This window comes from Manis javanica, chromosome 2 (assembly GCF_040802235.1).
Source record: "Manis javanica isolate MJ-LG chromosome 2, MJ_LKY, whole genome shotgun sequence".
Taxonomy (NCBI): domain Eukaryota; kingdom Metazoa; phylum Chordata; class Mammalia; order Pholidota; family Manidae; genus Manis; species Manis javanica.
Window position 1 is genome coordinate 179,921,211 of NC_133157.1, and position 72,089 is coordinate 179,993,299.

General features: G+C 38.6%; 1 protein-coding gene and 1 pseudogene across 5 annotated transcripts; both read left to right on the top strand.

The window, feature by feature from the left end:
• The first annotated feature begins 24,914 nt into the window (after nucleotides 1-24,914).
• NDUFAF6 (NADH:ubiquinone oxidoreductase complex assembly factor 6) lies at nucleotides 24,915-51,176 on the top strand. 5 transcript variants are annotated; one of them, XM_036995607.2, is made up of 10 exons: nucleotides 24,916-25,141; nucleotides 30,187-30,286; nucleotides 34,834-34,956; nucleotides 38,948-39,004; nucleotides 42,515-42,617; nucleotides 43,631-43,764; nucleotides 44,431-44,532; nucleotides 48,010-48,066; nucleotides 48,195-48,257; nucleotides 51,027-51,176. In XM_036995607.2, the coding sequence occupies exons 1-10, from the start codon at nucleotides 24,945-24,947 to the stop codon at nucleotides 51,153-51,155; spliced, it is 1,065 nt and encodes a 354-aa protein (XP_036851502.2). In that variant the 5' UTR covers nucleotides 24,916-24,944; the 3' UTR covers nucleotides 51,156-51,176. The 5 variants fall into 5 exon arrangements, with proteins under 5 accessions (XP_036851503.2, XP_036851502.2, XP_036851504.1 ...); XM_036995610.2 differs by having other exon boundaries at nucleotides 25,002-25,141; nucleotides 30,187-30,290; XM_036995608.2 differs by lacking the exon at nucleotides 38,948-39,004 and having other exon boundaries at nucleotides 24,915-25,141.
• LOC118967872 (large ribosomal subunit protein eL42-like) lies at nucleotides 25,149-30,180 on the top strand (annotated as a pseudogene).
• Nucleotides 51,177-72,089: the final 20,913 nt, after the last annotated feature.

Below are 72,089 nucleotides of genomic sequence, written 5' to 3' on the forward strand. Positions count from 1 at the left end.
CACAGACTGAGCCAGAACCCTTCAGTCCCCCTCAGACTTGGTCCCGAGAGCCTGCCAAAATTATCGCCCCCCTCCTGGAGGTAGCAGGATCCAAAGGCATTTAGGAGATTTAGCCCAACTAGAGAAATGCCTAGGTTCCTTTTCCACTGATCCCACGACATACATCAGGGAGTTTCAATGGACCCTCCAGTCTTACAGCCTCACGCATCATGACATTTTCATGCTCCTGGCCAATACTCTCCTCCCTGAAGAGCATAGAAGAGTTTGGGACTTTGCCCAAACGCACGCTACCGAAACCCACAGGACTGACCCCACCTATCTCCCTGGCCCCACTGCTGTCCCCGAACAAGACCCACACTGAGATTATAACACCGCCATGCGTCTCTGCTCTCGAAATATTTTTGCCTCCTGCTTAATAGCAGGTCTGAATAAGGCAGCTCGTAAAGTAGTCAATTTTCAAAAGCTCCAAGACATAATTCTAAAGAGAGACGAAATCCCCTCCGAGTTCTTAGACAGACTCACTCAAGCCCTATTACAGTATACCAGCCTAGACCCAGAAACACCTTAAGGAAGACATGTCCTTATGACATACTTCCTAGCTCAAGGCTACCCCGACATTAAAGCTAAACTCAAAAAGTTAGAACAGGGCCCTGCTACCCCACAGATTGAGATCCTAACAGTGGCCTTTAAAGTCTTCCATAACCGGGAGGAGGAGAAAGAACGCTGTAAACAAAAGGCTGATCAGGCCAATTTCCAGATGTTGGCCCAGCTGATAAAACCACAACCTGGGCGCCCCTCTACAAACAAGCCCCCCCCCCCCAGGAGCTTGTTTCAAGTGCGGAAAAGAGGGACATTGGTCATGGGCGTGCCCCTCCCCCAGATCTCCTACCACCCCATGCCCCAGATGCCACAAAAAGGGCCACTGGGGGTCTGATTGCCCAACCACCCGAAGGGGAGGCTGGACGAACAACCCCCATCCTAAGCCCGCCGTAGTGGGGATGGCAGAAGAAGATTGATGGGGCCCGGGGGCTTCTCGCCCGACCATTTCCATCACCAAACAGGAGCCCAGGGTTACTCTAACAGTAGACGGTCGCCCCATCTCCTTCCTCCTAGATACAGGAGCCACCTTCTCAGTCTTGCGAGAATACTGGGGCCCTACCACGCCAGCCATTACTCCTATAGTCGGGGTAGGAGGTAAACAGATTTTCCCATTCAAGCCCCCCCCCTTTTTATGCACAATCCTAGACAATCACATACCTTTCTCCCACTCCTTCCTGGTTATGCCCCAGTGTCCCATCCCTTTACTAGGACGAGACATCCTTTCCCTCCTCCACGTTTCCATAACTATATCCACTCCCACAGCCCCCAGTACTCCCTTTCTGATGGCCCTCATAGCTGACAACCCCCCTCTACCCAATGAAAGCTCCGGTTCTGCCCTCATACACCCTGTAAATCCCAAAGTTTAGGACATTACAAGCCCCTCCGTGGCCCTATGTCCCCCTGCCTCTATCAAATTACGTGACCCCTCTCAGTATATCTGTCAGGCCCAATACCCCCTAACCACTTCAGCCCTCATAGGCCTCCAACCCATCATTCAAGATCTCTTTAACAAAAATTACCTCAGACCCACTCACTCCCCATTTAATACCCCCATATTAGCCGTTAAAAAAACCAACTGATCTTTCCGCCTTGTCCAAGACCTTCACCTCATCAACATAGCCGTTGTCCCTATCCATCCCTTAGTTCCAAATCCATACAGCCTTTTATCGCAGATCCCTGCCTCGGCTTCCCACTTCTCAGTCCTAGATCTCAAGGACCCATTTTTCTATCCCTCTAGACCCCTGCTCCCAAGATTTTTTCATCTTCACCTGGACGGACCCATACACAAGACATTCTGAACAACTCACTTAGACAGTTTTGCCACAAAGCTTCCGAGATAGTCCCCATATTTTTAGACAGGTCCTAGCTCAGGACCTCAAATAGTTTCATCATGATCACTCCAAGTCCACCTTATAATACATAGACAATCTTCTACTCTGCAGTCTCTCATGGGAACAGTCTCAACTTGACACTGCCTCCCTACTTAACCTTCTAGCTTCCAGAAGTTATCGAGTATCCCCCGTCAAAGCTCAAATCTCTTCCCCTTCTGTCACTTACCTCAGATTCCTTCTATCTCAACAAAGAAAGTCCATTACCTTAGACAGAAAATAGCTCCTCTCTGACCTGCCCATTCCCAAAACCAAGACAGAAATCCTTTCCTTTCTAAGCCTGGCTAGATATTTTAGAGCATAGATCCCTAACTTCTCCCTGCTCCCTGTTGGCAAGACCCTCATACCACCTCAGCAAGAGCCCCCCTAAAAAACCATTATCCTCCTCACCCCGACACTCCTTCATTAAGCTCCGTCAAGCCCTTGTAGAAGCCCCAGCTCTCCATCTTCCTGATTTGTCGAAGCCCTTCTCATTATACATTCATGAGAGGTCCAGTCAAGCTCTAGGAGTCCTAAGCCAATATTATGGCCCATCCTTTGCCCCAGTAGCTTATCTCTCCAAGCAATTAGATCCCACAGTTCAGGGATGGGCCCCCTGCCTATGAGCATTAGCCGCTAGACAGCTCTTGCAGAAAGAAGCTCATAAACTGACATTCAGGGCGCCCCTTACCATTCTGTCCCCAAATCACCTAAAAGATCTCTTAACCTACAAAAGTTTACAGACTCTCCCTCCCTCCAGACTCCTCACCTACTGTCCTCTTTCCTCTAAAATCCCATTCACCCCCTTTGCCATCCATACCCGAATCATGACTTTTTCCTCCTTTACTGCTCTCTCGCTTTTTTTTCCCTCATTCCTATTGTCTTCCCCACCACCCCAGCCTCCTTTGTATGGCGATTCAAAGTCAGACAGACTTACACACAGCATCAAACAAAAGTTACTGCCCTCATTGCCACACCAGACTGTCCTCTGAAAAGCTGCTCTGAGCCTTTATACCTCCACTTTCCTCCCTCCACCGAAGTGTTCACTAGCAGCTACCCTTATTCTCCCTACCTCTGCTTCCTCTATGACCAAAGACAAGCCTATTGCAGGTGATAGCCAGACACCTACAGGAGATGTCCCTACTGGTCTTGTGCCATTCACTACATGAGTAACTTCCAGTACCCACAGTATTACTTCTTCAACCGTTTCATGAATTATCCCAACGGCTCATTCTCCTTATCAATCCCAGATCCCTGGGACTCTCGATGGGCTGCCAGGGTCACAGCCTCAGTTTACTACGGGGGGTCCTCGACCCCCCACGGTACCCTTCATATCTCTCGGAAGTATGTTCCCTCTCATTCCCAGATCTCTCAAGTTGCATCAGATAGCAGACATTCTGAAAAAGTCATTATCCAAACTCTTGACGGCGCCTCTTCATCTTCTTATCCCCATCCCTCTTCCCATTTCTCCTACTCTTCATTACAGCTCATTCAGGACACCACCATCTTTCTCAACCACACCCAATTGTTTCTTGTGTGCATCACTACAGAGCCCACTGCTGGCCGCCATGCCCCTTAATATTTCCAACTACTCCTTCCATGCAGAAAGACAACCCCTCTGCCCCCTGGCAGACATACCCCTATGGGAACCAGAATATGCAGATAATCTCACCATCCACCACTGTGTAGGCCCAACTCCACCCCCCTCCAGCGCACTTCACTGCCTCTCTATCTACACCCCTACCTCCGGCTCTAAGACTTTTACGCAACCGGGACACTTCTTTTGATGTAATGGCAGTCTTTTCAACTCACTGTCTCTCAACTCCGATACACCCTGCATTCTCGTCACCCTAATCCCACAGTTTACACTTTACAGCATGGCAGAATTTCTTGAGCTCCAACCTCCCTTGCCCTTGCACACAAAAAGGGCTGCTTTCCTTCCCATCATGGTCGGTATCTCTTTAACCACCTCAGCCATTGGGGCAGGGTTTTCGGGAGGAGCCTTGGGTCACTCTCTATAGGCAGTTAGAGATCTCAACGCCGAACTTGAGGGAGCCCTGACATCCACTGCCGATTTCCTAGCCTCTCTCCAAAGACAGGTCACTTCACTAGCTAAAGTCACCCTTCAAAACCGGCGGGCCCTAGATCTGCTTACAGCCGAGAAGGGCGGCACCTGCGTCTTCCTCTGGGAAGAGTGCTGCTATTACATCAACGAATCTGGCATTGTAGAAACTGACATTAACAAACTCACCGACCTTGCCTCCAGTCTCCACTCTGCTTCCAATTCCAACCCATTCTCTTCAATACTAACAAACCCCCTCCTCATCTGGCTCTGGTCCATTGCAGGCCCCATAATAATCATTCTTCTCGCCTGTCTCTTCTTACCCTGTATAATAAAGTTCATCAAATCCCAAGTCGGAAAAATCCCTAATCAAGCTTTCAACCAGCTTTTACTCAGGAACTACCAGCTTCTGGGCACAGAAGATCCCTCACCCTCACGTGACCTCCTCACCACATGCTGAGATGGACCCCTCTCTCCACTGGAAAGTGTTCCTGGAAACAATGGCTGCAGATGCCTGGCTCCTGACACCCATATCCTCTTGGCACCATTGGAATCAACAGGTCCTCAACCTATGGTTACAGGGAACCTTCATTGATTTCCAAACCTGAAGAAGTCCACATCTACCCGTCCTTACTGTGGGGAGTCCTATCAACCCTTTCCTCCCAATCCTCAAGCCCTCACTCCCTTCTCCGCCCCTGTTCAGCAAGAAGCAGCCAGAGAGAAAGCAACGTCCACAACCCCATAGAGGAGAAAGGGGCGAATGAAGGGTCCCCACCAGTAAGATGGCAAACTTCTGGCTTCTCTTCGGGGTCCTCAGTTCCCGCCGGCACCACCTGAAGCCCAATCACCTCTCGCCCCCCTCCCAATCCCAGCACCTAGCCAACAGCCACCAGCCCCGTAGAAGTGACACCTCAATCAATTCATGCCCCTTCCTATATAACCCAGCACCTTTCCCTAATAAAGCGGAACTCTCCGGTGAATTGCTGCTATGTGTCGCTCCTTTCCTTTTAGTCCCCATCACAACAGAGATTTGAGGCAGAGACACAATAGCGAAGCAGAGGGAAGGTGTTACTTGAATACACTCTAAGGGAGGAGAGGGCCAGAGTCCAGGTAGACAAAGGCCTCAATCCCTTATGCAGGAGGCTTATATATCATTGCATTCTGGTTGGGAGGTACCTCTTTGATTGACAAGGCGGTATTACTGACAGGGCCACTACACAGCCATCCTTCTCAGGGAGCATGTCCTCTCCCCTTACCGAGCTGTGATTTGCACAGTTCTTAGTCCCTGTGTGCCCCCAGTGGGATTTGGTTGGGAAGGAAGTTACCTCCCTGCAAAGCCTCTGGTGTCCTCACATGGGACCCCCTACTGGGGATAGTTCAGACAGCTTTTTTCCTTGGAACTTTATCTTCCCGTTCCCCACGTCTATCTTTCTACCTAACATTCCTAACAAAGCTACTCCCTTAACCTGAGAAGGGATTGTGGCGGGTTCTGAAGAGTAGTACTCTCCCTTATATAGAAACAACTAGGGATGATGAGAGCAGAGAGGGATGTTTGAGAGCAAAAGATGAGAATTTTACCGCCCAGGTGCACAGGCTTTTGACTTCTCACCTTATAAACTCACCTTTGGGGATTAACAGTTTACATTCTTCAGAGACTGGCTTAGGGTAGGAGTAGAAACTGAGGAGTCATATTCTTAAATATTCATGACTTAACTCCAAAAACAGAATTTTAGGGAATCAGACAATGCTTCTTGCCTCTAGGTGCCCTTTGACAAATGTTGACTATGCTATTTAATTAGTAGTTAATTCTGTAGAGGGCAGGAGTTTTACTCCAAAAACTCAGAGGTACAGGAAATATCATATTTCTGATTTGTTTAAAAACAAATGGATGCCCCTATGTCTTTCCTATATTGAAATTCTGGAGCCCAATTGATAGGTATCATTTTGAGGGCTGCCTTTTTTTGTAGGACAGATTCCTGAATGTGTGATCTTTAGGTCAAAAGGTCAATGTATTTTGAATTTGAACATATAGTTCCATATACTCTCCCACACCCAGAAGTATGAGAGTATCTAACTATTCACACCTCACCAGCCTGGTAGTTATCACTCTTTTCAACTTTTGCCAAGCAGATGGGAAAAAATTCAATTTTGTTATTATTTTAATTTGTGTACCCCTAGCTACTGGCAAGATTGAGCAAGTTTTTATGTTTATATAGCATTTGTACTTCCTTTGACCCACTGGGTCATTTGTCTTCTTGCTGACTTATAAAAGCCCTCTGTAAATAAGGCTTTTAATTCTTTTTTGGTATGTGTATACTGCAAATATTTTCTTTTAATTTAGCACTTGTCTTTTGACTGCCTGTGAGCTAGCAAAGACACAGCCCCCTGCCTCCATATTTCAATGGAGGCACCAGATAATGATAATACAACTTGATAAGTTTATACACAGAAAATACATCTCAGTAAAGGCCACAAGGGGGCACTTCTAATACCTGCAGCAGGCAAAATTTGTTTTCACATCAAAAATACTCTTTAATGGGTAATGAAAACAATGTAACTCCCCAATGGTGTACTTTTATCATGAGGTCAGAGAAAAAGATCACTACTTTTAGATTGTGCCAGAGCTTGACCATTTTTAAGCTCATTCAATTCCCACCACTTCTCACATGTCCCCTTTCAACCTGCCACTCCCAAATTCCATTTTTCCTCCGAGTGTTTCTTTCCATCCACACCTCTATTTTCAAAGGAATGGGAGTTGTTAGTTTATGACAGATTTTGGATAGATCTCCAGTGAGTCTTAGACTCTGAGTATGTACATTAAAGACATCTGAGAAGCCTTAGTTTCTTCAAATAGTTAACTATGCAGGAATTTCAGACTTTAATATTTTAAAATAGAAGAACTTATTTTCCTGTTTAGTACTTACTCACTTAACAAATACAAATATTTGACTGCACACTTCCTATATACTAGGCACTGTTTTAAATACTATGGCTATAACATTATATCCACAAGTTCATAGACCTTATATTCTGTTGGGGAAAAGAGACATTAAATTGGTAAAAACATAAGTTTATAGTATGCCAGATAGTGATATATACTACAAAGAAAAACTAGGCAGTGTAAGAGGAATGTTATGGGTTGAACTGTGTCACTCACAAAAGATACTGAAGTCCTAGTACCTGTGAATGTGACCTTATTTGGAAATAGGATCTCTGCAGATGATCAAGTCAAGATGAGGTCATTAGAATGGTCCCTAATCTAATCTGACTGGTATTCTTATAAAAAGGGGCAATTTGGACTAAGCCAGATACACGTACAGGGAGAACACCATGTGAAGAGGAAAGCAGAGATCTGGATGATGCTTCTGCAAGTCAAGGAAGGCCAGATCACCAGCAAATCACCAGAAGCTGGAAGTGAGGCATGCTCAGATTCTCCCTCATAGCCTTCAGAACAAACCAGCTCTGTTGACACCTTAATCTCTGACTTCCAGCCTCCAGAAATAAAAGACAAAAAATTTCTGTTGCATAAGCCTTGCAGTTAGGTACTTTGTTATGGCAGTCCTAAGACAATAACACACAGAGAGAAAGTTTTAGATGGGGTGATGAGGAAGGTTCACATATGAAAAGAGAATGGAATATAATAGCCAAGTTGCATTAGCAGGCCACGGGAACAGCAAGTGCAAAGAGCATGCTTGGCAAGTATAAAGATCATCAAGTTCAGGGTTCCTGATAAACAGTGAGCCAAGAGGGGGAAAGTAGGAGGAAGTAAAGTCAGACCATGTAGTGATGTACTGGCCATCTGTGGACAGCTAGCTTTTTCTCTGGGTAAGATGAGACTTTGGAGGCCTGTAGGCAGAGAAATGACATATTGTCAAAGCAGTGTATTCAATTTTCTGTTAAGCACAAAACAAGTTCCAAGTTCCTGACTTCTGCTTTTGTTTATGCATCTGAATTAGCCAGGACTCTTAGGGCTGCAAGTGACAGAGGTCCAACTCAAACTCTCCTAAGGGAGGGAATTTATTAGCTCTCATAACAAAAAAAGCCCATGAGTAGTTTAAGCAGAGCTGGGGATCAACCCATATCATCAAAAATCTGTATCCTTTTCTCCTTCCTTCAGTTCTGCTTTCCTCTGTGTTGACTTCATTTGCAAGTAGGCTTTTACTATTATGTGGCAAAAGAACCCCTAGACTTACATGCTTCTTAGTATTGTAAATCTCAGCAGAGATTCTTTCCTACTATGCACTTAATGTCCCAGAGAGCTGGTTGGCTTCCTTGGCATGTGGGAAGTCCTACAATGATCAGTGGTGATTTACAGAGACAGTTCTCTGACTGACTGGCCTGGATCCCATGTCCACTTCTGTGACAAGAGAGTAAACCCACAGGTTGGACCATCTAGGTGACTGAGGAGCATTTACTAAAGTAAAGAGTTATATCAGACCACCATGTGGCACAGCTCCAGAACTCTAATTCATGGTATAGTCTAGTGAATGGGAACCCCTGTAGTTGTATAGAATACAACCTCTGAGAGGCCCTACATGGTGGTTCTTGGTTCTGTAACTAGCAAAGGGGAAAGGAAGCCATGCAGGCAAAAACGGCAGACATCCCCTAGCACATCTAATTACAAAGCTAGTCATTTCTAACTTTAAGAAAGGACTTATATTTTTAAGACTATTTATGCAAGATCTTGGCTGGGCTTTTGGCTTCCTGGAACAAAATATGACTCATAATATGCAAATCTACAGCAGATACATAAAAACATTTACCTTAATTTATCTAGAGAACAAAATCCAATAGCCCTAATTGAGACATACTCTTAAACTTAAGGAAAGCAAATTCTCTACTTTCAATAATGGTAGTAAAGGGGGTCATAATTCATAAATGCAATGGTTCTTCCTTCCTAAGAATTTTTTGCATCCATTAATTTCATGACTATTGATTGGGCCCCTAACATTAATAGGTACATTTTGGGTATTACGAATATAGTGGGGGAACAAAACATACCTGGTTCCCATTCTCATTGGTGAGGTAGACACTGCACAATGAGCACACAAATAAATATACACTTTATACTGTGATAGTATGAGGAAGGGAAAGAACTGGGTTCTATCAGAGAAAATTAAGAGGTGGAGGGGTTAGTTTATATTGGGATTAAGGATTTATCTGAGGTTGTGACATTAAAGCAGAATGCTGAGAGATAAATAGGAATTAGCCAGATGAAGAATGGGAGAGGGAGGGAGGGTTATTCCAGGCAGAGGGAATTTTATGTGCAAAGGCCTTAAAGAGTTTTGAATTATCACTGGACATTCCTGGCTAGGTCGAGGGACATTATCCCAGACACTTACCATTTCCATTGTTTGTTGCTTTCCATAATATTTCAAATTAACTAAATCACACACATTCCCTCTTCAACATTACATGGTAGATTGAATATTTAGATTTTCCCCTCTGATTATGATTTACATATATTAATATGTTAATATGTAGAGATCAAAAAGTGATCAAAAGGTGGAATTTACTAATGGATGATAATTATTTCATGACGACAATATGTTTTCATGTGTTTTGCAGTCATTTAACATTTCTGTCTCTGTAACTTCATGGTAGAAAATAAGATGAAAGGACTTAGAGCTGAGGAGCACCAGGTATAGATAGGAGTTCAGTATTTAAAGGTAATTCTCTGAAGTTCTTTTCTGGCTTCTGCTAAGTGAAGAAAAGACAGCTGGGTGCTAACTGCAGATGAGGAGATAAAACTTGGATGTAATCATCTAGGCCCTTGATCAATCAGAATCCCAAGAGAAACCAGATGGCACACTAAGAAGAGGGTAATGTGAGGTGTTTTATATACAGAGAGACTCTTTTCAAAGGTGTGTGTGTGTGCAGGCATCTGATGCTTCTTAATGAGCTCTTAACACTCAGGCTCAAAAACACAAGGAAAAGAGATGGCTCCTGGACCCAACAGAGATAGATAGAGACAGAAACAGAGAGACAGAGACAGACAGAGAGAGTGAGTCACATAGAGACATGTAGAGCTGTCACTCTCTATGAGAGAGGAGCAATGACCTTCAGTCAAGAGATATAACCAGCTGGAGACAATGTTACAGGAAGGGAACAAAGGGATTAAGCAACCTGACCTCCCTCTCCTTCTTCCCTCCCTTTGACTTCTAGCTGAACCCAACTAGAAGGCAGATGTCAACAGCATCCATGGATGTGGTCCATACAGGCCAGCCTTCCAGGAAGAGTGTAGGATGGAGAAGAGGAAGGGTAAATTCGACCAGGGGAACAAACAGAGCTATTTTGCCACAATTCTCTACAGGCTTTCTACCAACCCCCAGGTATTCAGCTAGCCAACACCATGCTGCCTAGATCCATCCAGTTCTACTTGACCATATTTCATAGCTCATAGAAGCTGGATATGTATTAAAAATGCCAAAAGTGCTTATCTGATGATATCCAGAAAGCTGGACAAGTAGTGTCAACACCTGTTTTTTCTAGTTTCAGAGTTCTATGTTACTTTTTAAAAACTTCTAGTTGGCCAACTCCTACAAATGTACAGTCCAATAGACTTTTGCAGTCATGTGCACTTGGAACAATTCCCTAATTGATGAGATCCTTGAAAGCAGGCATTTTGTCATACTGCAATCACCTCCATCCCTCATCTTGGTTTTAAAATATTACAGAAATTTTCAGGCATGAAAAACAATATTGAGAATAAGTTAACATGTGTTCATATATTCACCACCCTGATTTGGAAAATGTTAGCATTTTGACATGTTTATTTCAGAATTTTTAAGTAAATAAATATCACAGAGAGCGGAAGCCTTCTTGTTACTTCTCATTACCCCCATTCATTCATGAACTTTTATTAAAAAAAAGATGTATTAAGCAACTACTTACTACTATAAAGCCAGGAGACAAAAACAAGTAACATTGAGACTTACTTCCTTTCCTCAAGGTGCTCCCAATCTAGTAGTGTGTGGGCAGGTAAGAAAACACCTGAAAGGAAAGCCTATGGGAGTGGGAAAGAGGGAGTGTACATCCCAGACACTGGGATAAAAACATGTATGGAGAGTCTCTTAAATACAAATTGTATTGAACTGATCTTGGAGCAGTTGTGGATGGCAACTCAATGCAGGTGCCCAATGAGGAAAGAAGAGAAGGAAGAAGAGGAGATGAAGAAAGAAGACAAGAGAGTGACATGATGTCATAAGCCCTTGGGCTCCTAACCATTTCCCCCTACAACACAAATAGTGGGTGAAGGGGTGATGCTCACAGATACGCCATTTCCCCCTGGACACTTGATTTAGGGACCGTGGCTTAGATAAGGCATTGGAATGACATTGTCATAGGGATAACTTGGAATCATCTCTGATGTACATAAAAGGCAAATTACTTTCAAACTTTGGTTCTTTAATTCTGATTCAAAACAATCCATGGTTCTGGAGAGAACTCACCAAGACCACATGACAACTAGGATGGGTCTTGCCTATGTCTTGTGTAGGAGCCACCACCAATCTTCCTCCTTTACACATATGATTTTGTGCACTGAGTCCATGGAACATTCAGCAGTGATATGCCCAGGATGGCTGATGGTCTATTGTCAGTCAGTGGGTGGGAACATAAAAAGAAAAAAAAAAACAACTAAAGAGATCACAGCTTCTGCTTTGAAAAACTGACATTGTGAGACCGCAGCAGAAACCAAAGAGCAAAATAGACAGAACTACAATTGCCATGACATAGTGACCACTTAGCCTCTTCTTATTTCTGATAGAATGTACGGTAGATGCCCTTTAAGCAAATGAAATATCGGCCACTAAATAGGTATTTGAGATTGGCCAAATTTCCAGTGCCTAGTCCTTTCTAAGCATATAGGCAGTATTAAAAGATTTAAAAAAAATGATAGAGGACTTTCTTTCAGGTCTAAAATTGTATAATTGAACATATTTTTAAAATAGTTACTGAGGATAAGTATGCTACTTTGAAAACCATGATACATTCAAGTTCCCTTACTCATAATTGACAACAAGTTCTCTAAAATCAGATAACTGTAAAATGTGCTTATTAGATGAGTAGTGGAAACTTCTCACAAAAGGGACTATTCCTTTCAAGTTTGAATTTCTTCATATTCTGCCATTCTGCTGGGTCTGGTTTGCTCTTCTCATTGGGCACAAATAGCATCTTGGTGCAAATTAAGAGATGCCCTCTCTGGGCTCATGCAGCCCTGCCAGCTTTGCACTTCTGTGGAAAAAGAAAGGGTTCTCTTCCTCAGAGACAGCCCCAAAGCAGCCCACACCAGCCCCTTTCACCCCTTGGCTGGACATGTTTGTGCAGTGCACAAACTGTACAACAAGGTGCCTTGTTTACAGTGCCAAAAAAACCTGGTTTTCAGCACAATACACTGAATACCTCGCAATGCTGGGCACTTGGCCAGGCAGTGGAAATAAAAAAAGGAGTAAGACAGTATCTACCTCTGGGGTCTGGGAGGAGGTCCAAGTAAACAGAATACCACAGTAAGACTTAGAAAAGTGACCAAAGAGAAACACACATGAATTGCTACAGGATCACAAATGAAGGGATTACTCATTTTTCTTGGATGGAGTTGTGGTCAAAGAAAATTCAGAAAGCAAGAGGCATTTGAATTGGGGTTTGTGGGATGAGTAGAAGTTCATGAGGTGGTAAAAGGGCATTAGGACTTTTGGTGACCAGGACAAGCTCAGGAGTTTCTTCCTGCACCCCCAGCCTCAGGAAAGCCTCGAGCTGCAGCTTCATTACTTTGATCTAGGTCTTGCGTCCCACCATATTTGTTGGGTTTGTCTTTCTATGTCTCTTCTTGCCTTTGAAGTGATCCAAACAAGCACAGCAGCAGGGCTTGTATAAACAGTGCTCATTTGCCAGGACTGTCCCCTTGTGCTGCTCCCTTGGGAATCCGAGGAGGCAGTAGGTGGCTGGTCAAAGGTCTGGTATTTTGGAGAGTGGCCAAATGGCCTCCTTGAGGATACAGCACACAAGGACATTCCAGGAAGAGGGAGCAGCATAATCCTACAGAGTTTTGTTTGCCAGATGGAAATATCCTTAGTGACGAACATCTTTAATTTGGCTGCAGGTGTGACCTTTGGTTATGCAATAGAATTGTGAATCAGCTAGAATGTAATTTTTAAAGACCTAGACTGCTTATTTCCCTGGAAGGATCAATTAGTTTTGCCCAGAAAAGCTGTTTCAAGACTGCAGACTACATTTCTAACTCTAATGAGCCTTTCCCTTGTTGGCATGTGCTACTGGTTGCTAGAAGAATCAGGCAGGAGTATGTGCACAGCACAGCTCCACACAAGTCACTCTCACTCTTAGGAAAACAACTCAGTGTGTGTCCTTTTGGCAGGAAGTCAGAGACATCTCCTCTGGGTCATTAAGGGAGAACGATCACACGCAGGCATCAGACTGACTGCACGGCGCTGGGAAGTCAGAGACCATGACCCTTATTCCTTCCTTAGAACAGGCACTCTGGTGCTGCTGTGCTGAACTGAAATGATGGGTCCTCCGAACCTCTCTGTGGAGTTCAGGGACAACTAGAAGCCTCACCAGGCACTGTTCTACATAATAATGACATCAACAAACTCGCTGATTTTTCCAAACTAGCCATTCCAGGCCACATGCTTAAAAACCAGCTTTTCCTTTGATGTCCCCTGTGTTGAAATAAAAGGTGGTGCTGAGTTATGCAGCACCTGCCGTCCTGAGGGCCCTCAGTGCAACACTCTGACAGTAGAAAGCAGAGAGGAGGGTGTGTGATCCTCTGGAGCCCTGAACATGCCTTCTGAAGCACCGCTGACTGTAGAATGGAAAACCCTGGCCCATATCAGTTCCCAGGTAGGAGTCACCAAAGAGAACAGGAGACAAACCAAAGAACATTTTGTAAACACAAAAAGAACATGCCTACAAAGTAGGGCAGGAACAGTAAAACACAGTAGATCACAGAATAAAGAGCAAGGGCAGCCACAGAGCGTCAAAGGATGTGTCAGCCTGTATTTAGGGATCCTGCTACAGGGGATCATGTGTCAATGAATATCACTGGGAAAGTATCCTACGCCAAAACACTCTCAATCACCCCAAAAAAGTTTCACCTTCTTCAGCTCAGGAATGTGAAAAAGATACTTCCCTTTCTGCAGTTGCTTATGACAAAAGTCTAGGAGCCATCATTTCTTTCTCTTTTCTTTACTATCTATACCATATAAATCTGTCAGTATGTCAACCTCCAAATTATATTTTGATCTGTCCACCTCTTTTCATTTCCACTGCCAGATCTCAGTCCTAATCCTAGTAATCTGCCCAGACAGCCTCAACAGCCCACCAATTGGTCTCTCTATACTTACTCCAGCTCCCCTCCACCTCTGATTTCTGTGTGGGAAGGTCTTTCTAAGCATAAACAAACAGAAGAAATTAACTATGGAAAAGTTCTATAGATTTGATATCATAAAAATCTTAAAAGTTCTAACGTCAAAAAACACCCCCACACATAGCTCTAGCAGTAGATGTGAGATGGTTGTGGGACAGAGAACTTTTGCTTTTCACTATATTTCTGTATTATTTAATTTACTCAGTGAGTATGTATATCTTTCAAAATAAAAAAAAAATGACACACAATAAAACATGTTATAGCTAAAAATAAACAACAAACTGGAAAAGTATTTGACACAAATATGACAAAGACTTGATAGATTTGATAGCCTTAAAATAAAAAATTTCATACAGATTAGTAAGAAAAACATTAAGACCGATCAGGATTAAAGTGGGTAAGAAAAAAATTTATACTTTGAAATAAACTACTAGGTTTTTAACAACAACAAAAGGGTAAGGATACTAACAATAAATGACTGAAAATTAAATACAAATATGTAGTATGCAAAAAATGTTCTATCTCATTAACATTCAAGTAAATGAAAATTAAAAGAGATCACTTTTTACATATTAGAGTAGCAAGACTTTTAAAAAGTTTTATCTATCAATCCATCATCCACATTTTGTTGGAAGTACATAATTTCTTTGGTAAGAATTTTGGCAATGTCATATGTCTCAGAAAGCTCACAGCCTTTGACTAGTGATTTTACTTCTGGGAATTTATCATAAGGTAACAGTCATAGGTATGGACAGTCTAAGACTGAACTAGAACAGTTTTATATTGGGGAAAATATAAGGGTTGAATAACAAGAACATAGTTAAATTGATGTTGATACATCAATGAATAAGATGAATTATGTCATCAAAAATGTTTATGAAAGCTCCGAATAATAAAAATACCTATTTTCCATAAGTTGGGTATAAATTTAAAATAAGTCCAATAAAATATCTTCAGAATTTTTCATTAAGAAAACTGACCCAGAAGTCAAATGGAAAAATAAGCAAGAATGGCCAAGAAAACTGGGAGGCTAAAAGAGCAATGAGAAAGGAATAATATTACCAGATATATATGAAAAGCATATTTTAAACTCCCAATAGTTAAAAGTGTAGTATGAGAATATTAAGACAAATAGAACAGTATAGACACAAAATACACACAAGAGCTCATTCTGTGAAAAAGGAAGCATCTCAAATCAAAGGGAAAAAGGTGGACTAAAGAATAAATGATGGTTAAACAACTATGTAGATATAAAGAAAAAAATTGGATCCTTGCCTTTGTAACATTTATCCCCTCCAAAAAAAAAGTAAAAACTGAAACTATAGAAGTACTATAAAAGAAACATGAAGTACTGAAAAACGAAAGAGAATAATTCTTTAAACAATTTTAAAATGGGAAGGCCTTTCTAATGACGACTCAAAATCCAGAAGCCATAAAAGTAAATATTGATGTTTGACAATATGAAAATACACAGCTAGATTCCTCAAGAAAAGTCAAAGCCAAAACAAACTGGGAAAAAACTTGTTATGATCTCTATCACAGACAAAGGGCTAATCTTCTGCATGTATATAGAGCTCCTACAAATCAATAAAGAAGATCTATAGAAAAATGGGCAAAGTTATGAAAAGACAGTTTACAGGAAGGCATATAAGAATGATTCTGAAACTATGAAAAATGCTGATTCTCACTGTCAATGAGAAATGCAAATTAAAACTATACTGGAATACCATTTTTTACTTTACCAATTGGCTAAAATCCCAAAACTTGGTAACATCATTTTGGCAAGACTACACAGAACTGGTTTCTTTCATAATAGCTAGTAGGAATGCAAAATGCCACAAACTCTATGAAGGGAACTAAGTAGCATCTATCAAAACTATAATTTTATATACCCTTTGATCCAGAAATTCCACTTCTGGGAATTTATTTATGCATTTGCATGAAAAAAGTTATATACAGAGCTAATAATTTAAACACTGGTTGTCATAGCATAGCAAAAGATTAGAAAAAACCGTGTGTACCAATAAAAGACTGATTAAACTATTTTAAAAAAAGGTGAAATTTACTTTGAACATATATGGAAATATCTGTAAGAGAAATTATCAGGAAGGAAAACCAAAGTGCAGGATACTTTGAACAATATACTATCTTTTATATGAAAAGGTGGGGGAGAGAATAGACTAGAGATCTATATTCCTATTTGCATATATATGCATAAAAAGGAAAGGATACTGTATTAATTATTTATGGCTATATAACAAATTACTCCAAACCTTAACAGATTAAAACAACCAGTATTTATTATCTTAAATAGTTTTTGAGGTCAGGAATCTGGCAGTGGCTTTGCTGGGTGGCTCTGGCTCAGGGTCTTTCATGAAGTTGTAGTGAAGTTGTCAGCTGGCGCTGCTGTCATTGAAAGAGGCTGAAAAATACATTTCCAAACTGACTCATGTGACTGTTGGCAGGAAGCTTTAATTCCTTGCCATATGGGGCCTGGCAGCTGGCTTCCTACAGAGCAAGTGATGTGGGGTGGGGGGAGTAGGGAAAAGATACCAAAATGGCAGGTGCAGACCTTTTATAACTTAATCTCAGAAGTAGACTCTAATCACTTATGCTGGATTCTATTTGTTAGAACCAAATCCAGCTCACCCTCATGGGAAGGGGAATAATTAAGCTTAGTCTTTTGAAAGAAGGAGTATCAAACAATTTGTGGACAGATTTTTAAAACCACAGATGCACAGTTATGATAGTGGTTACCTAGGGGTTGTGGGGGAGTGGGATGGGCAGATGAGGAATGGGGAGGAGAAAAATTTTCACTTGTATCTTTAATCATGGTAAAATACATATACCAAAACTTATCATCTTAACTGTTGTTAAACATACAGTTCTATGGCATTAAGTAAATTCACATTGTTGTGCCACCATCAGTACCATCCGTTTCCTGAATTCTTTTCATTTTGCAAAACTGAAATTCAGTACTCATTAAACAATAGCTGGGATTCCTCCTTCCCCCATCCTCTGGCAACCGCCATTCCACTTCCTTTCTCTATGGATTTGACTACTCCAAGCACCTTATATAAGAGGAATCATCATTGTACATGCCTTTTTGTGTCTGGCTTATTTCATTTAACATAATGTCCTCAAGCTTCATCCAAGTTGTAGCATGTGTCAAAATTTCCTCCCTTTTTAAGGCTGAATTATATTCCATTGTATGTATATGTCACATTTTTTTACCCATTCATCAGTCAGTGAACATGTGTGTAGCTTGTACCCCTTGGCTATTGTGAAGCATGCTGCTATGAACCTGGGTGTACACATATCTCTTCAAGTCCTCACTTGTGTATTTTTATATTTAAATTCTTTTGCACAATGGAAATTGTATAAATAATCAGTTGCTGCATAACAAACCACCCCAAACCACTTGATGACATACAACAACAATTTATTATTTCTTCTGGTTCTGTAGGTTGACTGGGTGGTCCTTCTGCTTGTTTACCTGGCCTCAGTCACAAGGTGACATTCAGCTGGGCGATCTGGTGGGCTCAGAGGTCCAAGCTGGCCTCAATCACACGTCTGGCTGCTGGTCTTGGCTCTTGTTCTCCACATTACCTCTTATCTATCCTCTACTAGGTCAAATTTCTTTATATGGCAGACTCAGAGAAGCATTCAAGAGGGAGAAAGCAGAAACTGCAAGATTTCTGAGGTATAGGCTCTGGACTTGCACATTGTCACTTCTGTTATTTCCTATTTGGTCAAAGCAAATGTTAAAGACAGCTCAGATTCAAGGGGTAGAAAATAAGAGTCTACTTCTTGATGAGAGTAGCTGCAAAAAAATTTGTGGCTATATTTAATTTATCATAGGAATATATTATCTATTTAAAAATATTAAGTAGAAATGTTTGTAAATAAATAAATCTTAATATGAGAAAATTCGTGCTATGCTATTTTAAAAAGCAAAGAGCAAAACTGTACATAAATTATGATCTTTATCTGTACCACCTGTCTTCCCTTTTGCCTCCCTAACAACTATTTTCAGTCTTTTTTCCTGTCTCCACTAAAGATACTGGCTCAATTCAAAATGGCTTAAACAATAAGGACTATGGACTATTTCACGTAAGAAAAAGTTCTGAGGAAGGGCAGCTCCAAGGGTTGAAAAATCCATCTAAATCACTAATGTCAGCAGGGGCCCAGAGTTAAATTAGCATTTCTGCTTGATCCTCAGGCTAGCCTCCCTCATGGCTGCAAAATGGCTGCTTCAGTTAGAGGCATCACATTCAAGAAGAATAACACCCAGAGGAAGAAGAGGCATGTGTCTCCTTCTGTGTCTCTCTGCCCCTCTCATCTCTTTATTCTGAAAAATTTTAAACATCCAGAAAAGTTGAAATGTTGCAATGAGTAACCATATATCCTCCACCGATAATGAACAATTGATAACATTTTGTTACATGTCTAATCTTGCTCCTTCACTCTGAGATATATATATATATATATGTATATTTCCCGTATCTTTTTTAAGTAAATCACAGACGCCACTACACTTTACCTCTACACAATTCAGCCTATGTTTCCTAAGAACAAAGGTATTTCTTGTAGATCCACATTAGCACACTAAAGAAAAATTAACAGTAATTCCCTAACATCACTTAATATTCAGCCCAAGTTCAAGTTCCTTCAGTTGTCCCTAAAAGGTATTTTATAGCTTATCCTTTTTCAGACCAGAATCTAATCAAGTTTCATACATTTAGTTTTATATTTCTTTGGTCTCTTTTAATTTAGAACATCACCTCAATTTGTTTTCTTAAGACATTGACTCTTTCTTTTGAATTATTCTGCATGTTTCCTCAGGGTATCATTTATCTTGTTTCTCTTGTCTTCATATTTCTTGTAAATGTCAAACAGATTTAGAAGCTTAATTAGATTTATGCTAAACTTTTTTGGCAAGAATTTTTCATAAGTGGTATATTGTATCTTGTATCTTCTTTTATTAGTGAGGCAATTTTCTCAAAAGCCCCAGAGTGAACTTTTCCACAAAAGTCATTGGCCAGAGAAGGTAAACATGCACAGTCCTGGACAAATCACTGGTGATAGGAGAAATACCATGCTTAGGTTCACTCAGAAGATGGGACCTCTGGGGGTGAGGCTGGTGCTTGGCTCTGATTAAGGGATGAGGAGGTACACACACAAAAAGGGTTTTGTCAGGGGAGGAAGGAGGCAGCCTTATCCCTTCTGTGCATCAGCCTGTTCCACTGGTGCTACCTTCATCACGTGTCTGATATCCACCCACTTTCCTTTACCTCCACTAGTCCGCCTGTCCTGGTCTCCAGCAACTCTACCCCAGTCTTCAGCCCTAAGCTGCCAACTGGCCTCCCTGCTTCCAATCTGTCCTCCAGACAGATTTCAGGATTGCATTCTAAAATCTAAGTTGGATTATGTCAAAGCCCTGCTTTCATCCCTCCAGAGGCTTCCCAGTGCACTTAAAACCCTCAATTCTCAACTTGGTCTACAAAAAGTCATATCATTTCATTCCTGCTTACTCTCCTGTCTCACATGACCCACCCTCCTGCACAATCAATAAGTGCCAGCTACACAGGCTTTCACTCTCTTCTTTGAACATGCTGAACCCTCTAATGATTCAGGGCTTTTGCACATGCAGGTCCCTTTTGTGGAACACCCCCCCTCCCCCACCACACACACATACACACACACTCTTTGCTTGGCAGCAGAATATAGTAGTCCTTATGGGCTGAATTGTGTCACCCCCCTCAATCTGTATGTTGAAGTCCTGACCTCCAGAAACTTGGAATGTGACTACTATTTAGAGGCAGAGTCCTCAGAGAGGTAGTTATGGTAAAATGAAGTCATTAGGGTGGACCCTAATCCAACATGACAGGTGGCTTTATAAAAGATGAGATTAGGACATAGACACACATAGTGGGAAGAGTAAGTGAAGCTACAGAGAGAAGATGGCCATCGACAAGTCAAGGAGAGGGGCCTTGTAGCAAAATCAACCCTGCTGACACCTTGATCTCAGACATTTAGCTTCCAGAATTGAAAGAATATAAATTTTTGTTGTCTTTCTCCACCCAGTCTGTGGTACTTTGTTACAGCTGCCTAGCAAATTAGTACAGTAGTTGAGCAGGTGGACGCTGGAGCAGGCTTCCTAGGTGTAAATTCTGCCTCCGCCAATTACTAGCTGTACAATTTTGGGCAAATTATTTAACCGTTTCATGCCTTGGCTTCCTTTTCTGTAAAATGGGAATGATAACAAGAGTACTAATAGAGAGACAACCATCCAGTTTGCCCCAGACTGCGGTGTTTACCAGGATGCAGGACTTCCAGTGCTAAAACCTGAACAGTCACCCTACACTGAGTCTGGCTGTTACGAGACTGAATTAATACTCACAGCATATTAGAAGAATGCCTAGCACATGGTAAACACTCAGCAACAAGTATTGGTACTATTATTATTCATTATATTTCAGATCTCAGCTTAACTGCCATTGTCTCAGAGATATTTTTCCTGACCTCATAATCTAGATTAGGACTCTCTTTCATAGTATCTGATTCTTTTGATAGTGGCTCCCTCATATCTATTCCCCTCGGTTTCAAAAATAATGGGACCCCTGATTTCTAAGTGGGCACATGGCTGCCCAGAACAAAGGCTATTTCCCAGATTCCCTTGAATAAGTTCTGATCAATGGGATATAAGCAGATGTGGTATGTGCACATTCTGGGTTATGGCCTAAAAGCAGGAGGTTCTTACCCACAGAATTCCTGGGGTCTGTGAACTAATGGAAAAAAAATGACATCGGTATTTTCCCTAACTGCTAACTGAGATTTAGCATTTGCTTCAATTATGAAAATAGGCAACAAAGCACAAAAGTAGCAATAATTCTGATGTTGTCACTAAATGAAGTCACAGTCATTTTCATATCACATAAGGTTTGCAGATATCTAATAATTATGCTCATTGCTGTTATGAAGTTTTGAAATTATAAACTCACTGCTAGATCTTATTATTATTATTTAATGAGTAAAGAGGAACATATATTGCTGTATGCCATGGCATTACAATGCATAAGGACTCTTTAAAGAGAAGGGCATCTTGCCCCTTTGTCCTTTCCCTCTTGCTACTGGCCAGCATGTGGAACTAGTAATGGGCTATCTTGGTCATGTAGGTGAGGGCCACACTCCTCAGATGGTGTAACTTGAAGACTGAAAGAGCCCAGGTCTCTGGGACCTTGGAATCTCCATGCAACCCTAGATTGCTTATACCCAGACTGCTACTTGAAAAACAAATAAATGTCTACTTTGCTTACAGCACTGTAATTTTGTATCTTTATTTGAGCAGCTGAGTCTATATCCTAATTAATACAATAGCAGTTATCACACTTTGTAATTACATGTTTATTTGTGATGACTACTTAAATATCTTTACTACTAAAGAAAACGCTCTTTGAGGACATCAAATATGTCTATTTGTTCACTTGAGAATTCTAGCAATTGGTACAGTTTTGACAGAGTAGACTAAAAAATGTTTTATAATTAATGAAATAGTAGCAAAAGAAAATTTTTATCACCATGTTAGGCAAACCAAGTATATATTATACAATATATAAAAACAAGCAATCGCCTATGTATAGAAAAAAGTCGGAAGAAAATACCAAGACGTGAACAGTTACTGTTTGAATTACAGGCTTTGGTATGATTTTTTCCTACATTTGCCTATATTTTCCAGATTTCCTTTAATGAGGTTAAAAAATACATATATATACAATTAAAAAATGTAACCAAACAAAATGAATTGAAGAGAAGTCGGATCCCTGAGGGTCTTGGAGGAGGAAGCAGCATGTAGGGCATTCCTGCCCTAGGAGATTTAATCAGCTGAGATTTAACCAGAGAGGATCTGGTGTGGACCCTCTCAGAACCTTTAATACTCAAGGTGTCAGTAAAAGTCAACAAGCCAGCCTGACTCTTAACATAAGGAATGAAACTCACTTCTTAAAGAGGCCATAGTAAAAATAAAAGGATGTGTAATACTCTGGAACAATAAGGCATAATTCTTTAAAATATAGCAGTCAACCATAGGACAATCTGTACTGAGCAAAGCTTGGAAATAAATGTTATTATATTTCATCCATAATTATTACACAGATAGATCAGTTATAATCACCATGGAGAGAGTCATGTATTTTAAGAGGATATAGTGAGCAAATGCTACAGCTAAAAGGCAAGTTACCAAATCGTACTTCTGTGGTCTTTTATTGTTAATGTTAATTTTTTGGTTAAGCACTGAGCTTCTGCCTTGACTAGAATCCTGATTAAATAAAACTGAATGCATATTTCATATATGTTGGTTTTGATACGAATAAGTTAAGCTGAGGAAATATTTTTATGTGCTCATAATTCTAAAAAATTTAATTTCAAGATTAGCAAACAATAGATGTTCAATAAAAGTTGGTGACAGTGTGTTATATATAGGATAATTTTTATAATTCTTATTTTTCCTCTATTGCTATTAATTGGAATTCTGCCTTAAGGTTTATATATCTATAGGCTCATAACATCTTTAATGTGCATTACTTTGATTTGCATTACTTGGTGATTACCAGAAATGAAGAAATATATTCTTCAATATATATTGATTGGCCTGGAGATGAGGAAACAAAATATGTTCATTAGAAAGATGTGAAACTGGGCACTAGAAATAAAGTGGAAGAGAAGTTAATAATACTTAATGGTAGCTGTTAAAAATAATTTTGAACAAATCTGTATAATCATGACTCTCATACTGACATAAAATAAACACAAGTCAAAATTTCATTTAACTCATTAATTAATGAGGGAACCAGTTAAATGTTTCAACCAATTCAAAGAAATATTGAAACATATATACCAGTCATATATACAGGCAGTCAGGAATGCTTAGGTAAATCTGTTTAATAGATATGAAACTGGCAAAACTGATCAATATCCATAGAACAATAACCAAATGAATCTCCTAAGAACATCATTTACATACTTGTGGACAAGAATCATCTACAGCGTTGTCAATATTCCACAACTCACCCAATTGTAAAATAGCTCAAAGACAATGAAAGGCACAAGGACTCCATAGAATCAGATTACCTCGACAATCAACTATTTAGACACTCAGCAATCTTTTTGGTTCTTTTAAACAGTCTTACTTAATTTTTTTCTCTACACTGCTGACCTGTGTTGAGCGCTATTTATGGCCAAGCACTAACCTAGGTGCCTTAAATGTATAGCTCATATAATTCTCACAAGAACCTTATTAAGTAGGTTCTATTATTATTTCCATTTCTTAGGGGAGGAATCCTCAGAATAAGAAAAGGTAACTCTGTTACCCAAGGGCACAGAGATAGTAGGAGGTGGAGCTAGACTCTGAATCCAAGTGGTTCTGCACCAGATATGAGGCCATGAATGTATGTGAAGGAAAAAGAATTGATAGGACCCAACCAATTAAATTACATTAGATCTAGAAGAGGAAAGAGGTAAGGATGACTTCAAAGGCTTTCCCTGGTTGTGAGGAGGGTGACACTGTCCAGATAAATAAAGATACTAAGAAGAAGAGTTAGTTTGATTTGGATTTTAGACATGTGGACTTTTAAGTAAATGGCAAGATGTCCAGATGGAAAAGTCTAGCTGGGAAGGAGATCAGAATGAAGATGCAGACGAGTGATTTTTTTCCCCCCAGATTTAAATTACGGTACCTAAAACACTTCTGTGTATCTGTCAGAGCTGAAGGAAAGTAAAGGACAAACATTATGCAGGAGGGACTGAGGTCCCTGAGAGGACGGACAGAGGCAGTCTCAGGGAGTAAAACCAAAGCAGGGTGAGGAGGCCAGAGTTCTCAGGTCCTCACAACAAGGTACTCTCTGTTGGTTTAAGGAGAAACATTAAGCTGGAGTCACACGTGCAAATAGCTAATGTGGAGGCTGGAAAGTAGAGACCAGGTCATGGAGGGGCCTTATCCAAAGCAAGTAGATTGTCAAGCACGGAAGGGTCCTGATCAGATACACATTTTAGATAGAACCGGTCTGGCTACTGCATGAACAGTCTGGGCAAATCTGGACGCAGGAGCTGTCACCGGAATCCAGATGTAGGCGGCTGATGGCTTGGACCAGGTCAGGTCGAGGCAACTAGACCCAACTCTAATATTTGAGAGACTGAGAGTAAGAGGAGGCTCACATACCACGTGAATAAATATTTTAAAGTTGTAAATCAAGCTAGTAAGCTATCAAACAAAATAGTATCTATCCTTCTATCTTGATAAATACATGTTCAGAAGGATCTGGAAGGGAGGGGGAGAGCTCCGGCGGGATCGGCCTGACTTAGGCGGGGCTTTTCTGGAACCAACCAGGTACTAGCGGCAGCGGCGGCCCGGAACGAGAGGCCCACAGCGACCCCTGGCTCCTCTCCGAGCCCCCGCGGCTGCCGTTCCCCGGCGGAGGAGGGGCGGGCGGACCGCGCGAGGCGGGCGGGGTCGGAGGGCGCGCGCGTCGGTGTCATGGCCGCCTCCGTCCTCCGCTCGGCCTGCGGCTCGCGGCTGCTCGGCATCCCCGGCCTTGGCCGCCGCCGGCCGCCCCGGGGCCTGTGGGCGCGCGCGCGGTGGCTCCCGGGGCCCGCGCGGTCCGGGCGGAGCGTGGCCGCGGCTAGCGGGCGAGATGCCTCGGGCACCGACCGCTACTGCCTGGAGCTGCTGCGGTGAGCAAGCCCGGCCTGCCTGGGCGGGAAGCCGGAGAGCGGCCCGAAGGGGCCGGGGGAGCGCGGCGGGACTCGGGGCCGGCAGGGCGGACGCACCGGCGCCTTCCTCGCGTACCGCGGCGCGTGCGGCCGGGAGGGAGGGGACCGAAGCAGCAGGAACCTTCACAGCGGTCACAGAACTGCAGCAAAGTTCTTCCGTCTGTCACCTTGCCTGACCTTGCATTTTTACCTAATTAGACGTTTTGCATGCGTAAATTTTTTAAAATTTAAAGGCGGCCAATAATTAATTTAAATTAAAACAGTAACTCACTTGGAGTTCTAACTTTATGTGAGACCGTGTATAAAGTAATTTACCAGAAATTTACTTGCTCTGCATTACTGGTTGTGAAGGACAAATGCAGACCATAGAGTTACGAAGACTAAAGCATTTTGAAGTGCCTGGCACAAAGCAAGAGCACAGTAAATACAATATAAGCCATTTTAATTCACTTAATAGAGGAGGAAATGGAGGTTTAGAGAGATTAGGGAATTTACCTGAGGTTCATAGAATAGCCCCATTCAGTCAGGGTAACTACTGGAAAGGGCCGACACTTAGGAGTTGCGGTCATTCATTCGTGGAGTTTGGTGGATCGGGTCACCCAGCACATCTGGGCAGGGCCCTGCCTTGGAATCCTGGCTTGACTTGAGAGACCGATGGCTCCCCACCCCATACCCCACCTCACCCTGCACTGTCCCCGTGGCCCTCCGCCTTTGATTCCTAACAGTAGCAAAAAGGCTCAAAGTACCTGGTCTCAAGGACTTATGAGAAGTGCTAGAATCATTAAACTACCTTGGATTTGATTGGGTTAGTAAATACAATTTTTTTGAATTCCATTTCAGCAAAATATAGCAAAATAAAACAAAATTCTCATGCATTTCAGTGTTTTGTATTGTTTTTAATCACTTTTTAAAATAACGTTCTTCCCCACCTTATTTGTTGCATCCGTGGAAATCAGGGCATTAAGAATTATAAAAGCCAAAACTGCTAAAATGTTACTCATTTTTATATATTTTAGTTAACATTTTTCATTATAAAAAATTCAAATTACCGAAGTGTATACCACCCACAGCCACTTGTCCAGTGCAGTTTTTCTTTGACACCAGTGATGTCATCACTTTCCTACCCAGAAGTGAATAATCACTCTTACTGATCTCATATATTCTTCCACTAATAGTCTGTGGCTGTCACATCACAGCCTTTCTCAAATACATATTTACAAATGGTTAGCTAATCTGTCCATGTTGGCAATTTGAGTGGAATGGAGGCCATTGACTCTAGCGATTTTTTATTTAAAAACCTGGATTTTGCAGGTAGACTTGGAGTTTATTAATCCTAGTTTTGTTAACTTGCAAAAGTTACTAACGTTAATATTCAGCTATATACCTCATTTGTAACTTTCTACTCCTTTACAGCTTGCCTATGAAGCTTAAACGTAATGGTGTATAGAAAAATGCTGGCACGTAACAAATGCTCAATAAGTAGTTGTAAAATAAAAGCGAAACTTGAAAGATTAGAACTTCTAGCGTTTAACTGTCCATTAATCTTTGCAAGATTTGGCTTCTGAAACTATTTCTTCAGGGTTGTTTTGAACATGTACCTTTTGCAAGCCTCCAAATATCAGAAAAGATATCAGGCCATTACTTGAGCTTAGCTAGTCAGGGCTCTCTTAGAAGTCTAAGGTTCTGGGAAAATCTGAAACTTAATTTACATAGGCTTCTTGGGGTTTGGTTTTTTAGTGTTTTAATCAAGAGGTGCTACTAGTGATGTCTGGGAGTGCACTTGTTCTCCAGCCTCACTGGTGAACTGTTGGGGATGAACTAGGTTTGGAGATGCAGGGAAATCAGAACAAGAACAAAGTCAACATAGCAAAATTTTATTATATTCTGTGACAGACAGAGTGGGCCTAACGTTAGACAGACAAGCTGGTTACTGTGAGTTTTTTTAGTGGGGTTTTTGGCAGGGTAGAGAACTTCTTGATTGATGGTCTTTGGCCTTGAGGTCTTGATCTGATTGGAGGATTGAAGACATGGGCTGCGCTCTGACATTTTTCATCTGGAGAGTGCTAGTACTCTTGAGGCTTTTTCTGTGGGGAGTGTTTGTGCCCTTCAAGTCACTCCTGGTCCCCTTTGGCTTCATTGAATGAACTCTGAGTTATCTCTGGCTCTCTGGCTTTATCTGATTAACTCCGGTTCTTGGTGGGACCCACCCTGTTTTCATCCCACTCATGTCTGTCTTTCTGCCTAACAGAACCACTTCCTTTGTGCCTCGATGGCAGAGGTCTGTGGAACTAGCACAGCAGTCTTAACGGCAGATATGCTTATTTCTCATATGCCAGTCTAGTCATGTTAGGCTGAAATCTGTGCCTATATTCAGTGTCCAGCATGATGTCTGGCATATATAGTAGGTACTGAATGAATGTTCAAATGAATGAATGAATAAATGAAATGTTATTGGTCTTGCTGCTGTATAAAGCCATCATAGTGTGGCGTTTCTCACTATTTGGAACAGTTCTCAGGTAACTTGTACCTTGGTTAGCAACATAGGATATCCTTGTATACCATATTGATACTTATAACAATAATCCTGAGTGATGAAATGGTTGAATAATTGGTATGTCTTACTTGATGTAAAGAAATGGGTAATATTGTTAAGAAAGATTTCCAACCAAAATTTAAAAATTAATTTATTATTTTAATTATTTTTCCTTAACAGGGAAAAACCCGTAGCTATGTAGAAAATCTTATCTTCCAAAGGTTGCTGCTATTCTGCTATATATTTATTCATTTCATTTTTCATTTCCATGTAAGAAACTTGAAATACTTCACATATTGGTTATTTTTAGGAGATGTGAAACAGTTACATTATCAAGCCTCATTTTGCAAATTAGGAAATAGATGTGGCTGTTATCAATTCTGTCAATAACTAGTTGAATGATAGTAATTAAGATTGTAGTTTTGATTCCTATTTAGTGTTTTCTCACTGTTTAATATTAACTTCCAAGTGTGTTAAATACCTTTGAAGTTCGGAGACTTTTAATAGTAAAATAAAAATATAAAATATATGTATTTAAAGGTATAAAATACAGCTCTTTCTTTCTGAACTGATAATAATGCTCTTGAAAACATGATTAGCCTTCCTAAAAGCTACCAGACTTTCTGTAGGAAGTATAGTAAGCACCAGCCCCACAAAGTGACACAGTACAGAAAGGGCAAGATTCTCTTCAAAAGTGTTACAACAGGAGACAGAGTGACTGTGGCGGGCAGACGAAGCTGATTTTCCAGAAACAGCCTAAAACTACGACGACGATTGTGCTGAGGCATGAATGTGTTGAGCCCAACTGCAGATCTCAGAAGAATGCTGGCTGCTTAGAGATGCAAGCATTTTGACTGGGAGGAAATAAGAGAAAGGGCGAGTAGTCCAGTTCTGAGCTTCATATTTTGTTTTATTATGAGGACAATAAAATCTTGAGGTTATGTCACTTCAAAAAAAAAGCTTAAGACATAGAGAGCTGTTTTCACCTCTACTGTTTGATTGTAGCTGAAACAGTTTATGGTAAGATTTTTTAGGAGAGCTGTCCTGTGATAGGATTGCTATTGATGATCTCCTTTCCCACATATTGTTCAAGTGGAAGTTGGGGAGTGAAGGGCATGGCTCGGCAGGGTTTAAGTTATCTGTTAGGCACATAACAAAATGTGAAACAGTTGGGAAGTGGGAGTAGTCTGAACTTCAGTTCTTAAATCCATGGAATGAGGTTGGATCCATTTTATATTGAATACTGTTTTATAGGAAATAATGTTATTATGAGATTCCAGTGTATTACAATGAAAGTAGCCTTTGCTGATAGGCAGTCTGTTAAGTACTTTATACTTAAGTCATTCTCGAATGTATGTAGTGAGGACTTTATTTTTTTTAACTCTTTATTTTGAAGTAATTTCAAATTTACATAAAAATTAACAGGCAGTGCACAGAGCTCCAATATACTCTTCCAAATTTCCCTCATTGTTAACATTCTGAACCATTTGAAAATAAGATGTAGACATGGTGCCCTATTACTCCCCTTAATATTTTGGTGTGTATTTGTTAATACACAAGGTTCCTCTCCCATATGACTGTGGTACAACCATCAAAATCAGGATATTAAGATTGATCAGATATTACCACCTAATCTACAGGCTCTGATTTTGCTTATTATTCTGTCTTTAGTACATCTGGGATCATGTGCGCCATTAGTTGTCATATCTCTTTTGTCTTAGCCGTCTGGGAACAGTTTCTCCTTACTGTTTATGGGTTTGATAAATTTTGAAGAAAACAGGCAAGTTATAGAATCTCTGTCAATTTGGGTTTATTTAATGTTCCTTCGTGATTTGTACATTTTTGGCAGGAATATTAGAAGTGATTCTCTGCTTTTTTCAGTATTGTGTCATGAAGCACATGATGTTGATTTATCCTGATTCTGTGGTGTGAACATTTTATTACATGAGAAGATGTCTTTGAGATTTCTCTCTTGTAAATTTGATTTTAAGAATGTCAGTTAATAAGATGTAATTTGTGAGGAGATACTTCAATACTCTAAATATCTTGTTTCTGTCAAACTTCTGCCTGTTTACCAGTTTAAGACATTGATAATTTTTGCCTGAATCAGTTATTACTGCTATAGTTACCAAGTGATGATTTAAAAAGTTCCATTATATCTTCTAGATTTATCAGTTGGCATTGTACTGGTTGTCATGTTTTTCCTTCTCTTCCCATTTATGTATTCATTAATTTACATTGTTATGGGCTTAAGGCGCCCTGTTACAATCTGTCACTATTTTTTGGATGCTCACATGGCCCTGACTTAGCCAGTGAGAACTTTGTCAAGCCAATTTCTTTTTCTTTTGAAAGATAAGAAATTTCAGGCCTGTTCTGAATTAAAGCCTCATTTTTAATTAAATACGGTTAGTATTTTTGTGTGTGCAGTTTGAAAAGTGAAAAGTAACTATCTTTTTTTGCCTGTTTGTTATAGGAAACGAGATTATGAAGGCTATTTATGTTCTCTGCTGTTCCCTACAGAATCCAGAAGCTCTGCTTTTGCGCTGAGGGCCTTTAATGTGGAACTGGCACAGGCTGGTATTAAAATATCTTTAAAAATTATTTGCAAAGATTTTGGCAAAATGTGTTTAATGATGAACAATAAAGAAATATAGTTGTAATTTATATGTTAGATGTGTTGAAGGTCTGCTGGCAATTTCTCCTGCTGTTTAGGCTTAACAATTCAATCCCCACCCCACCCCAAAAAAATGCTAGCTAATGAACTTAATGTTTCTGGAAATACCATTCTGGAATTTTAGTTGTTTTTCTAAGAATATTATGAAACTATGCAATTAACATTGTACATTTGTCTATTAATTGAATAGGTTAATCACAGTATTACTGCTTATAGCAGTTTTGAAGCACTTTTTAAATTGAGGTTTTTAGTTTAATGTTAAATGGGGAATGGAGGCAATTATAGTGAACTCAGACCTTAGGTCATGCTAAATCACTTTTGTCTAAAGAATTACAGAGGCAGGAAAGACCCTTCCTTTTCTGAAAATGGAAAGACCAAGTACTGCTACAACACAAATTGAAATGCAGGATGGATATAAGGGAGGTAAAAGTGGAGTGGCCTTGACCTTCTCAGTAAATGAAATGAAGAGGTCAGTCATCATGAGTGAGGGAGCAGGGAGGTGTGAAGCTTGAAGCGAGTGGCAAGTGCTGGCAAGTCTATTCTGGTCACCGTGATAGGAAGCAAACTAGAATGCATAAAAGGATGTAAGGATAGCACTGGGGCACAATTGAGGTTAGATACTATAAATCTGGAGAGTCCAATAGGCTGGCATTTTTCCTTGGTGTATTTTTATGTTTTTTTTACCTTTTTCATGTATGAACTATACCTTAGCATTTAAGTCAATCACAGTTTAGCAATAGAGTCCCTGTTGTGATCTTTAATTATAACTTTAAAATGATTGAAATTCCATTTTTAATAAGTAAACCCCCTAGGGTTCCCCTGAATTCTCTGTCGCTTTGTAGGATTATCTTGCTGCTGTTTTGCCTACAGTCTTTTTTGTTCATTCATTCAGCAAATACTGATTGTCTAAAATGTGCTAGGCACTGTTTTAAGTCTCAGGGTATTGCACTAAATGAAACATACAGAAACCCTACATTCAGGGAACAAACAAGTACTGTTTAATATGTTAGATGGAAACAAACACTTTGGAGAAAAATTAAGGGGAATGGAGAAGGCTGGGTATAGCAGGGATTCCTATTTTATGTAGAAGGTGGCATTTGAGCAAAGATATGAAGGAGGCAAGGGAGTGAGATATGTGGATGAGGAGTGTTCTGGATGGAAGCAACAGCAAGTGCAAAGGCTTTGAGGTGCAAGTGTGTGTGGCCAGTGTGGTACAGCAGAGGGGGGAGGGAGAGCAAGGGAAGAGATTATGTTAGAGGTACCTGGGCCAGAAAAGTAAGGTCTTAGAGACCATTGCAATCACTTTGACTTGTACTCTGAAATGAGAAACCACTGGGAGTTCTGAGCAGAAAAGGACGTAATCTCTTGGTTTTAGTCAGCATGTCTTCTTACTGCTTTAAGAACAGACTATGTGCCACCAGGATCTAAGCACTAAATATGCTAAGAGACTCACCCAGCACCAAGACCATTGAAAAAACAGAATTTTTCTTAGGAAATAATTTCACACAAAGAAGTAAGAATACCCATATTCCCTCTTGTTAATATTTTGCCTTTTTTGCTTTATCATTTTGTCTATTTATTTTTTCTTTTATGAATGACTTTAGAGTAACTTGACAACACCATGGACTTTATCCCTATAAAACTTGAATGTATATTTCAAAAGATAAAAAGTATTCTCCTCTATAACTACAGTACGATCATCAATTTTGAGTAAATTTGACATTGATATAATACTTTTATTTTATCTACCATCTGGTTTCCAGTTTTGTCAAATGACCCAGTAATGTCCTTTGTTGTATTTTTCCCTCTTTGTACAGAATCCAGTTTAGGATCATGTATTGCATTTAGTTTTCATGTCTCTTTAGCATCCTTTAATCTAGAACATCTGCACAGCCTGTCTTTTATGACACTCACATTTTTAAAACAATGCTGCTCCTTTTTAAAAATAGAATGTTCCTCATTTGGAGTTTTATTTTTTTGTCATGACTATATAGGCATTTGTACCCTAATATTACCTAAGTGATGTGTGTTCTTTACAGAGAATCACAGGGAAACATGAAATGTCCATCTGCCTTTTATTGGTGATACTAATTTTAGTCACCAGGGAAGATGTTAGTATTTTTTTCCTTGCTAAATGTGAGTAGACATTTTGAGACCTCATCAAAATTTACCTCCTAGGTGGCCAACAGGGGGTACTAACTCAACATCACTAACATCAGGGAAATGCAAATCAGCATCACAATGAGCGACCACCTCACACCTGTTAGAATGACTGTTACCAAAAAGATAAGAAATAAAAGTACTGGCAAGGATGTGGAGAAAAGGGAAGCCTTATGCACTGTTGGTAGGAATGTAAGTTGGTGCAGTCACTACAAAAACAGTATGGAGAGTCCTTAAAAAGCTAAAGTAGAACTACCTTATGATCCAGCAATTCTACTTCCAGGTATTTATCTGAAGGAAATGAAAACACTAACTTGAAGGACATCTGCATCCTTTGTCCATTGCAGCATTGTTTACAATAGCCAAGATAGGAAAACAGCCTAGTGCCCACAGATGGATGAATGGATAGAGAAATATATACATATATATATTTATAAATATAACACATAGTTTGTTTTATACATATTTATAAATATATATAAAAACATATACATACACAATGGAATATTACTCAGCTATAAAAAAGGAGGAAGTCTTGCCATTTGTGACAGCATGGATGGGCCACAAGGCATTATGCTAAGTGAAATAAGTCAGAGAGAGACAAATATTGTATGATCTCATTTCTTTGTGGAAACTAAAGAATAAATTCCCTAAACTCATAGATACAGAGAACAGATCAGCGATGGCCAGTGGTGGGAGGAAGGGGTTGGAAAATGGGTGAAAGTGGTTGCAAAGTACAAACTTTCAGTTATAAAATAAATAGGTCATGGGGATGTAATGTATAGCATTGTGACAGTAGGTAATAATACTGCATTGTATATTTGAAAGTTGCTAAAAGAGTAGATCTTGAAGTTTCTTATAATAAGAAAAAAGATTTGTGACTGTGGTGATGGATGTTACCTAGACTTATTGTGATCATTTTGTTGTATATACATAGATCAAACCATTATGTTGTGCAATAGAAACCAATATAATGTTCTACGTTAGTTATATCTCAGTTAAAAAAAACTTACCTCCTAGATTAAGTGTACATTGGTGATTCTTGCCTGAATCTTGCAAGGCCATTCTTAATCAGTTGTGAATGAGGGAGATAGTTTAATAATCTTTTAAAAATAGTCTCCTAAAACTCATGAATGAGTGAGCTTATTTAAATGTACATACAGTGAAATTCCTTTTTCTGGTTTACAGTTCTATAGGTTTTTGAAACAGGCATAGAATCATGTATTCACCATTTTAGTTGTGATACGTAACAATCCCATCCACCCCCAAAATTCCCTCATGTGCCCCTTTGCAGTCAGCCCTTCCCCTCATCCACAGTCTTTTGCTTATCCTCCTGGTTCCCTTATCAGAGCTGTGAATATATGGAGCATGGGATAAACTACTGCTGTTACTTGTTGTGAGGATTGTAATCAGATAATCTCTGGGGCAATACCTAGGACAGGGCCTGGTACTTGTAGATGTTTGATAAGTGTTAATCCCTTCCCTGTTTCCTCTAAAAAGCCCCTGGTTCTATTTCCTAGGTTTATCTTCAGACATAAAAGTATTTTTTCCATCACTAATCTAGTGAGGATTGTTTTCCTTCTCTTCCATTTATTTTTATTATGGGAAATTTCAAACATACACAGAATTAGGGAGAGTAGAATAATGAACCTTCATAAGCCCGTTAACCAGCTCCAACTGTTACTAACTCAAAAAGCCAATCATGGTTTTTCATCTCTATCCCCACCCATCCCATCCCCACCTCCAGGTTATTTTGAAGTAAGTCTCAGATAAATTTCTCTATCTGTAAATATTTCAGTACATATCATGAAAAGACAACTCAGTTAAAAAAATAACCACATAGTTATATATTAAAAATTTAACAGTAGTTTTATAATATCATGAAATATCCAGTGTTCATATTTTCCCAATTGTCTCTGTTCAAATTAGGATTCAAATAAGGTCCAGATGTTGCAACTGGTTGATCTCTTAAATTTCTCTTAATCTAAATGTTCCCCCCTGACTCTTTGTTTTATTCTTGCAGTTTATTTCTAGAAGAATATTTTCTATTTTTCCAGACTTGATTGCAGACTTTGTAAAAATGTTTGAATAAGCACCAAATAATTTGCAACTTTTACTCAGGAAACTCATAATTACAACAATTTAACTGATATATAACTTCAAGGAAAAATTTTTAAAAATCTATTGAATTAAATTAGTTTGAATTATGTGATTATGCAGGCACCAATAATTGGTCTTGAAACTGTCAACAGTGCAGTTAATAAAGTTTTTAAGCCTTGTTTACAGGTTAAGGACTCGGTCTCTGAGAAAACAATTGGACTGATGCGAATGCAGTTTTGGAAAAAAACTGTGGATGATATATACTGTGACAGTCCACCACCTCAGCCTGTGGCCATTGAACTGTGGAAGGTAAAAAAAAAGTGCTTTTAATTTGCAAGAATGTTATTTGAGCATACCTTTGATATACACAATTTGGGTAGTGATGATGAAGACTCTGTCCTGAAAATATTCATAGGTTTGTGTAATGTTCACATTTATATTAGTTTTGACAGAGGAATTTAAAATTATTTGCTAATAATTTGCACAGACCTTTCGTGTATTTCCTTGTTAAAGGAAAGAAGAGGAATCTAGTCTCTTTATGTTATAAATTATTTATTTTCCACATATTTGGATGCAGAATTTAAGCCTTACATATTTTGAAGCAATGGCAGGTTAATTTCTCTGCTGTCTGCCCAGCAGCTCCTTATTCCAGTGCTCTGGTCATACGCCAGGCTGGAGAAAACGGGTGCTGATCTTTTGTGATGGGAGACTTGCTCCCACGATTGTCTAGACACAACATCCACACTAAATTACCTTGTCTAATTTGATAGAATTGCCTATTTCTTGGTGAGTTTTAGGTTTTAGAGGCTGGAAACTTATGGGCTACAGTATTATTTGTCTAGCTAGATGTATGTAGTAAGGAGTTTCACATTAAGGCAGGGCTGTGGAGCCCTCATTCATAGAGCCACGCAGAGTTTAGAAATACACTAAACTATGACTGGAGAAAGTCAATAAGGTGCCTTTCGTCACTGCTCTGTCTCCCCACTGTGATATGAGTGCCGGAAGACAGTTTCTGTGACAGGAGCCACTGACAGACCTGACCTCTTCTCAGGTCTGCACACCAGCAGAGGCAGGCCCCCGACTGACTTCACAGAGCCCCAGTAAGGATGGAAAACCAGGCCCCTCCACGGGGACTGAGAAGAAAAAGTGGATGGGAAGCTGTGAGTATTAGATTAGTTGTTACCTCTGTTCTTCTCACGGTAGGAACCTCAAACCTATGTGACTTCAGTTGAGAGAAAAGTTTGTGTAAAATCCAGAAACTCTTTCTGTTTATTATTTTACACAGAAACTTCACTGTAGCAGAAGTTTAAGCTAAGACTTAAATCGAAGATTCCAGCCTTTGTCAGGAAATGTCATGGAAGATCAGAGATTCTTTAACACAAATTAATAATGTCTTCTCTTAAAAAGACCAAAAGCCATATCTGAATTACAGAATGTTTATGTGTTTGCCAGTTTGTCTAATTTTAATAGCTGCTTATATTCTGATGATTAATGTTGGCCAGTTTTCTGATATGACCAGAAGGTTAATATGAACATTTGAAAGAAGCAGGTAGTGTTCAGAGCAGTTGTCCTCATTGTATGTTCCCTGTCTCTCAGCATTTGGCTAGGGCATGCACTTATTTATACCACAGCCCAGTAATACTCTCCGTTGGTTCTTTGAAGAATGTCAGGTTCTGCAAAAGATTAAATAGGGAAACACTGAGTGGCAGTGTTGTCCAGAGAGCACTTTTCTGTCACACTATTTCATTGCTGTCTTTAGGGTATAAAATAGTTGCATATCTACAATTTCTTATACATTTATATGGACATCTCTATTTCTTTGTATATTAGTATTAGTTGCAGGTTGAATTTATGTTTGTAGCCAGCGTTTTTATTCTGTTTGGCTTCTATTTACACGGTTGATGATATTTTATTTAGCGGATTTTCAATTTCTTATAAATACTTTTTGCCGTAATCTCTGATTTCCTTCAGTCAAGCAGAAGAACTATGTTTTGTGGTCAAGGAACTGCAGCTGTATAGTTTCAGCCTTGAGTAAATAGTAGTCTGATTTTTTAGTGCTTAATTATTTATTGAGCCAGGATTGGTCCTTGATGGTGTGGTTACAAACATGCCCAACCACTCGGATGCGAACAAAAGTAAAACAAAATCAGTACTCTTGAATGAGTGAGGAATCCCAAGCTGCCTCCTGAGACTGGAAAGAGGCCTGTAGGGAGTCCTGCTGAGCAATAGAAGTAGTGCTGAGAGCACTACTCCGGAACCAAGGTGCAGCCCTTTTAGCTTCTGTTAGGTTTCTGCCTGGCAAAGTGGGCTCTGCCTGCTCTCCGCACTTCCACCCTTTGTCACCTCAGTGTGTACTGATGAGCACGCTAGCCTTTACATTTTAGTATCAATGACATCTCAGAGTCTTAGTTGAAGTATAGAATATTCCTAAGACTTTATGTTTTACTACCATATTTATTAATTGTGAAAATATATGTAGTGTTGACTTGGCAAGAAAATGTTTAAACTTATTTGGAAATAATTTCAAACTTTGAGAAAGGTCACATAATTTAAAATAGTACAAAGAACACAAAAGTACAAAGAATACCGTTTGTCCAGATTCACCTGTTATTAACCATTTATCCCATTTGTTAGTCATCTGTGCATGTGCACTGTCTGTGTGCATGTATTGTCATACTCATAATTTTCTGAATCATTTGAGGGTAGGTTATATACATCATGGCACTTTATTCCTAAATACTTTAATATTTCCTAAGAATAGGGGTATTCTTTTATATAACCGTAACAGTCACTGGCTTTTGTAAATTTAGCTTGATAAAACACCTTCATCTGATTTTCCATTTATATTCCAATTTTGTCACTTGACTTAGTAACGTCCACTATATCCACTATAGTATTTTTCCCTCCAGTGTAGGATCCAGCCTAGGGTCAGGTATTTAGTGGTCATGTCTCCTTAGCCTACTTTAATCTGGAACATTTCTGTAGCTTCTCTTTGTCTTCTATGACATGGAAATTTTGAAGTGTTAGCCCCCCAACTTTTAATCTTTTTTCAAAAACAAATTCCTTGTTTTGGATTTGTCTGATGCTTTCAGACATCATGAGTAGATATGGTTTATGCATTCTTGGCCAGAATACTGCATGGGTGTTATGTTCTCAGTGTATCACATCTGGGGGTACACTTTGTCCATTTGTCATTCATTGGTATTGTTAATTTTCATCACCTAGTCAACATGTTGCCTGCTTTTTCCACTGTATAATTACAATTTCCCTTGCAATTAGTTAACTTTAAGACTACACGAATATCCTGTTCCTTATCAATTTCCGCTAAACTTAGCATTCACTGATGATTCTTGTCTAGTTCAGTCTTTACCATTATGATTACAAAATGATAATTCCCAATTCTAGTACTCTGTCCACATTACCAGTTGGCACTTGATAGTCTGCTGTATAAGCAAAAAACTCCTATATTTATTTGTTTACTAATTATTGGTCCATACTTCCTGAATTCTTTTTTTTTCAGTAGTAAATAATTCCTCATGAATTCTTGTTTTTATCTAGTAGTTAACAATTCATTCCTATACTTATTTTGATGTTCAAATTATCCCAGATTTGGACAGTTGGAGCCCCTTCAGACTTGCTCCTGTATCCTATGACATGTACCCCCATTATTTTGTGAGCAATTTCTAGTGTCTGGCATAGTAAATATTCCAGGATCATTTTGAATCTCCAGCTCTGGAATCACCCATTCTCTATAGTTCCTGTTTCCTTTGGAGGGAATGGTGTTAGAGATCAAAATCTGGTCACTAGGTATGCTCTATCTTACTAGAGTGTCTTTACTTGCCAAGATAACACTGTACTCTGAAGATTATTTTCTTTCTACTTTTAACTATTCTTTTCATTTATGGAGAAGTGCTTGTTTTCAATAAACAGAACCTTTAGGCTTTGGAAAAAAGTTTGAGTGTAGTAAGCATAGAGGTCAGGATGCATCATATAACAGTGAAGCTTGCTATTTAAATCTTGTTTTTGTTTTGAAAATGGAATTGTTAACTTGCTAATAGTATAAGAAAAAAAGAGAGAGTAGTGGAAATGTTTTGGATATATTATCTTTAGTTGGAAACGTTTTTAAATGTTTTCTAGGGACATCTTTTTCCCTGTTATTTCTTTAACACAGCTGTTTATCTGATGATGATTTATTATTAATATTCCATTACTTAGTTTTGTATTTGGTTTGTTTATTTTATTCAGATCTGCAGAAGTCATTCTAGTACTTTTTAAAAACTTGCAACACTTACTTTTTTAGGCTGTTAAAAGACATAATCTGACTAAAAGATGGCTTATGAAAATCATTGATGAAAGAGTAAGTTGAAATTGCTCAAGTCTTATGCTTTTTCTTTCTTTTTAATCCTTAAAGCTAATTCTTCAGGGGAGAAATGTTTTAATATGTGTGTATTTTGGAGGAAGGAAACTTTTAGAGAACTATGCCATTTTATCCATTCTCTATCACTGCCTGGAATGCATGTGCATACCTACACTCTCTCTTTTGTTTTTTTTTCCATGTGGAAATTTTCAGACTTATACAAAAGTAGAGAATATAATATGTATTCTGTAAAGTGTAGTATACTTTCATGTATCTGTCACCAGCTTTAATAGCTATTACACATGTACAATCTTGTTTCATCTGTATTCTGCCAACTCCCTTCACTAAATCCCATTGGATTATTGTAAAGTAAACCCTACACATGTCATTTGATCTGCAAATATATATGTATATTGAAAAGATAAAAACTTAAAAAATAACCACAATATGATTATCACACCTTTAATTACAGATAATCCCTTTATATCAAAACTTGAGTAGTCATACACATATGTACACTCAGTGCTTGCATCTCTGTCATCTTTGTCCAAATAGTAGGGGGAATAAAGAAAGTCTGGCAGTTTTATTCTAGTGAATTAAATCATCTACTAAGTTCTTAGAATCAAGTTCCAGTTCCAACCAACTGTATAAATTGCTCTGTGGCCTGGACCCACTTGTGTAATCTTTGTGACGCGTTGTTTGTTCAGTGTCCTCACCAGTCTGATACTTGTCACATAGTGTTGTCATGAAAATGTAGGTTTGCTTAGTTTGTTTGGGTATAGTCTATTAATAACTATAGACTATAGTAGTAATAATATAAGCCAAAATGAGAGATAATGACCTCAGTGTTTTAAAAAATTGCTCAGTTGACCTATTGAGTTAATTACCACTAAGAAAATCTATTTTTCAGGTGTCTGTTGGGCAAAAAATAGTAGAGAACTCAGGACAGAGATAACTTTTTTGTTTAATGGAAAATAACATTTCACATTTATAGGGAGGGATATTTATTTATTTGTTTATTTTTATTCTGAAAAGATTTTTATTTTAACATTAAGACATCACTTAAATAAGGATTTCAAATGTCTGATCACCTTCAGCATAAATTTTTTAAGTATGCTCTTACCAGATTAATAGAACTAGACTGCAAGTACCAGATTAATAGAATAGACTGTCAAAGAAACAATGAATTATCTGAATAAGAAGAAGGTGGTAGCAAGTGTAGGGAGGGATATTTAAAAGTAAAGGACTGGGACCAATCTCCATGCATTAATCTATAGATTAAATACAATCCCTATAAAAATTCCAGCTACCTATTTTGCAGAAATGGATAACCTGACCCTAAATTAATATGGAATTGCAAGGGACCCAGAATTGCCAATATAATCTTGAAAAAGAACAAAATTGGAGGACTTACATTTCCCGATTTTGAAACTTAGCTACAAACTTACAGTAATTGGCAGGGCATACACATATAGATCAATGGAATAGAATTGAGAGTCCAGAAATACACCCACATATTCATAGGCAGTTGATGTTTAACAAGGTATGAAGATAATTCCCTGGGGAAAGAATAACTTTTTCAACAAATAATGCTGGGACAACTGGATATCCACATGCAAAAGAATGATTTTGGACTCCTATCTCACATCATAATACAAAAACTAATTAAAAATGAATTAAAGACTTAAATGTAACAGTTAAAACTATAAAACTCTCTTGAGAGAAAACATAAGTGTAAATCTTTGTGACTTTAGGTGAGGCAGCGATTCCTTAGGTACAATGCTAAAAGCATAAGCAGTAAAAGAAAAAATAGGTAATTGGATTTCATCAAAATTACAAACTTAAAGAAAGTGAAAAATCAGTTCATGGAATCGAGGAAAATATTTGCAACAACATATTTGATAAAGGAACTAGTATCTAGACTATATAAAGAATTCATTCAACTCAACAATTAAAAGGCAACCCAATTTAAAAAATGGGCAAAGAATTTGAGTAAATATTTCTCCAAGGAAGATACACAAATGACTAATAAGCACCTAAAAACATAATCAACATCTTTTCATTAGGGAAATGCAAATCAAAATCACAGTGAACTACCACTTCACACCCATTAGGGCAGTTACAATAAAACAGACAAATAATAACAAGTGTTGAAGAGGTTGTGTAGAAATTATAAACCTTTATACAATGCTGACAGGAATGTAACATGGTGCAGTCCCTTTGGAAAAACAGTTTGGCAGTTCATTAGAAAGTTACACATAGTTACCATAGATCCAGAAATTTCACTCCTGTATTTATACTTAAGAGAAGTAAAAGCATATGTCCACATAAAACTTGTACACAGATGTTCATAGCAGCATTATTCATGATGTCCAAAAGTGGGAATGACTCAGTCAACCAGTGAATGAATAAACAATGTGATATATCCATACAATGGAATAGTATTAATCATTTCTTCCTTTAAGAAGAATGAGGTATTCCAACATGGATGAACCTTGAAAACATGCTAATTGGAAGGAACCAGACACAGAAAGCCAGATCCTGTATTATCATTGTCGAACAGATAAATCCATGGAGACCAGAAATAGATTAGTGGTTTTCCAGGGAATAAGGGGATGGAGAAAATGGGAAGTGACTGCTTAATGGATATGGGGTTTTTTTTAGAGGTGATGAAACATTCTGGAATTAGTAGTGATAGTTGCACAACTTGTGAATATAGTAAAAATCACTGAATTGTATATTTAAAGAGGGTAGATTTTATGAATTATGCCTCAATTAAAAAAATTTCAAGATCTGGACATATTTTTCCTAGGATCACTGCTGGAGCCATTTTCTCCTTATTTAAAAAAAAAAAAAAAGGAGGAAGAGATGTATTACCTTGGCAGTAAAGTCTTTTTAAATATATTATAAAAGTGGCTAGATGTTCTTACACTAAGATGTACAGATTTTTGTTAGAATATAGTGTTGACATAATCCTGTTACATTCTTAGAGGGGAGAGGGTGCCTGGTTATGATCTTTCTTATTCTAGGCACTTTTTCTTTATTTAAGAGCATGGACTTAACAGTCAAAATATGTGGGTTTGAGTCTTATCCCACTATTTATTAGCTATGAGACCTGGGGCATATTACTTAATGTGTCCATTACTCAGTTTCTTCATCTGCAAAAATGAAAAAGTACTAATTCCTTATCCTTTGAGGGGGGTTGTTAGAATTAAGAAAATGTCTGAAGAGGCTTCAGTTAGAGCTCAGTTATGTTGGTTTCTCATGATACCTTGGTTTTTGAAGGAGTTAAAAATTAAGCTGACCCCATGTCCATGGTGCTTTGTGCATTGAGATTGTTCCTGAGGTATTTTATTGAGGGATGATTTATAAATATTGAATGTATAGGTCTTTAATAATTTAATTTTAATCTTTATTGTTTACTAAAATTGTGTCTTTAGAGCAAAAAATATTGCCTTAATAAAATATTGACAATTCATCAAACTTCATTTGCATTTTGTTTGACTATAGGAAAAAAATTTGGATGACAGAGCATATTGTAATATCCAGGAACTAGAAAATTATGCTGAAAACACGCAGAGTTCTCTTCTTTATTTAACACTGGAAGTACTGGGTAAGTTTTTTTTTCTATTTTGTACTAATCTTTTTCAAGGAAAACAACTTTCAAACTTCATTCTGTCATAATTTGACATTTTAACACTGAAGCTTTTTCTTGAATCATCTATAAAGGAACAGCTTTTCTTTTTTAGCAGGAAGGGGAATATATATCTTTCTTTGGCATGCAGACTAATCAAAATACTCAGGCTCCCATAAAAGTACTTGAGCTACCTCATGGGAATGCTGTTAATAATAATCTGGTAATTGGCAGATGGTTTTACCTTTTAAGCAACTCCTACAATTTGGAAGGCCTATGGCCTGACTTTTCCTTCCTTGTCAATAATACTTGCCCATATAAAAAAAGAAAAAGAAAAAAAATAAAACTGTGTTTTTAAAAGTTTTTATGAGATTTAAAATTTTCCTTTTTTTTTTTTGTAAACTAAACTAACTTAGATGATTCTGTTCCTTATCTGACTTTATTCGGAGTTGTTGAGATCTTATTATAATGGGGAAATTATTTGGGCCAAGGACAGTTCCATCTCTTTTGAAGAATGTAATATATCTTCTCATCACCCTAAGAAATAACACAAGTCCCTTTTGAATTTCCTAGGCCTTTTCTGCCTTAATACTCGGGGACATGTTTGCCAACACAGTGGAAGGAGGGAGTGAAAAGCAGAATGTTTGTTAAGCATAAACTTAAAATGAGGTCATATGGAAATTGCATTGAGAAGAAGAAATGGAAGACTTGTAATGTGTTTTCAGGATAACTGATTAAAATTCCAAATGTGCTCTTGGTGTGCTGTAGTCTTAAGAAAACTCTTTTATTTGAAAATGGAGGTTCAGAAACCTGTAGTGAACAATCTGTGTGTTTATGCCCAGTTTTGCTCACATAAATCCTGTTTTTCAGATATTAAACACAGGGTAGACACCTGCTTTTACATGTTAAGGTGATTTCTCCAAAGTACTTCTATTAATTTGTTACGCATTTAAAGAGAAAAGAGCAGACCTGTTTACTTTCTAAAATTGTAGGTGTAAAGGACCTTCATGCAGATCATGTTGCAAGTCATGTTGGAAAAGCACAAGGCATTGTCACTTGCTTGAGAGCCACGCCCTATCATGGTAGCAGAAGGAGGGTGCTCCTTCCCATGGATGTTTGTGTGCTGGTAAGGCTGTTATTTGTTCCCTCTAATAATTTATTCAGGAATCTGGGGAGGAATGTTATCTCTTGATTCTTTGCTTAGTCTCTTTAAGTAACTTGTTTTGAATTGAATTCTTATTGCTTTTTGCTCCAGAGTTATCAAGTCAGAATTTTATCAGTCAGGCACTTCAGGTCTGTAGCGAAGCTTGGAGTGAGAAGGTCTGGAGAAGCTCCCTTGGTGTAGCTTCATGCTGATGCCTTGCTTCCTTCTAAGCAGTTACCATAATTATTCCTAGAGTTCACCTTCACCTGTTCTTATTTTAAAGGAGGAACTAACCCATTAAAAAACAATATTATATATGAGAACTTCTGTTTTCTGGTTGTTTGCTGAGATTCATTATTGTCTGTTCTTTTAAATTTCTTAAATGTTTATTTTTTGCTTCTATATTTTTGTTCTACCTACATCTTGTTGTATATATTTTTTCAGGAGTGTGTGTGTGTGTGTGTGTGTTTACACACACACATTTGTAAGTATACATACATTTTTTAAAACAAAATAGACATTGTCCTGTACATGTTGTTCTCATACCTGCTTTTCTCGAGCTGAGTTAGTTTTAAGATTTTAGATTCTTTTTAGCTTTTAGATTTTAAGCTTTTAGATTCCTAATTAAGTGTACATTGTCCTACACAGCATGGTGTTTCACAAGAGGATTTTCTACGGAAGAACCAAGATAAAAATGTGAGAGATGTGATCTATGATATTGCCAGCCAGGCACATGTGCATCTAAACCATGTAAGTAACCTCTTTTTGCAAAATTGTTTAGGAAATGATTATTTCTTGAAGTGGCTATTCCTAGAGCATGGTTATGGCCATCCTTCCTTGGCAATCTTTATTCCATCTGCATTGAAATGCTGGTGAATTTTTCTCAGGGATAATTGTAAACTTTAAAAAAATTCCTTTCTCCCTCTCAGCAGATGAATACACCCTTCACTGAGCAAATCAAGCCCCCGCTTCCTCACTGTGTCCCTAAATCTCAGGGGACAGGGTGTCCTGTCCTGCCAGGGCTGCCTGCCCAGCTTTCCCAGAACTGTGCATCCTCAGTAGTACAAAGCTGGTGTTTTCAGTCAGCCTCTCTGAAAACTTGCCCCTTTTATTTCCTGTCTGTTGCTACTGTCTTCTGAAGTTACAGGTGACTGGTGGGCCCGTCTGTGGCTTATTTTTCCTCCCCAGTTAAACTTCTTGAGTATGTGTTCTGCATTCATTGTCACCTCAGGCCCTCACTGCCCTGCATGGTTCATCTTGCTATAATTTGGCTTCCATCCTGCCTGCTCTAATAGTCATCACTAGTAAATAATAATATTATTGCCACATTAGGGGCATTTATAACTCCTATTTGTGTTAATTCTTTTTGCTTCTTGATACCATTGATTGTTTTTCTCCTTGAAACTTTCTAACATTTTCTTCCTTTGGTGCTCTGACTTGGCTTCTGAACTGGTTCTGGATTTTCCTGCCAATCATTAGCTGTTTCTTAAGAGTGAGTTTTTCATCTCTTCTCAAACTGTGGCTTGTCTTCTGTTACCATACCTCCTCTTTCTTGAAGCTTTGTCCTTCCTCTCAGTGTTGCTGCTCCTTCCTGATTCTCTTTGAATCATGCCTTTATTTCAGTGGCTCCTGAAGATTGGGTGGAAACTTTCTATTTCCTTAATTCCTATGATGCTATTTTTTTCCTGGTTCTTTTTATGAACCATTTTTTTAAGCTTCAGTGGATCTGAAAGACATGTCATTTACTTGCATACCTCAGGGCCTTTGTATTTGCTGTTTTTCTGATCAGAAGGCTTTCTCCCTCCCCTTCCCCCTTTCATGGCCCCACAGTTAGTGAGTTAACTAACTCACCAACTGGCCCCTTAACCAGAGGTTAACTGATCTTAACCTCTCTGTGCCTCAGTTTCCTCATCTGTAAGAAAGGATCATAACTCACTAACATGGCCCCTGAGTTAAGTTAAAGAAAGCAAAAAGATCTTTCCTAGCCACCATCTCTGAAATAACATCCTCCCTTTCCATCACCCTCAGTCCCTTTACCTGACTTCGTACTTTTCACTGCCTGACATGTTACAAGTTTTTTTGTTTAATGCCGCCCCAAAGAATATAAGTGACTTTGTTTGGTTTCTATGCTATATTCTTCAGCATCTAAAGTGCCTGTCTATTTTAGGCACCCAGTAAATATTTGTGAAATACTAAATAAGTAATGAGATTGTAAGCTTTTTGAGAGTAAAACTCTGTCTTAATCATCTTTTATTTCCTGAGGAATCTAGCACAGAACTACATAGAACTTTACAGGAAAAATTACTTAAAAGTAGCAGAGTTTTAGGTAAGATCTGAGAACACTACAGAATTGTAGAAGGAGAAAACCCCTGGACCTTTGTTAGAACCTGAATAGCCCCAGCTGATAACATTTAAGGCACTTAAGAAATACAAATTCTCAGACTGTGCCCCATGGAGACCAATACAGTAAACCTGGGGTAGGGCCAGCAATTAAAATATCCAAATGATTTTTAATAGCCAAGTTTGAAAACGATTGCTTTTTAGATTATGTGAAATAAGGTCCTGGAAAATGGGTTTGGAAGAGATGACTGAAGAAAAATTACAGAGTTTTGGTGGCTTTTGAGATGTAGTAGAAGATGGTAGATGAGAGTTCAAACTCTGGAACCAGAAGCCTGACTTTAAATCCTAGCTTTGCTGTTTACTAATCATGTGATCTTAACCTCTCTGTGCCTTAGTTTCCTCATCTGTAAGAAAGGATCATTTTAGTACCTAACTCAAAGTGTTGTGATTTGAACATATGAGTTGACTTTATATAAAGGATTTATAACAGTGCCTGGCATGTAGTAAGTAAATATAAGTTAGCTCCCATCATCATTGTCATCAAGTAAAGCAGTGACATTAGTGTTGCACCCTAGAAAACTCTGCCAGCAGTGTTTGGGATGAGAGAATTTGGGATTGGAAGACAGTGTCTGATTGTGGGGAGGGCAGATGCTTATCTACGTGTATGTATGTGTAAGTTTATATATGTATCAGCTAGATTTGATAACTAATTGGACTGTGTAAGATCAGGAAAAGAAAAGTTGAGTGCTGCACAGAGTTCAAGTGTAGATGGTGATGGGGCCATTCAGAGACTACAGTAAAAAGGCAATAGTATGCTAGGTGTTGATCAGTAGACTTTGGACTAGCTGTTGGACATCATTAAAGGCAAATGACTTAGAGGATATTTAGCAAGATGGGCTACTGAAGAATGGAGGATTGTGACTTTGAAAGGAGGTCAGAACTCTTGAGGTCCATCTCCATTTCTTAAATAGAAGAGGCAGGGCTATTTATTATGGAGGAAGAGAAGGAAAGAATGATCAACGGAGGGGGGGAACTGAAAGTCAGTGTCTTGGAAACCAAGGGAGGAGAACATTCTAAGAAAGGGAAATATTAAAGTTTTGTGAGCTGCAGAGAGATTGGAGAGAAAAGATGGGGATGGTGGTTCGCAATCTCAGTTGATCTTGAAGAGAGTAATTTTACTAGATGGTTGAGGGTAATACCAGAGTATAGTGGGCTAAGTGAGTCAGAAGTAGAGGTATTATCGGGCAATATAAACCAAGACCTGTAGACAAGAGTGGACTTGGCAAATGCAGGATGATGAGTGGATCAGGGCTTCATACACCAGAGGAGTTAGGTCATACATCTCAGGTTCAAGTCAAATTTGGAGTTCTTTGAATTCCAAGGGGAATAGCTGAGACTTCAAGTATCAGGGAGTTAAGTTAAAGAAAGCAAAAATAAAACGATGACTTGAGGACATTAATTTGGCTGGTTGGGTGAACTGAATTTAAGGTGGGGAAAAACAGATCAGTTAGGAGGGCCTTATATTCCTCTAACCATTAGATGATGATCATCTAAGCTAGGGAGGTGTTGGGACTTGCTAACACAAGGATTTCTTCCTTTACTCCTTACCACAGAGCTAGAGGCCCAAGTTGTAAGGTGTCATAAGGCAGCTGGAAAATGCCAAAGCTAAGACAGGATGGAATTCTTCATATAGTACTTTTTCCTGAGTCCTTTAGGCTGAGGAAATTAATCTTAATCAGCAGATGAGATCTATTTTCTTGCTGTTGAGGGAGCCCTAGCCGTGTTATTAAACTGCTGGTGTTGCTTTGTGTTCATTTTCAGAGGGAGAGTGTTTATTTCCAGAAATATTTATATTTCAAACCAGCTTCCTTTTGTCTTCCTTTTCAGGCTAGGTCCTTCCACAAAAGTGTTCCTGTGAAAGCGTTTCCTGCTTTTCTTCAGACAGTAAGTAAATTAACAGAGAACACTGTTTAATTAGTGAAGCAGATGTGTATGATCTCTTTTTCTGTTTTATTACATTCCGAGGGCAGTTCTTCAGTTTGGAGTCTTTGTTTTTGTTTTTGTTTTGTTAGTTACATACTGCTCCTGGTGATGGTCGTGACTGTTTCCCACCGTGTTCCTCAGTTTACTCACAGGTAAAATGTGAATCAGGAGAACAACCTCAGGATTGTTAGGCTACTTACAGCTATCTAAGTATTACTATTAGTCCATTAATTTTTTTCTCCACAGTGACCATATGGTAGCACTGGTCACCAAACAGTGGTTCACAAACCAGTGCATTGGAATGACCTGGAAAGCTTTAAAAAAAAGATTCCTGCGGTCTTCATAGTAAATAAGACTCTTGGGACTGAGAAGGGGTACATTCCTAGGAAAATCTGTGATTTTTTTTAAAGTTCCCCAGGTGACTCTGATAAGTAGCCAGGTTCAGGTTCAGCCAGTAGCTTCCAATTATTTAGCACCTATTTTAGGGACAGGCTCTGAGCTGTCATTTCCTACCTTATTCCTAATCACCTTGAGATATGGTTTGTTTAATTATATAGATAGAAACCGAGGTTCAAAGATTTGTGGTCTTGGAAAATTGCAAACTCCTGTATTTCCTAGAGTACAAAACATTTCTTTTGCCTTTTTCCCTAAAATTTATTTAAAGATTCATTTATCCCTTCACATCTTCTATCCTAGGTCTCAGATCTGAGTATTTGAAATTATTTTGTTTCTTTACTGGGTATACTTATTTTATATATGTACATATACATATATATAAAAATAACTTATTATTATTAAAGTAATATATTAATATCTTAGATGTTCACATAATATAGGAGGAGGCAAAGGAAATGAGAATCCTCTCACGATTCCATCCCTTCCTGAGATAATGTCTGTTCATCCTTCTTGACTTTTTATGTTCATATAGTCACTTATGTAATTTTTGTTTAAAAGGGGTGTCAGGCATCTCTATGTCAACAAATATTGTTCTTTATCACCATTTTTAATGGTTATTTAGTTATTTGGTCTTAGTTATTTGGTGATATGCCACCACCTGTTTAACTTACTAAGTTAAGCTCTATGAAGGCTAAGGGCTTTGTTTTGTTCACTTCTGTGAAAAAGGTTGTTCTCAACTCGGGTTGCCCATTAGAATCACTTCAGGAGCTTTAAAAAGAAAGAAAACCAAAACAGCGTTGGACCTCCCCCTTCCCCAAAGCAATTAAATCACAATAGTATGAGGTTGGATCCAGGCATTAACTGTTCCTTATAATTGGATATTATAAAACTATTTAAATGAACATAATAGAATTTTCAGAGATGGAAAGTTGATCATAATATATTAAGTGATAAAAAAGCAGTTAAAATGAACTTTTCCCTAATTAAAGAGAGAACATGTGAAAATATACTAAAACATCTTAAAACTTTTTAAATTCGCTTTTAAAATGTTTAATGTTTTATATCTACAAATAAACATGACATATCTATATCTCATATATGTATGCATGTATTATAAAGCATACCATAATGAACAGCCATGAACTCACCACTCAATCCAGGAACTAGAATGTCACCATTAAATTGTACTCGTGAGTTTTCCCCCTCTCATTCCCCTACCCTGCCTTCCTCCCCTAAGTAGCCATCTGAATTTTGTACTTATTATCTTGCTTTTATTCCAAAAAGTCTTTTCCCCATTTTATGAATTCCTAAACAATATGTTGCTTAGTTTTGATTTTAGCTTTATAAAAATAGGTCATTTTCTGTTTATGTCTAAGTTTTACACACACACTCCATGTTTATAAGATTTATCCGTAGTTATTACATCTAGCTATAGTACATTCATTTACTACAGCATTATATTTCAGTACTTAAACAGTTTATTTATTTATTTATTTTTTGGGTCCAAGAACTTCTGGGTTGTTTCCAGGTTTTTGCTAATAAAACAGAAGGCAGGTGAGCACACATTCAGTGCACTTACCTCCTGACGTACATACATAAAAGTTTAGGTATATTAAAATGTACCTACTGAATTTGTTGCACATACACTCATCTCTTCATAAATGTATAGAAAAAAAGTCTGGGAGAAAATACAATCCCTTTTATTTTCTTTTTGCTCATCTGCATGTATATTATACAGATTCCACAGCGTGATCTCTGTTGGATCACAGACTGAACTGCAGAACTCTAGGGGGCGCTCTGTACATGGGCTGAGAAGGGAATGATGCCTCAGAATTGTGCAGGGCAAAACTAGGTAGTATAATAAGTTTCTGAAATAGAAAAATTACAAATTAACAAAAATAACTGAAAACCATAAAATAAAGAGCACTGCCTACTGTCAGTGTTTTCCATCCTGCCCCCCATTCCACTGAAAGCTTTGTCAAGTTTTGTGTGATGGGATAAGCATGGGTGACATTTTTAGGGATTGTTCTTCCTGGTTACAAATCATTTCCTAGCAAGAGAATGGAGACCCATTAAACTTTTTCACAAAATAATTTTTTTAAACAACTTGAGCTCCCCATTGGCGCAGTGCATTTTCTTAGGCAGGGGGTGACTGTGGTAGGAATCATTTTCCTTGATTGAAGCGCCCCTTTGTGTTCTACAGAATCTAGTAATAAGAGCTGGCAAACAGTAATTCTCTAATCTTTTACTAGCACACTTTTAATTTTGACCAGCACGCTATAAATTGTGATCAGAATTGGCTTGATATTTCTAGTCCTAGCTCTATGATCCTGTTTTACTGACCTAATAGAAACTTCTTAAAAGATGTCTTTCTCTCTCCCTTTTAAGATTCTCATTTAAATTCTTAGTATGTAGAAGACCATCTCAGGGAAACTAAAATAGCCTTAATACTTACAAGTTTTCTTTAGTTTCGTAAGGCTTAATCGTTCGTTCTATGCGCTAGTGACCATTGTTCTCTTTTGCAGGTTGCCCTAGAAGACTATTTAAAGAAAATTCAGCAAGTGGATTTTGACATATTCCACCCATCTTTACAGCGGAAGAATACATTACTTCCATTATTTTTGTATATTCAGTCATGGAGAAAAAGATATTAAAATAATTTCATGGCACTGATATTTACTTTTCCTAGTTTTATAAGTGTTCTAGTTCAGGTTCTTGTTTATTTATAAACAACAGGAACTGACTTTGTTTACTTAAGGAGAAAATGAATTTATTGGATGGGTATGTGTAGCTCACAGAATTGATGAGAAGTTGCTGTGAGGTAAAGGTGCCAGGACACTGCCAGGATTCTGCCACAGCACCGCCACTGTCACCACCACCCAGATGGGGTCTGCCTTTAGTGCCATCCCAGTAAGTCCGCGCCCCAGGACGGAGCCCTGTTCTAGCTGTGCTTTGGCTGCAGGCGGTGCTTGAGCCACCAGAGGGCAGGGAGGAGCAGTGTCTCCCTTCTTCACCCGGGGCTCACGTAGTCCTGGTGTGCGTGCTGAGCAGCCAGCTCTCAAATGGCCAGTACAGCTGGGAAATGCGTTTATTTAGGGGTCACAAAGAGGGAAGTTAATATTCGAGGAGTGTCAGTCACTACATTGAGGATTTTATATCCCTAATATTCAGTCGTTACAACCCTGTGAAAATATATCCATGATGGTAAAATTACTGTTTTAAGGTAAAACAGCTGGCTGTCAAGAGGTAGAACTCATGTAACTTCAGGTCTGGCTGATTTGAAAATTTTTTTTTTTATTAACCCCATTGCTTTACTCTGTCATTCAGGATTATCATGATCATGAACAAAATTGTATTAACAAGATGTGTATTAATGTATATTAACAAAATTGTATTGAAAATTCATTAAGGGGTAACTACCTTTTTAAAAACTAGTATATTAGCCAAATTACCCAGTGGCTCTGTGCTGTATACTTTCATAAGTGTTCTCATTTAATCTTTAAAACTCCATCAAATAATGAATTTTTTCAGTAATTAAAAATTGTTACTATAACCTTATAATTGCAAAAAGCAAAATTGTTTGCACTGCTGGAAATTGGCAGATCTGGACTCTGAGTCTCTGACTCCCAAGACCAGGATCATGCCAGTTTCCTTTCCTTGCCTTTTCAGTGGTCTTGTCTCCTGCCCATTCACACATCTGGTGTTCTGTTCCTCTGTCCCATCTCTTTTAAGCCTTTGGTTTCAGCTATGAACTAGTGCCTATTTCAATTGTGAATTAGTTATTGCTTAAAATAATTACATTTTTAAGCAAAAAAGTACTTTTATTTATTTTAAACAGAAACATTTTAAGCAAAAACAACTCAAACTGAGAGCTGCTTGAGGGCAATAATACATTGCTTTATTCTTGGGATTCCCCTTAGAATGGCTTCTGATTTAGAGCAAGTAGAGATTAGTAAATGAGATTAGTGTATAATTGAATGAATGTGCAGTGTGGTTCTATATGTTAGTATACTCTTAGTTGATAACTGATGCTGGAAGAAAATCCTCTTGTTTAATTTTTCCGCTTTAGAGAGCTTTTTAGCTTATCTAAAAGAGTCAAGTACAAGGAAATGGGAGGCATTTCCTCTTGGGATACTGAATGGTCTAGAGTTGAAGAGTTCATTAGAGATGGTCTTTGTGAGTGAGCATTGTTTGTGAGTCTTCCCAGGTTAAATCTGGCAGCAGAGAGCTGCTTAAGCATCTTGCTGCTTATCTGAGGGTCTTAGAAAGGGTTTAAATACTCAACTAGATTACTGGATTCTTTACTGGCTCAGAAGCCAATTTGCTATTGAGTAAAAAATCTCAAAATACTTTCTAAGCCATTTTAAATTTGATGCTTAAGAGATTTGGATGAACTGAAGTGTTCAGTCTCCTAAGAGAGTAAAATGGAGTCTTATCCAGTGACATTTACCATACAGTTAAATTCCTGGCACAAAAGGTCTTCCTTTAGGTGATGCCAACATTCTTTTTCATTTTTCAGATTTTTGTTTTTTTAGTAGAGCATTTGAAAGGAGTCAGATACATTTTCACACGATTTAAGATACATTTTGGAATTGAATAGGTGGAAAGCAATGACAACGAATGTTGAGTATAAATCACAGATCAATCTCCAAGTAGGAAAAGCTGCATATCATTACAAAACACTTCTTGGGTAGTTCCCAATCAACTGGCAGTATTCTTTCTTTCCTTCTGGTTAACTCCTTTCGATAAAATTGCTCTCACTAAATACAACAGCAGCTAACATTTACTGAGCTCCAACTTGGACAGGTGATGTGCACTGCACTTTTAGGCATTAATCTTCACAGAGAAGTAGGTCTTTATTTTGCAAATGATAAAACTGCCTCAGAGATATTAAGCTCAAGGTCACACAGCCATTAGAACTAGAACTCGATGCCAAAGCCCACAACCCATATATTTTTACCATTCTTGAGATTGTAAAATAAGCTGCTAACTTTAAAAGCTTAAGGGCACAACTTTTTTCAGAAGTATTACTGCATACATTTTAGGTACAAATTAGGTCTAAAAAAAAGTATAGTTACTACATAAATTGCAACTACAAATTAGGTGGGAGAAACAAACAGGCAACTGAAATAGATTAAGTGCTGGCTACTGGGTATATGCAGGGGAAACATCACTTCAGAACTCAGAGGTGGCAGTATGTGAGAAGGCTGGGTGGGAGCCGGGGTTTGGAGAGGGGATATAGATGTGGGAAAGTCGTGACTGAGGAAGCAGTATGAACAGAGGCCAGGAGGTCAGTGGGCAAAACGATAGCTTATGTCAAGCCTGAGTTTTCTGGCTTTGACTTACTTAAGTGAGAAGAACAGAATGTAACGTCCTGATTTAGGAAAGATTGTGAATAAAAAGGGGCCACATCCCCTAGTCTAGTGAAATACTTTGATTAAGATCAAAGACTTGAGAATTTGTGTTTTGCCTGGTTCATCAAATACTTAGTTGCCTTGGATTCATTACAGCTTATAGAATAGAAATAGGATTTCTCTGAAGACATTGGCCTAATCGATTGCTGGAAAGATCCGGAGTTGTAAACATCATGCAGATGGTCATTGAAAAAGCAAAACTTTTTTGTCTGTTCCTGTAAGGGAGACTGAGCAAGAAACCACGAACACCCAGAACTGGGAGGGATATTGGAAGCGGGTCAGAAAGGGGAGGAGTTAGGGAAGCGATTGTGAGGACATTGAATAATGTGGACACTCCTCTGCCGGCTTTCTTCTACAACACACATGTATTTCTTGGGTACTGCAAAGTGATTTCTAAAACATTAGGACCATCAAATGAGAAAGATGGTGGTAAGCAGGACGTTTCTGGACCATGAATAGACAGATGGACATGACTTTTTCCATCAAATCTGTGGAGACTAGTTTAAAGTGTTCTTTCAACAACAGAAAGGAGTAATACTTGGCACAATGTTATTAATATGTAACTCATTCTGTAGTGTGAATAAAGAAACTTGAAAAGTTTAGATACAGATTACTGCTCTGAAGCACTCTTGAGTGTGGGCTCTGGGGAGCCTAACTGCCTGGGTTCAAATCCCAGTTCCACCACCTTATTTGCTGTGTAACCTCAGCGAGTTATGTGAACTCTCCACACCTGAGTTGCTCCATTTGTAAAATGGGCAAAAGAGTAGTATCAACCTAAATGGTTGTAAGGAGTAAATGAATTACTAATACGTGTGAAGTGCCAAGAACAGTGACCTACATGTAGTATACATGAAATGATAATGTAAATATACAGAAGTCACAAACTGGCCTGAGCCACAGCAGGTTTCAGGCATACGCATTTTGTTTGCAAGCATGGCATCTGAAAAAGAATGAGCAACTGAATGCCTTTGGACAGGGTGTGTACTCTCCATTTGGCCACAGGTCCCAGCATGACTCTCACACCCAGCCTGATTCACGGAGTCCTGTAACTTTCCTAAACTATTAGCTCTCAAGTTTGCACCGGTGGTTTAGGAGAATTTGTGGATAGTGGAGTAATAACAAGTGATTGCTAAGTTGAGGCTGGTTTCACAAAGCCTAGCTGTGCTTTCTCCAAAGCCTACTGTATTTTGATTATTACTTACACGTCTGTCCCTCACTCAGGCAAAATTCTTTGAGTGCCTGACAATGTTTTATTCATCGTCGTATCCCCAGAATCGACTCCAGATCCCCAGGCTGCTCCATAAATCTTTGTGGTCTGAATAAACATGCTGTGGGATAAAGAGGGGTAGTGAGCTCTGGGGAAACGTGTTAATGGGTAACGGCTGATATGTGGAGGACGAACTGGTAGTATGTGCCAAAGATGTGGCTAGGCAGTGCATATGGCCTTCAGAAACTAGGTTGTCAGGTACAGTTGGAAAGCAGAGTGTGAGGAAGGAAAAGAGGCTGGAAAGATACATCATACAGATTAAGGCATTTGGATTTTAAGAATGGCATGAGATTGAGGATAAATACTTCACAAATGGTCCGTAATGCATAATTTTGTGTATATGCTCATGGATATTATTTGATTATTTCTAGTGTATAATTGTACCTTTGAATTAGCAATACCTTTGAATCAGATATGAGATAGAATGTCTTTATCCTTCTTTGATAAGTTTCTGGATTGACTGTTTATTACCCTATACAAATACTGTTTTCCTTTTGAGTCAGCCTTTTCTCATTGAACAGTCCTGCCTTGGTGTATTGTGTGTTTTCCCTTCTATTTCTAATCACAATTCATCTTCCCAGCTGCTTAGTTATATAATAGTATCTTGTATGTTTATACACAGGCCTACAGATTGAATTTCTCAGAGAGCAAATTCAAGAGCTTTTCGGAACCACAATATGTGTTTTATGGGTGTGACAAAGTTCTTTAGGAACTCAAAATCAATGATTTGAGGAGATATTTTACAGTATATCTCATATTCATTTCTTACTGCTTTCATTGGTTTTGTTTATTCATTTCTTATTGCTTTCTTATGGGTTATCCTATGTTAGTTAATCTAAGTTGACTAATAAAGTGGAGAAAATTCTTGTTTAAATTAATTAACATAAGGACACCTCTTCACCCTTCTCTTAGAAGCTGTTGCATGTGGTGGTTAGATCTTTTTGAATCTTGGATTGGGGGAATGTACAATACATTCTTAACTGAGAGATCATTTTTAGAAGTTCATATATTTTTCTTTTTACACAAGTAACATATTTGTTCACTGTAGAAATCTTGGGCAAAAAAATGAATACAGAAGTGTAAAAGAAAAATATTTTTTAAGTCAACAATCAGATAAGAGATAACCATCATTAATGTTTAGGTCTGTGTCCTTCCAGTTTTTTCCTTGGCATATGTAAAATGTACAGAATTGATATATTTCTATAAATTATTATTTAGTCTGCATTGTAGCTTAGTAATATGTGAAAAAGATATTAGATAAATATTCTTAATGTAACTTTTATTCTATAGAGTATTATTTTAATTTAGTAGGAGTATGTTATCTCTTATTTTGCTATTTTTTTCCCTTAAAAATTTTTTTTTATTTTGGTATCATTAATGTACAATTACTTGAACATTATGGTTACTAGACTCCCCCTATTATCAGGTCCCCCCCAAATACCCCATTATAGTCACTGTCCATCAGCGTAGTAAGATGCTGTAGAATCATTACTTGTCTTCTCTGTATATACTGCCTTTCCCGTGTCCTGGCCCCCTGCTACATTATGTGTGCTAATTGTGATACCCCTTTTTTCCCCTCCCCATCCATCCTCCCCAGTCCCTTTCCCCTTGGTAACTGTTAGTCCATTCTTGGGTTCTGTGAGTCTGCTGCTGTTTTGTTCCTTCAGTTTTTTCTTTGTTCTTATACTCCATAGATGAGTGAAATAATTTGATACTTGTCTTTCTCTGCCTGGCTTATTTCTCTGAGCATAATACCCTCTAGCTCCATCCATGTTGTTGCAGATGGTGGGTTTTATTTTCTTCTTATGGCTGAATAATATTCCATTGTGTATATGTACCACATCTTCTTTATCCATTCATCTAGTGATGGACACTTAGGTTGCTTCCATTTCTTGGCTATTGTAAATAGTGCTGTGATAAGCATAGGGGTGCATCTGTCTTTTTCAAACTGGGCTCCTGCATTCTTAGGAGTGGTTATTTTGAAATTTTTATCCAAATGTTCTGAAGGCCTACAGCCTTCTGAAGTCAACCTTTCCTTTAATATCCAAATAAAGTTGTTTAGGCCACCATCCCATGAAATATTCTATGAAAAGCCAGCATAATAAACTTTGCCAATATTTATAAGGATTTTTAGGGTGGAACAGAACACAGGATTTATGTACTTCTGTCACTTCTGAGTATACTTCCATTTGCCTTTATCTTACGGATGGATTTGAATATCTTTTCATAGAATTAAAAGTATATCCTTTGATTTAATTCTTTATATTCTTTGCCTACTGAAGATTAAAAAACTCTTCTCCTATGACTTCTTTTAGTATTTTTGCATTTTGATTTCTTATATTCAGAGCCATGTGGGATGAATCTGAAGCAAGATGTGAGGTATGGGTCCACAGATAGTTGCCTAGTTGTACCAATACCCTCAGCCATCTTGAACACATACTCAGTTTTCATGTGTATTTGAATCTGCAGTGTATTTTAAATGAATTGGAGGTCACTTTTTAAAGAAATGCTCTCATAACTCCCTTTAATTAAAAATTTGAAAAGTGGATAGTCACTCTTGATCATTTTTCACAAATACATAAAAAAAAATTACTGTTTGTCCAAAGTGGCATATTTGTGAGCATCAATCAAACTTTAGTCAATCCCTTCAGCTTTCTCTTTTGTTTTCACTAGGACAAGAAAAAAAAGCATTTTTTCTTATTGATTTCGTTATTTTTTTTCCTCTTTTTTCCTTCTCGAAGTGAAAAGACAACAGAAGAGAGTTTAAATTAGAAGCCTGTAAACCACACTTCAGGCTAGCATGCCTCTGAGCAAAAACTCGACACATTACATAGTTCTAAATTATCTTGACTATGTTTTCTACAGGAGCAAAATAAAAATTTTCATTTGTTTCCTAATGTGTTAGTTTGGATGTGAAACATAATAAAGAGAGAGTAATGACATGCTAGGCCCTGGGCTCAGCTAAGGAATGTAAGGCAGATTAATAATTTAGCTTCATCCAAACTAATACTCATGTAAATCAATTTTCAAGGTTGATTTAGTGTGGATGGAGTTGGTGCCAGTGAGGACTATTTTTCCCATTCAAGGCCCCATCCTCTTCTGTGGAAGTGAGACCAATTCACATGTACTGGTTATATGAGGAGTTGCTTGTGGGACCTGGGTTAATTGAAAGATATTTCTGAGTTATTCTGGTGATGGTTGGTGTCCTTTATGGAATGTTACCCCACGCAGCTGCTCAGCTCACCTCTTCAACTAGTTTTGGGGGAGCTAGTTCTTATTCTGACTTTTTCATGTGTGTGCCTATGTGAGGAAGAGGGAGGGAGAGAGTGAGCAGCAGATGAAATTTAGGCTGTGTTGCCTGACTGTCAAAAGCAAATTGAGCCAGTGTATGCCTCAGGGTGCAAGGGGTTGCTGAAGGACCCTTCCAGGTGGGTCCTGGTGAGAAACAGGAAGTCAAAGGTAGATGCGTATTTTGTTCTCTCTAGAGGTAGAGTTCCTGTTGTAACAAATCCCCAGTGCAGCTGCACTGGTCCTGGCTCACAGCTGTGCTAGAAAAGACACTTAGGAAGATGGAGAGGCAGGAGGGAAAAGGAACTTGGGGGCAGGCTGGACTCTGAGGGGTGACTGCTTTGCTGCAAGGGCCCTCTCCCGTCACACCAGCAGAGCAGTCCAGCACAGGGCCTGCGCCTGCTTTTGCAGTTTACTGCCCAGAGGGCCCAACACTGCACGACTTGGCATCTGGGGCAAGGGGCTTTCTTGTCATTGGTAAATTTTCTCCCACTATTAAAGGGAAAAATACTCAATTGGCTCTCACTTCATCTTTTTCCTTCTTTGTTCAAGGGAGAAAGGAAAAGAGTCCTTTTTCCTTTGTGTGTGTGTGTGTGTGTCAAATTTTTAAAATCCTGATGAAATGACTTTTCTGGACTATAATATTAAATATGCAGTAGTGATTTAAATCAACATATAGGTTGACATGACACTTTCTGTTTGGAGTTTGATCTTCCCTAAAACAAGGAAACCACACTAGGGAAAAGACAATGCAGTTAAATGTTAAGTAGGACCCTATCCCTAGAGGTAGGCCTCTTCATTCTCCCTGGGTAAACATCTACAATTTTTTCTGCAACTTCAGCAACTGCTTCATGCACATGAATGAGCACATTAGTTGTTCCAGTTCCTCACTGTCCACACCTGGAATGAGTTACCCAATGAGTTTTGTTTTTTAAAAAAAAAAAAAGATTCATCAGCAGTCATTCAGCAAACAGCTGCTCTGTTAGGAGCTAGGGAAACAGATGGCTACGATGCCTCTGTCTAGTAGAAAGAGCTGTAGATAAGGATCACTGAAAAAGAGATGTTATTATACCTAGATATATTTTCACAAAATTTACAAATTTCAAAGATAAATTTTTAAACTTCAAGAAAGAGAAAAATACTTATCTACAAAAGTGAGATAATTGGACTTGTTGTCGATTATTCCAGATATTTACAGAGATGTATGAAATATCAAAAACAAATGAAATATCATTTAATAGAATTTACAGGTTACTTTTTTGAAGGAATGAACACCTTCACAATATTTAGTTTACCTATTCATGAACGTGATCCATCTCTCCATGTGTCAGATTATCTTTGTGTCTTTGAGTAAAATTTTATAGTTCTCTTTATTTGGATATTGTTCATGTCTAAATAGATTTAATCGTTGGTGTTAAAAAAAAAAAAAGAAAATAGAAAAAAAGAAAGAGCTGTGGACAAATAAGCCAAATAAGCATCATCAGATCCATGATAGGGGTACATGGGGGTATGTAGGATCCAAAGAACAGGGTGATAAGCTCCACTTTAAGGAGGGAATATTAGAAAAGAATTTTTAGAGGAAGTGATGCTCACATGGAGCCTTGAAAGCAAAGTAGGCATTCACCAAGATCAGGGTTTGAAGGGGCATTTGCTAGAAGAGCATAACTACAGTGGATATCTACCACCTGCTGTCTAATGAACCCAGTGTCTCTCCCATTCCTGGAATTATCTGAGCTGGAGCTGGGGAAAGAGACCCAGATACAAGAGATATGAGTCTCAGTAGCCATTAGTGATCATGCCTCCAGCCACATGGAGATCTGAGATATGAAAGTGATACTTAGAAGTAGGAATAAGGAAAAGAGGGAGGAAGAGAAAGTCCTAAAGACATCTAATTTCTGGTTACACTTACTCTTGATTTCTATTGGCAGCCCTTGTCCTGCCATCAGTTTGGTTTTATGAGCCTTCCAGTAATTTCTCCCTTTTGCTTAAGCAAATTCGAATTGTATTTCTGTCACTTACAAGCACAACAGTCTAGTCAAATGAGGGGCTGAGAGACTGAAGAAATGAGATGTACACACATACATCCTTCTTTGCTGAGTAATAGGCTCAGATATCATTTTGCTGCTGTGACAATGGTGTTCAAGTATGTGCTTATGCATTTATATTTGTGCCCAGAAAAGGTAAATGACAAACCTTCATTATAGCTACTGTACATATTTTTTAATGTAAGAAACTGCCAATAGAAGTGGAATGTAAATAGTATGACTCAGGAAAGAGGATTTAGGTTTAAATCAGAGTGCCTCCAAGACAGCAATGTTTTGTCTAATCTTTCGTCAAAACATCTATGAATGTGAAAACATCTTTGTAGATCCAGATTTTCATAATTTTGGTTTGCTTAAAGGGAATGCCTTCCCTGTCTTGAGTTACTGCCCCTAAATAAATTTCATTTGAAATGATTTGTTGATTTTTTAATTGTGAAATCTGGGTTATAACCCTATCTTGGCATATGTTCCACGGACAATTACAAAGAATATGTAGTATGTGAAGTGTTCTACAAATGTCAATTAAATCTTCTTGCTTGATGATGTTTCTATATTCTTGAATTTTATGTCTAGTTCTATCAATTATTGAGAGAGAGGTGTTGAATTTTCCAATTGTGGATTTGTCTATTACTCCTTTTAATTCTGTCAGGTTTTGCTTCACATGTTTTATAGCTCTGTTGTTTGGTGCCTCCATATTTAAGATAGCTATGGCTCCTTGGGGGATTAATCCTTTTGTTGTTATGTAATGTGCTGGTCTCTGGTAAATATCTTTCCTCTGAAGTGTACCTTATTGATATTATTATAGCCACTCCTTCTTTCTTTTAATTAAAGATTGCATGATATACCTTTTTCTATCCCTTTACTTTAAACCCACCAATATAGTTATATTTAAATGAGATTCTCAGACAGCATTTAGTTGGGTCATGTTTTCTAATCCATTCTGCCAGTCTTTGCCTTTCAATTGGTCATTTACATTTAATGTCATTCTTGATGTTAGGACTTAAATCTGCCATTTTATTTTTTGTTTTCTGTTTGTTCTATTATTCTTCTGTTTTATTTTTCTTGTTTTTTTTGTGTGGATTACTTGAATATTTTTTTTGAATTCTATTTTTATCTATAGTGGTTTTTTAAAGCTTTAAATTTATAATTATATTATTCTGTACATTCTCCTATAGTTATAGTGTTTTTTGGGGTATCTGTAGCTTTTTTAATAGTTGCTCTAAGTATTACTTTATACATGCATAATTTACTACGGTCTAATGGTGTTTTATCAGTTCAAGTCAAGTTAGAAACTTTACCTCCCTTTACACCCCTTTGCCCTCTCCTGCATATGGAATAATTGTTTTAAATACCCCCTCAGTATATATTTAGAACCACATCAGACAATATTACAATTTTTGCTTCAACCATCAACATAATTTAGAAAACTTAAGAGTAGGACATGTGTTGTATTTACTCATAACTTTTACTCTTTCTGTTGTTCTTTTTTTCCTTCCTGATATTCCAATATTCCTTCCTTTTTCATTTCCTTTCTGTTCAGAGAACTTCTTTTAGTCATTCTTTTAAGAAAAGTGTGCTGATGACAAATTCTTAGTTTTTCTTCTGCTGATAATATCATGATTTCCCCTTCATTCTTGAAGGATAGTTCCAGTGGATATAGAATTTCAGGCTGACAGTTCTTGTGTTTCAGCAATTGAAAAATATGCCACTTCTTTCTGGTCCCCATGGTTTCTGATGAGAAGTCTGCTATCATTAGAGTTGGTTTTCTTCTTTGTATAAGGGATTGTTTCTCTCTGCTTTCAAGATTTCTTATTTTTCTTTAGTTTTTTTTTATTAGCTCCAAATTTTATTATATTCGGCAGGTACAAAATTACATTTAAATATAAGAACAAACACTGTACGTAGTTTTCAGAAGTCTGATTTGGTATGGGTCTCTTTGGGTTTATCCTGTTTGTGATTTACTTAACATCTTGAATCTGTAGGTTTCTATTTTTTGCCAAATTTCAGCCATAATTTCTTCAAGTATTTTTTCTCCCTTGTTCTCTTTCTCCTCTCCTACTGGGATTTCAGATGAAATGTTAGTTTTTGTTTTTTTGGTTTGGTTTTTTTTGCTTATGGGTCAAGTCTGTGAGCTGTTTTTTTTTTTTAAGTCTGTTTTTTTTTATTGTTCTTCTTAGGCAATTTCTATTGCTCTATATTTCAGTTCACAGATTTTTTTCCCACTCTGACTCCTCCATTCTGCCATTGAGCCACCTACTGTGTTTTTAACTTTATTGTATTTTTCAGTTCTTAAATTTCTATTTGGTCTTTGTTCTGTTTCTGTACTGACACTTTCTTTGCTCAGACTTTCAATTTTTTTTCATGTTTCAAGCATGTTCATAATTACTCAAAACATTTTTAAGATGGCTGTTTTAGAAACTTGGTCAATTAATTCTAACATCTCTGTCATTTTAGTGTTGGCATCTATTGATGATCTTTTCTCTTTGAAGTTGAGATTTTCCCAATTCTTGGTGTGATGGGTGATTTTCATTTGAAACGTGGACATTTTTAATATTATGTTATGAGACTCTGGATCTTACTTAGACCTGTCTTAAGTCTCTCTTCTATACCAGTCTGGAGGGAAGAGCACCGCTTCATCATGGCTAAGCGGGGCCAGCAGTCCAGATTTGCCATCTGGTAAATGAGAGGGAAGGAGCTCCTTGTCACTGCTGGGCAGAGGCGGAAGTTCTGGATCCCACTAAGCATGCACACATACACTGGAGTGCCTTGTTACTGTCGCCATGTGGCCCCTACTGACACAACAGGAAGACGGCCTCATTACTTCTGGGCAGTGGTGAAAGTCTTGAATCTCCACTAGGCCTCCTTTGCTACCATCCCAGCAGGGAGAGGGAGGTGCACCTTACTGCTGCCTGTGGGTGGCGCTAACACGCCTGACACTGTGGGCGCAGGAGCCTTGTTACTGTTGAGGGGGATGAAAGTTCCTCCTCTCTGGGCTTCTCTAACACCACCTTAGTGTTTGTGTGTTGCAGGGGTGGGGTGCAGGGCGCAGCTGGGGCCCTCCGATACAGCCTAGTGAGGCAGCAAGTCTAGGTTCCCAATCCATTTTTGCTGGTGTGGGTGGGAGTGGGGCCACTGTTCTGTTGTGGTTTTTAGCTGGAGTATGTGGTTACTGCCTAGAAATTTTGTCTGGTTAGGCTGCTCTTTCCGTGTCTTTTGGCTAGAGAGAATAGGCTTTTGCTGCGGGTTTTTTTTGGTTGTTCTTTTGGCATTTCTAGGTTGCCAGCTTCTTCGGCTCCAAGTCTAGAATACACGAAGCTAAATGAAAACCCAGGGGACACATCACCAGATTGTGCCTCAGATCCCAAAGTCCCTAGCCTGTCTGCCTTCTCTCTGCCTTCCAGAATCTTCTTGTGCCCCATATATAATGTTCAAGGTTTTCAGTTGCACATAATGGGAGCAATAAGGAAAAGTACATCTGCTCCATCTTTCTGGAAGAAATCTCAAGATAAAAATTTTAAATATTAGTTAGCTTCATGTTTTTAGAATGGTATAGGGATCTGTTTACCACTGGTTACGCTAACTTCCCTACTAGAACAGTGTCTGACACGTGGTAGGAACTCAATATTCAGTGACTAATTGAATCTCTCCACTTTACTGATGAGAAAACTTAGGGAATTAAAGGTTTTCCTAAGTTCCATGTCTAGCAATAGGAAGAACTGGGATTTGAACTTGGGTCATCGGCATCGGATTCCAAGGCCTGACCTCTAAGAAGTATCACTGGGGCACTCATGAAATTCAAGGCCCCTTTTGTTCTCTTAGGACAAAGGACAAAAGAGAGGGAGCCTCCACTTGAGACAGAGACAAAGTGGTGACATGACACTTTTCTACTGAATTAACAGTGTCCTCGCATTCTCAAGAAAATGCCCAATTCTGTCATCTCTCCTCTTCACTGCCAGACCTACTGCTTAATGTCCTAACTACTACTTAATTCCTCTGTAAATGGGGTTCCACTCCAATCTCTCTTTTGTGGCTGCCTTTTCAGCCCCAAAGACCAAGTGTAACAGTGTTCTCCCAATTCACGTCCTTTAAGATCTTTCTGCAGCATTTCCTAATGTCGGTGACCACTTGGCAAATTTCTCCCTCATCTTGACTTTCATGATCTTCCCGTTTCGTGCTTTGTCTTCCATTCCACTAATGGTTTCTGTCTCCTCTTTCTACTCCCACCTTCGGAATGGCAGTCTGCCTCAGCATTCTCCCTTCCTTTTCATTGTCTGCATTCTCCTTCTCAGAGTCTGTCCAAGCTCACAGCCTTAGCAAAGCTGGTAAATCCACATACATGCATGCACTCGTTCATTCATTCAATGTTTAATAATTGAGCATCTGCTGTGTAACAGGCACTTTTTTGTAACAGGGAACAAGGTAAACAAGGTGGCTATTCTTGTGGAGCTTATATTCCCATGGAAGACACAGAGAGTAACAAGTGGCAAGAATGAATCAGTTAGTTATGAAGCCATATAGCATTTCAACAACATTAACTTGTTAACTTTCACGTATAATCTCAATTACCTACTAGATTCTAAAATTACTCAGGGTAAGAATTGTTATCCTCACAAGACTGATGCTGCCACCTTATACTTATTTGTATATGGTTTAAAGATGTGCTTTTACATAGTTGATTTTTAAAATCTGAACTATTAAATATTAATTTTTTTTCTAAGAACTTATTTACAAATACCTCAGAGCAGTTTCATATGTTCTTGATGTTTTATAAAATGACTTTGAAACCTGTCTAGCCATATACCTGCTGCACAGTCTGGGGCAAGTCACTTAACCTCCCTGGCCCTTTGTTAGTCTCCTTAACTGGTAAATCTCATAGCCAGACAAGGACGCAGCTACAGGTTTGAAGAACCTTTGTGTCCTAAAGGGAGTGCCTCTCTCTCTCTCTCTCTCTCTTTTTTTATTTTTTTTGAGAGGCATATAGGATAAGAATGTGGCTCTGGAACCAGGCTGCTTGGAGTTATATGCTGGCTCTTCTACTTTGTGTTTGAACCTTAGCAAGTTATTTAACCCCTCTGTGCCTCATTTGTTTTCATCCATAAAATCAGGTAATGACAGCACCTGCTCCCTAGAGTTGCCATGAAGAGGGCTTAACAAGTGCTGCATGTGTTTGCTGTTTTAATCTGTGTATATCCTTCTGTCACTAGCAGAAAAAACAGGGTCACTACATTTTATCTGTTGGAATCTTACATTAAGGATTAAATCTTGGACTTTTACATCTTGGAGGCTTTCCTCCAATAATTTCAGATTACCAAACAAATAACTTTAAGAGACAAAGTATTTTTAATCTCTTTCAACTTCAGAGAATGAGTTTCCAAAAATGAGTGCTGAGTTACTCCCCACTTTGGATTGTTATAAGATACAATTACAAACAAAACAAATAAGAAGCATGTAAAAATCCATTAATTCAAAAGCTCTACTTAAAGTAAATAAGCCAAATGGCAGATAATTAATATAAACTAAAACTGTTACTGTCACGCATAAGGATTAAAATGTTTCAAGAGCCAGAGGCTGGGCAGAGAATTCTAGTTTCCTAATTAACTTTGATAGCACTTTGCTGTGTGATTCACCTGTAATTTAAAACAGAAATACCCTCTTGCTCACAATTCCCCTTTTCTCAGATTTGTGGTTTTGAAATATGTCTCCCCTGATTTTTCCCTCTAATCACCTTCCCTATCTTTGTCTAAGTCAGAGGGAGAAAATAATCTTAGAGGATCAAGCAGTAAAAAGAAATTTCTGTAACAGGGAAACAACATTGGTAATAATCCAGGTCACTTAAAAGTTAAATCTACTGGAGGGAGCCAAGATGGCGACGTGAGTAGAGTAGCGGAAATCTCCCAAAACCACATACATTTTTGAAAATACAACAAATACAACTATTCCTAAAAGAGAGACCAGAAGACACAGGACAACAGCCAGACCACATCCACACCTGCGAGAACCCAGGGCCTCACGAAGTGGGTAAGATACAAGTCCCAGCCCAGCGGGACCCGAACACCCCACACCCCAGCTCCGGGCAGGAGGAGAGGAGTCGGAGCGGGGAGGGAGAGGGAGCCCAGGAAACACCCCGCCCTAGCCATCTGCACTGGAGTGCAGACACAGTGCATGCATGGGGTTCTGGAAACTAGGGAAACAGGACAGTAAGACCTGTGAGTGGGTCCCTGCAGTCGGTGGCCCTGGGATAAAGAAAAGCGAGTGCTTTTTGAAAGTCTTAAAGGGACAGGGACCCCACAGCTGGATGGAAGTGTCCAGGGACTCTTAGCCTAGCAGCTGGAAATCCCGGGGAACTCTGGGCACTCTGACCCCCTGGGCAGCAGGGAGCACAGAGGCCCCTCACAGAGATAAAAAGCCTCCCGGCTGTTTCACCTCCAACACAGCTCCGCCATATTGGAGCAGCAGCCCGAGGCAGGCCACACACCCACAGCAAAAGCAGAGCTAAACTCCATAGCAGACGGCAAGAATCAGAAGTCCCATCTGCACGCAGCTGCCCAGAACAAGCCGCTAGAGGTCACTGTTCTCCCAAGAGAAGAAGGCCATAAACCAACAAGAAGGGATGTTCTCATCACTTGTGCCAGCTCTGCAAACTATCTCTATTGCCATGAAAAGGCAGAAAAATTTCATACAGACCAAAATCACAACCCCTGAGGAGATAGACCTAACCAGTCTTCCTGAAAGAGAATTCAAAATAAAAATCCTAAACATGCTGATGGACATGCAGAGAAATATACAAGAACTAAGGGATGAAGTCTGGAGGGAGATTACAGATGTCCAGAGGGAGATACAGGAATGAAACAATCTCTGGAAGGATTTATAAGCAGAATGGATAAGATGCAAGAGGCCATTGATGGAATAGAAACCAGAGAACAGGAACACATAGAAGCTGATGCAGAGAGAGATAAAAGGATCTCCAGGAATGAAATAATATTAAGAGAACTGTGTGACCAATCCAAAAGGAACAATATCTGCATTTTAGGGGTGCCAGAAGAAGAAGAGAGAGAAAAAGGGATAATTGCTGAGAACTTCCCTAAACTGGGGGAAGAAATAGTTGCACAGACTACAGGGGCACAAAGAACTCCCAACAGACAAGACCCAAAGAGGACAACACCAAGACACATAGTAATTAAAATGGCAAAGATCAAGGACAAGGACAGAGTATTAAAGGCAGCCAGAGAGAAAAAAAATATCACCTACAAAGGAAAACCCATCAGGCTATCATAAGACTTCTCAACAGAAACCTTACAGGCCAGAAGAGAATGGCATGATATATTCAATGCAATGAAACAGAAGGGCCTTGAACCAAGGGGACTGTATCCAGCACGATTATCATTTAAATATGAAGGACGGATTAAACAATTCCCAGACAAGCAAAAGTTGAGGGAATTTGCAACCCACAAACCACATCTACAGGGTATTTTGGAGGGACTGCTCTAGATGGGAGCACTCCAAAAAAGAGCACAGAACAAAACACCCAACATATGAAGAATGGAGGAAGAGGAATAAGAAGGGAGAGAAATAAACATCAGACTGTGTTTATAATAGCTCAATAAGTGAGTTAAGTTAGACAGTAAGGTAGTAAAGAAGCTAACCTTGAACCTTTGGTAACCATGAATCTAAAGCCTGCAATGGCAGTAAGTACATATCTTTCAATAATCACCCTAAATGTAAATGGACTAAATGCACCAATCAAAAGACACAGAGTAATAGAATGGATAAAAAAGCAAGACCCATCTATATGCTGCTTACAAGAGACTCACCTCAAACCCAAAGACATGCACAGATTAAAAGTTAAGGGATGGAAAAAGATATTTCATGCAAACAACAGAGAGAAAAAAGCAGGTGTTGCAATACTAATATCAGACAAAATAGACTTCAAAACAAAGAAAGTAACAAGAGATAAAGAAGGACACTACATAATGATAAAGGGCTCAGTCCAACAAGAGAATATAACCATTCTAAATATATATGCACCCAATACAGGAGCACCAACATATGTGAAAGAAATACTAACAGAATTAAAGGAGGAAATAGAATGCAATGCATTCATTTTGGGAGACTTTAACACACCACTCACTCCAAAGGACAGATCCACCAGACAGAAAATAAGTAAGGACACAGAGGCACTGAACAACATGCTAGAACAGATGGACCTAATAGACATCTATAGAACTCTACATCCAAAAGCAACAGGATACACATTCTTCTCAAGTGCACATGGAACATTCTCTAGAATAGACTACATACTAGGCCACAAAAAGAGCCTCAGTGAATTCCAAAAGATTGAAATCCTACCAACCAACTTTTCAGACCACAAAGGTATAAAACTAGAAATAAATTGTACAAAGAAAGCAAAAAGGCTCACAAACACATGGAGGCTTAACAACACACTCCTAAATAATCAATGGATCAATGACCAAATTAAAATGGAGATCCAGCAATATACGGAAGCAAATGACGACAACAACAACAACACAAAGCCCCAACTCCTGTGGGATGCAGCAAAAGCAGTCTTAAGAGGAAAGTATATAGTAATCCAGGCCTATTTAAAGAAGGAAGAACAATCCCAAATGAATAGTCTAATGTCACAATTATCAAAATTGGAAAAAGAAGAACAAATGAGGCTGAAGGTCAGCAGATGGAGGGACATAATAAAGATCAAAGAAGAAATAAATAAAATTGAGAAGAATAAAACAATAGAAAAAATCAATGAAACCAAAAGCTCGTTCTTCGAGAAAATAAACAAAATAGATAAGCCTCTAGCCAGACTTATTAAGAGAAAAAGAGAGTCAACACACATCAACAGAATCAGAAATGAGAAAGGAAAAATCATGACGGATCCCACAGAAATACAAAGAATTATTAGAGAATACTATGAAAACCTATATGCTAACAAGCTGGAACACCTAGGAGAAATGGACAACTTCCTAGAAAAATACAACCTTCCAAGACTGACCCAGAAAGAGAGAGAAAATCTAAACAGACCAATTACCAGCAACGAAATTGAAGCAGTAATCAAAAAACTACCAAAGAACAAAACCCCCGGGCCAGATGGATTTACCTCGGAACTTTATCAGACATACAGAGAAGAAATAATACCCATTCTCCTTAAAGTTTTCCAAAAAATAGAAGAGGAGGGAATACTCCCAAACTCATTCTATGAAGCCAACATCACTCTAATACCAAAACCAGGCAAAGACACCACCAAAAAAGAAAATTACAGACCAATATCACTGATGAACATAGATGCAAAAACACTCAACAAAATATTAGCAAACCGAATTCAAAAATACATCAAGAGGATCATATCATGACCAAGTGGGATTCATCCCAGGGATGCAAGGATAGTACAACATTCGAAAATCAATCAACATCATTCGCCACATCAACGAAAAGAAGGACAAAAACCACATGATCATCTCCATAGATGCTGAAAAAGCATTCAACAAAATTCAACATCCATTCATGATAAAAACTCTCAACAAAATGGGCATAGAGGGCAAGGACCTCAATATAATAAAGGCCATATATGATAAACCCACAGCCAACATCACACTGAACAGCGAGAGGCTGAAAGCTTTTTTCCTGAGATCAGGAACAAGACAAGGATGCCCACTCTCCCCACTGTTATTCAACATAGTACTGGAGGTCCTAGCCACGGCAATTAGACAAAACAAAGAAATACAAGGAATCCAGATTGGTAAAGAAGAAGTTAAATTGTCACTATTTGCAGATGACATAATACTGTAGATAAAATCCCTAAAGACTCCACTCCAAAACTACTAGAACTAATATCGGAATTCAGCAAAGTTGCAGGATACAAAATTAACACACAGAAATCTGTGGCTTTCCATACACTAACAATGAACTAATAGAAAGAGAAATCAGGAAAACAATTCCATTCACAATTGCATCAAAAAGAATAAAATATCTAGGAATAAACCTAACCAAGGAAGTGAAAGACCTATACCCTGAAAACTATAAGACACTCTTAAGAGAAATTAAAGAGGACACTAACAAATGGAAACTCATCCCATGCTCCTGGCTAGGAAGAATTAATATCGTCAAAATGGCCATCCTGCCCAAAGCAATATACAGATTTGATGCAATCCCTATCAAATTACCAACAGCATTCTTCAATGAACTGAAACAAATAGTTCAAAAATTCATATGGAAACACCAAAGACCCCGAATAGCCAAAGCAATCCTGAGAAGGAAGAATAAAGTGGGGAGGATCTCACTCCCCAACTTTAAGCTCTACTACAAAGCCACAGTAATCAAGACAATTTGGTACTGGCACAAGAATAGAGCCACAGACCAGTGGAACAGAATAGAGACTCCAGACATTAACCCAAACTTACATGGTCAATTAATGTACAATAAAGGAGCCATGGACATACAATGGGGAAATGACAGTCTCTTCAACAGATGGTGCTGGCAAAACTGGACAGCTACATGTAAGAGAATGAAACTGGATCACTGTCTAACCCCATACACAAAAGTAACTTCAAAATGGATCAAAGCCCTGAATGTAAGTCATGAAACCATAAAACTCTTAGAAAAACACATAGGCAAAAATCTCATGGACATAAACATGAGCAACTTCTTCATGAACATATCTCCCCGGGCAAGGGAAACAAAAGCAAAAATGAACAAGTGGGACTATATCAAGCTAAAAAGCTTTTGTACAGCAAAGGACACCTTGAATAGAACAAAAAGGTATCTTACAGTATGGGAGACTATATTCATAAGTGACAAATCTGATAAAGGATTGACATCCAAAATATATAAAGAGCTCACACACCTCAACAAACAAAAAGCAAATAATCCAATTAAAAAATGGGCAGTGGACCTGAATAGACAGTTCTCTAAAGAAGAAACTCAGATGGCCAACAAACACATGTAAAGATGCTCCACATCACTTGTCATCAGAGAAATGCAAATTAAAACCATAATGAGATATCACCTCACACCAGTAAGGATCGCCATCATCGAAAAGACAAACAACAACAAATATTGGCGAGGCTGTGGAGAAAGGGGAACCCTCCTACACTGCTGGTGGGAATGTAAATTAGTTCAACCATTGTGGAAAGCAGTATGGAGGTTCCTCAAAATGCTCAAAATAGAAATACCATTTGACCCAGGAATTCCACTTCTAGGAATTTACCCCAAGAATGCAGCACTCCAGTTTGAAAAAGACAGATGCACCCCTATGTTTATCACTGCACTATTTACAATAGCTAAGACATGGAAGCAACCTAAGTGTCCATCAGGATGAATGAATAAAGAAGATGTGGTACATATACACAATGGAATATTACTCAGCCATAAGAAGAAAACAGATCCTACCATTTGCAGCAACATGGATGGAGCTAGAGGGTATTCTGCTCAGTGAAATAAGCAGGCGGAGAAAGACAAGTACCAAATGATTTCACTCATATGTGGAGTATAAGAACAAATGAAAACTGAAGGAACAAAACAGCAGCAGAATAACAGAACCCACGAATGGACTTATAGTTACCAAAA

What these genes read in the sequence shown, in the direction of transcription:
- NDUFAF6 (XM_036995607.2), top strand. Translation starts at nt 24,945, where the DNA reads ATGGCCGCCTCCGTCCTCCGCTCGGCCTGCGGCTCGCGGCTGCTCGGC. An exon ending in TACTGCCTGGAGCTGCTGCG is followed by an intron (nt 25,142 to 30,186) that starts GTGAGCAAGCCC and finishes TGTTTGTTATAG; the next exon opens with GAAACGAGATTATGAAGGCT. An exon ending in GTTCCTCAGTTTACTCACAG is followed by an intron (nt 48,258 to 51,026) that starts GTAAAATGTGAA and finishes TCTCTTTTGCAG; the next exon opens with GTTGCCCTAGAAGACTATTT.